Source organism: Aythya fuligula, chromosome 1 (assembly GCF_009819795.1).
Source record: "Aythya fuligula isolate bAytFul2 chromosome 1, bAytFul2.pri, whole genome shotgun sequence".
NCBI classification, from domain to species: domain Eukaryota; kingdom Metazoa; phylum Chordata; class Aves; order Anseriformes; family Anatidae; genus Aythya; species Aythya fuligula.
Genome location: NC_045559.1, coordinates 103,937,432 through 104,006,739, shown reverse-complemented (window position 1 = coordinate 104,006,739; position 69,308 = coordinate 103,937,432). Strand labels below are relative to the sequence as shown.

The following is a 69,308-nucleotide window of genomic DNA, read 5'->3' as shown; positions in this document are numbered from 1 at the left end:
TTGCTGCTGTGAATCTGCTGTGGAGCTGCGGCAGCCAGTTAGACAGTGAGGGCTTTACCACTTGAGGAAAGTGAAAATCAAAATGTTAAATAATTATAACCTCTTGCAGTCATACACTCTGTAGACAGAGTTCTGACAGCAACATATCGTCCTTTTCTTCCCTGATTTGCATCCTGAGCAGTCTAAGTTATTCCCTGCGATGCAGCAACGTGCTTTGCTTTGTTTTCTGCCTCGGTATACTGCAGCATTTCCTGCCTTGCCATCACCAGTGACAGGGTGCATGTTCTTCTGAGCTGCTTATCAAGCTGTAGAAGGCCAGAGATGGCGAGATAATGCTGCAGTCACGGGGGAGAAAGGAAGATTAAGAGGAACCACCTCTTCATAGTGATGATGCATGGTCCAGGTTCCCACAGGCTGCTTCTCCCTGAGTATTCAGTAGCTCGTCAGGCAGGAGGAAAGGGCAAATTATACTCTCCTTGTGAGTATCTGAAAGATATCTAGCCATTAAATTTATTCTCAAGACATACTGAGCTTGAACAGAGCCTTTTCAGACCTCTAACACATTCCACAATTGTGTGTGCAATGATTTTACCACCAGCTCCACGGCTGTTCCTCAATTCCATGCACACTCACTGCAGAGGATTGCAGATGGCAGTGGCGGAATATACTGACGAAAAATAGCTTTAAAAATGCAGGCCTTAGGCCCCCAAATTAAAGGGGAATATATGTTATCTCTCAGAAGGATGTTTGTTAGCTATAAAACAGAATTATGGCAAACAAGTGTAGGTCAGCCCCTGAATGCAACCTAGGATCATTCCCCCTCTCTACATTCTTGAATAGGTCTGACAGATCTTGATTATTTCTAGGAAAGAATAGTGGTGTGCACACACCAAGGCATTACCATATCATCTATAAATGCAATAATACAGAGAAGATATAGCATTGGAAGAGACGGTTAGGAATCCCAGGATGTTCAAATTCTTTTTCCTTGGGGAATGTGACTGAAGAGAAGGGAACTTCTGCATATTCAAGAGTTTCATCCAGCCGAGTTTCTGAATACCTTGGAAACCTCATGGGAATATGGCAACTTCCATTGTACTTGCGGGCTTTTTATTTGAAGTGCAAAAACCCCACCTGTACTGTATGAAAATCACTTTCATTTTGAGCAAATATAAAATTACTACTTTTCAGAATTATATTTCAGTTTTGGCTCAGATACTTAACTGTTTATTAAAACAATCTTACAATCTGCTTTTCTGCAAAGGTATGAAATCAGTACAGTGAGTGATGCCCCAGACATTCCCTTCCAATTATGTTCAACTATAAGAGTCAATTGCTATAAGACATTTCATTATTCAATGACTATTTTCATGGATGTGATTTAAATTATACCAAAGGTTTTTAATTAAAGTCACCCTTGTCATGCAAATATTTAATTTGCATTGATATATTTTTAGCTATAAACTACTGTCTTGAAGCTTGGAAAAGACTCTTTAAAATTCATAAGACTATTTTAATACAATACTGACACTATGTTATTTGTGACATGAGATATCTGTCAGTCATTCATTATCTGTCTGGCTGGTGAGATTGTAGAAGTGAAATTCTAGCTTAGAATGTTTCAGAACGGCACAGGTTTCTGTCAGGCTTGTATTAGCTTCAGTTAGGAATGAATAAAAATAACTGTTGATAACAGTGGGGTTGCAAAGTCTGGAAAATTTTCACAAGTCGTATGGTCTTATATGTGCTTCTCAGAGGCTTAGCTTTTGAAGTCACCTGTCTGCAGGAAAAGCTGAGTTGTTTTTTGTTGTTGTTGTTTGTTTGTCTGTTTGTTTTTGTTTGTTTTTTTTTTTTTAATTTTCTGAAGAAGAACTCTTGTTCTAGCCATCAGCATTACAAATAAATGCTTTAATATGAAATGTCTCAGGGATCAGAATAATAAATAATAAAAAAAAAAAAAAAGAGAGAGAGAGAGAGTCAAAATAACTTGATATTTGCATCTTTCTTTTAATTTTGTTATTTCTTTCCCTCCAGAAGTGGCACAGCGCTGAACTGGGTTATGAAGAGAAGCTGTAGAATATCCATCATATCCATCCTTCAAGACATGGTCAGAGAAAGTCCCCTGTCCTCATCTAGTCCTGTGTTGAGTGGGAAGCTGTACTAGCTGGCCTCTGGAGGTCCATTCCAGCCAACATTCCTAACATGTTATGATCCTTATGGGTCCCTTCCAATTCGGGATACTCTATGATTCTATGATTTGAAAGTCAACTTCACAATTGTTATAACCTTGAGGTTTCCCACATTCTATTTCTTTGTCTCTAGAAACTGAAGAATTAGGTGTCGAACTAATGTCACTGCAGATGAGAGACCTTTGTAAATTTCCAGGTATTTAGTTGGATTAGCTAGGGGATTGATCAGACAGGAAAAGACTACACTTAATTTCACACTCTTTCATGCAATTTACCATTCTTACATAGCTCTTATTTATATTCCTCCTCCTCTGACTGACTGAAACTGTGCTGTGCTTTGAAAGAAAGAAAGACAAAACATTGTACTTCAAAAGCCGTTGTGTTGGCGTCTAGTTCTTGGGACACCCAAGGATGCCCATTGCAACTTAGCATTATGGAAGTACATTTTGTAGCAATTTCCCTGGAGGTGCAAATGCTTGTATCATTAGTATCATGTTAACTACTAGCATCAGCAACCTTTGCCACCTGCCTCTTCATTTCTTTCCTGTCTCATTTAGGAAGGGCTTTATAAATTACTTTCTGCAAGAGTGAAACCAGCCATTCATTCCTACCTTTTGTTTCCTCTATTTTTCAGCTGATCTCCAGACATACAGTCTTCGCCTCCCATTCTGTAGCTGCTTGGCTTCTCGTAGAGCAGCTGGCAAGGCAACTTTTTCCCTTTGTAAATCTGTGCCAGCCTCATCAGCAGGCTGTTCTTGGTATATGTGCTCACCAGCTCTTTCTGAGGCCAAAAGATTTGTAAGGCCTGACTTCCCTTTGCCAAAGCTCTGCTGATTTTTACCAATACTCTGTGTTTATTTATTCACCCACTGTTTCATTCTAGTCTAGCATGACCTGGCTGCCCAGTGAAAGAGTCAGGCTTTTTGATCACAACTCTCTCTTACATGAGGTCTCGCTAGCCACCCTGCAGTTCTGTGATATGGAGACAGTCTAATGCAACCAGTTTCTCATCACAGTTTCATCATTAAGTTCCTTAGAAACTCCAGCTGGTCCAAGAGATTTGTGGCTCTTTATTTTATCAGTCTTATTTCTGGTTTTGTCCAACATTTTCATTTGAGGCAGAATATCTGGTGCATCCCCTGTAAAGAAGCCTTTCAGTATGGGAATAGCCTTGAGTTTCCTCATGATAAACGGATGCAGAAAGATCTCATACAATCATCATTTCATTGTTCTGATTGTTCTGCTTTTTCCTTATCTTCCTTAAGCTTTCATTCCTTTTGTGCCTTTGTTGTTTACCAGATCTTCATATTTTCTGGCAAATATCCTACACCTGCTGTATCTGGAAAAAAATAAATAAAAAATGCTGTTTTGCAATTCTTCTTTATGACATTTTTACAGTTGACCTGCCAAAGTTTAGGATCCTTTCTATTTCTCTGCTCAGGTCACAACTTCACAATTCACTGGCTGTCCTGTTCATGTTAATTTTGCAGAATGCCTAACACATCCAGGTTTGTGACTTTCCAGGGCTTTAGAGGTCATTCATTGCTGTTCCAGGGCACTTTGAAACCATAGCACTTCCTTATTTTATGAACACCAGAGGGTCAGTGAAGAAAATAAGTAGTTCTCTGAGCAGAAAACTTAATGAAGCCTGCTTCCAGGTGAACCGCTGTGAAGTGGTTGTATTTCCTGGGATTTAAAAGTACCGGCCCTCATCAAAATGCTTCCCACAGTTGGAGTATTCATAAGGCCACTTCTTTTAATATGGATTCTCTGTTGTGTAATAATTGAGTTTACGCTGCTACCTTTCTCATTAAAAAAAAAAAAAAAAAGAAAAGAAAAAAAAAAAACTTTTAACAAGACTTGACCTCTGCACCCAGCTTCTCAGGTTTACAAAACTCAAAAACCCTTTCTGTTAAATTTACTTTAAAATGGGAAATAGGGACAATATGTTTTATGTGAGACCAACAGATAGGTTTGTATGGATAGCACAACCACATAGTCCCAATTTCTACAAGAGTGGAAGCAGAAAACAGTCCATCAAATAAAAACAGTGAACTTAGGAAGAGCAAGTGATGAGGCCTGTGACTGATTTAGCAACTGGTTCCTTAGCATTCCCACACCAGATTTTACCAAGAAGAGATCTTCCCCATGTCATGTTTTCATTGTGCATTCATTGTGCATTTCATTGTGCATTTCATTGACACATCAAGTGTCTTGGTATCAGACAGTAGCCTATGCACAGAACTCAGCCCTTCATCCAGGCATCTCACCTCCAGCCTGCTGCAGAGCACTGCCCAGTTGTGTTCCTTAGCCACGCCTGCTCAAAAGGGTTTCAACATGAAAACTAGGTTTACTGGCCACCTAGTCTAGTACTTGCTGGTATTTGACCTCCCTTGCTATTCCTCTGCCCTTGCAGGCAAGTGTGTACTTCAGCTGGCCAAGGGCCCCAGAGCCATGTTCTCATGTTACAGCATTCTCAGGGGTAGAGGGAAAGTAAAACATTGTACCTTAGAGCCACTGGAGATAGGGTGCTGCCTCTGCTCCAACACAATCCCTCTTCCCCTTTCCTCTAATTAGGTTGTGCTACCAAACCAGTGAGTCTGAGCCTGCTTGCAGCTGCTGTGCCTTGCAAAGTGGCGATGGAGGACTACTTAGATAGAAAGCCTATGCAGATTAAATTACGCAAATTAAAACTAGCAGAAAGATAATTGCATCTCAACAGCCTTTCTTCCCTCATTCACCATCCTTTAACCTCTCCTTCAGGTCATAGGGTAGAGATGACGATTAGGCATCTGTTGTGCATTGGACCATAGTAGCCTTGCCTTTACTACTGTACGCAAGTGTCTCGCTTACCTCATGTGCTCCCTCTGTTACCTCATGTGCCCCCTTTCTGTTTTATCCAGTATCCCTCATCTGAAACCTCGACTGTAAATATTTGGGGCTGAAACTGTCTCTTTGTTACACTTTTAGAGAATGAGGAGAAATGGGTAGTGGCATTTAGACTGCTGCAAAATAAAAAATAAAAATAAAAAAAATATGATAATAAACCCAAAGGCTCATCGGTTGTTCTGCGGTGTTGGGAAAGTTCCTCCCTGAACCCTCTGTGACTCATTCCATTTAATGTTGGTTTTGTACATCGTGTTTGATAAGTTCTACATAAGTAAAAATGAAATCTGTGGCAAAAAGGGGGTATAAATCATTCATAAGACAGTTACAACTGTGTGTCATTTCAGTTTCTTCTTGCTGAGACTTAGTTTTTCTAACTATGTATGCAAAAGATACCTCCTGAAGTCCTTAATAGCACCACACTGATTTTTCTTATGGTGTAGCTGGTCTCACAGAGGCTGATTTTACATCAAATATACTACATCTGCACTAAAGACAATTATATAGCAAACCAATGGATGAAGTAGATTGAATTAAAAGCAAGCTGACAATCTGCACATAGCTTCCGTTAAAAGTTAAATGGAGCAACAAAGACAGTAAATGCCTAAGACAGAAACCTATGCTGCTTTTCATTTTCCTGCAAAGAATGCTGATAAGGGCTTTTCTGGAGTGTGGCTAGGCTTATAAGCAAAAACATTGTTACAGCTTTTGGCTCTGAAATAGCAGTTAGAGAAATCCAAGAGATTTCAGAACATGTTTCTGTTGAGTTCAGTGATTATTTTTTTCCATTCAACTTTAATATTATCTACCTGTTTCAAGTGCATGTCCAATTAAATACACAGAATATGCAAGATAAAGGCCCTGGTTGCAGACGTGCCTTCTAAAAATCGGTCCTTTTTCTCTGGTCAAAAAATAGTCTGCCTACAAAACTGAAGGTTTGTAGTAGAGAAGGAATGCTTATTCCAAGATCTGCTCCAGAAATTCTGCATTAGTGTAAGGAAACTGGTCCTTCTTTTTCTTTGTGATGTGATTCTGATTTTGCTGTCTTCCACTACTGCCTTTTTTAGCAGTTATGATGGTCTTTGAAACAAGTACATGTAATATAGTTGGGAGAAAGAAAAAAAAAAAAAAAAGTTGTTTCAAGTAGTACTTTAGGGTAAAACAGAAAGCCAGCAACAATGTTGTTTTTTGCCTTTTTTTTTTAATGTCTACTAGCAAGACATAGATTTCCAAGAGAAAAACAGTAGCACCCTTTGCTCTAATCAAGGTTTAATTGAGTCTGCACTGTCAGTCAGAAAAAGGGCTGAAGGAAAGAAAACAGGATTTGAGAGAGTAGCATTGGAGAACCACAATTTAGTAACTTCCAGAGGTTGCCAGCTGGGTGACAGAAGTGCTGCTGAGCTCTTTTTAAAACAAGCTTTTCTAATTACTAACGTTTCTGGTTTCCCTAATTATCTGCTCATTGTTCTATAAAGGACTAAGCACTTTTTTAGCATTCCAACTAAGAAATCATAATATGCTAGTAATACAGCAATATAACAACATATAATCTGGCTCCAGCAACAGCTGATGTCTCCCTCTGTGCCAGCCTGGACCCCTTCTGCCTCTCCAGATAGAGACCACGATCCTTCACTTTTTCTCTTTTTAATGCAGCTCACAGCATCTTCTGATGAACCAGTCAGCAGGTTTTGTTCCTCCTCTTCTTTCATACTTCTATTCTCCTAAATAACAGTGGAGGTAAAATGACATATATTTAAACAAATCAGTGCTTTTGTTTTTCTGCACATAGCAAGAGAAGCTTTTCTTTTCAGAAAAAGGCAACAGGAACATTTTGTTTACTTGTGACTTAATGTGCCTCTGGAACTTCATAGGAGTGCACTTTGGGAAAAATTAGGAGTTAGACATTTGTACTTGAAGACCATCTACGTTGGAACAGGACTTCTTCAACTCTTCCACCAGCCCTGCATACATATATCAGCCACCACTCCTTGGCTGGAATTAACAGTTTAGTAGATAACTCACATGACACTGCTTGCTATTTTGCTCAGCACTGAATCCCACATCTTACACAAGACTCCAAACCAGAGTTCCTACAGGGATCTGTGAAAATGTATTGATTTTGATGACCACTGGTACTCTTTGACTTGATTCTAGTATAAGGCCCTGCACTGTAGATCAATGTGACCTTTTGAAAATGAGTATCAAACATTTGTTTTTAGAAGTTACTGTGTTTGCGTTAGCATATATTCATCCACTTTGTACTGCTAAGGTATTGTGGTCACTGCACACTCAATGAAGTCAATAATTGCTTGCTATACATCCAAACCTTTCAAAAATGTTGCACTTTTCAGAGAGTATCTATAGTACGTCTGTTATTGCTTGCAAAACTGACTTCAATGAGCTCTCAATAACCATGTATGCCTTTGGAATAATAATTTGATTTTTTCTTCTCATGGAGATATGGCAATGAGTCAAAATCATTCTGAAATGTAAACCCATTGATTACTGGTTTTTCATTCTCAAAGCCTTGCTTTGTTTTTCTTTTATTTGAGAGTCTTGTAGCTTGTGGAAGATTTTTATCAAATGAACTTCATGTAAATTGAATATAAGTAGTGATTTGCTACTGACATTTTTTACATCTGGAGTTACAGCATTTCCTCCAACTTTTGTCCCCTTTGCCACCTAATACTGCTGTAATCCAGTATCTTCTATGTCAAATGAATGGTAGCAATGAAACTTGTCACAAATCCATGAGTCTGAGTTTCTAGTTCTTCTTACCTTTAGTGTAAAAGCTCACTTTGGGCTAACTTAAGGGACTTAATATTTCAGTTTTTCATTGTCATATTCACAAATAGATGACAGGTATTCTTCATTTCTCAAGAGCATTTGTTTTAAGTTGATGATAGTTTTCCTGGTGGAACAGAAGGATGCCAATACTTGGTTGTTTACCTACAGAAGAAAGACTTTTTGGAAAATGTGAACTGTACAGTGTTTCTTAGAGATAGTCAACCTCTATTCCATGGGAGCTTCCTCCAGGTGGAGTGAGGATATTCTTGTCTCATCTGCTATAATCTTTCTGCTGGTCTTCATGATCTGTATTTTCCCAGGTATCTGCAAATGACATTGTGACTCCTGCATCAAAAATAGGTTTGTTTGTTTGATGGACATCATGCTTTGTCTGTTAATCCACACTTAACATATTCAATAGGGAGTACTGGGCTCTGGTGAGGCTCTGTACTCAGTTCTGGTGAGGCCGCACCTCGAGTACTGTGTTCAGTTTTGGGCCCCTCACTACAAGAAGGACAACGAGGTGCTTGAGCGAGTTCAGAGGAAGGCAACAAAGTTGGTGAGGGGTCTGGAGAACAAGTCTTATGAGGAGCAGCTGAGGGAGCTGGGATTGTTCAGCCTGGAAAAGAGGAGGTTCAGGGCAACCTTATTGCTCTCTACAGGTACCTTAAAGGAGGCTGTAATGAGGTGAGGGTTGGTCTATTCTCCAACATGCCTGGCGACAGGATGAGGGGGAATGGGTTAAAGTTGTGCCAGGGGAGGTTTAGGTTGGATATTAGGAAGAACTTCTTTACCGAAAGGGTTGTTAGGCATTGGAATGGGCTGCTCAGGGAAGTGATTGAGTCACCATCCTTGGAGGTCTTTAAAAGACATTTAGATGTGGAGCTTAGTGATATGGTTTAGTGGAGGACTGGTTAGTGTTAGGTCAGAGGTTGGACTACGTGATCTTGGAGGTTTCTTCCAACCTAGATGATTCTGTGATTCTGTGATTCTGAGTAGATTCATTATTACTACTTTAAGAAACTACCACTGCCAGGGCAATTTTTTTGATGTTTTTACTGCCTTTATGAACTGTAAATGGGGGTAGATATTTCTTACAGAGTTGAGAAATCACCCCTGAGTGATGTCTTCCAGATGGACAGTACAGAGAATCCTGACTCTAGCTGTGACCAGGTCCCAGGGCAAGCTCTTTCTCCTCAGAGAGGCAAGGTCTTGCATTGGTATCAAGCATAGGGACAGTTCTGGCTGTTTCCTCTAGAGGCATATACTGGTGCTAATCATCTTCCTGCCAAGTCTACTTTGCTTTGAATTTCGATTGTTGGTACATATACAACAGCCATACTAGGAGATTAAGAGTTTAGACTAGCATCACAGCCCAAGCCACACAAGGGGCACAGCTGTGGGCCAATATACCTGCAGCAGCCCAAATCATGGAGGAAGGAGACAGCTGCCCTGTGGACCAACCCAAAGCATGTTCTTAATCTTCTCCTTCAGCCTTGAAGTACAGTGAATACCAGTCATCCCTCCCAGAGGTTGCAAACTACAGGATTATTAAGGTTTTCTACTCCTGGCAGAGGGAAGACATTTTTTTTCTTGCAAGCTACAAGTGAAAAAAAAAAAAAAAAAAGAGCCTTTTTTAGAGTTTTTGTGTTAAGTTGGTTGTCCATGTTTTCTTCTAATCCTAGAGAGAAACAGAAGTGGGCAAAACAGCATTAAGCAACATTTGATAAACACACATAAAGTTTTTTACAGACAGGGTATCTGTTGCAGATCCAAACAATATACCTTCACACCGTACAACATGTATATACAACTGGTGTGAATCAGTGTGGTCCCACTAATGCTCTGGGTCACTAGCAAAGAGTGACCTTACTAAGTGTCTTCCCTTAAGAAATATGCCTAAAACACCCATTCACTTAAAGGTATCACTGACCAGAGCACTGTACCACGGAGAAAAGCAAAAAGTGACAAGTGGGAAGGCAATATCCTTTAAGAACTTGGCTGATTTCTCTGAGTTTTGCACAGATTGTGCCCGCTCCAAATGGAATTATTTTCATCAGGGTGATTATAAAAAGAAAATAAAGCAGTTCTCCCATTGCACTTTTGTTTTCTCAAATTGAGGATTTATTTCTGGATCTTTTGCTAGAACTTTAATTTCAGTGTAATAGTGATCATAGATAATTAGCCTCATACTTCTGCATGGACAGGCTGGAGGTTTCTTCTTGGGCAGAAAAATGGAGGCTTGGTGGTGTGCTGATGGATCATCAGTGTATCAGACGGGTGATTTCTAAATTAGTATTGTGCGTTCATAACAAATATCTTCTAAATATGCTTTTTCCTGGTGTCTTGGCATGTCCAAATCTGAGTATGCCAAGAGTCATAAGCAACACTCTTTGGCTTCCTCTGTGGCAATAAGGGAAATGTAACTTACACAGTGGCCAGACATGGTAGAGTTATCACTGGAACATTGTCTGCAATAATTGTTAATTCTCAGAATTTAGAAGCTGGAATATTTTTAACAGTTGCTTTGTGGACCCAAGAATGGTGCAGGGTGATATGGTACAATCCATTATAAAATGTCATTATCAACTGGTTGCAAATAGATCTGTCTCTGCTTTGGCAGAGGTCTGTTGCATCTCCTGTAGTTATACATGCTTTCCAGGAATTTCCTGAGAATCAGACTATGCTTTTAACAGGCATGGCTTCCATATCTATTTCAAGTCTTCATCGGTCATTTTGGTCATAATATGGCTATAAATAAATCTGGGCTATGATAATTATATAAAAGGTATCAAAGCAATATTAAATAACTTCTTTACTTCTTTAACCCAGCCCTACTCCCCAGCTCCAAACAGCAGAAGTTATTAGCACATTTTGTATGATATTAACACTGTGCTTGATTTAAAGCTTTTGAAGTTGACAGAAAGATTACCAGGCTTTCATTCTGACCTTGACCAAGAAGGTAAACACTAGCAGTAGTGCATGGGTAGGGAAAGATGAATAGTATGTGGATTAGAATTTGGAGGCAGTACTTCTAGGAATCAGCACTTTACCTCCTCACTCAATCCCAGGAAGAAATGTTGACCCTGTTGAAATTAGTGGCAGTTCTGGTGCTGGTCTGAATGAGACCTGTTTTGCCACCCTTACCCGCACCTTGTGAAAACCATTCTTTGAGAGGTTCTAGGAGTTGTCTTGGATGGAAAGCTAGGGTTTTAAAGAGAAACAATGCAAATAAACATCATTACTGTGGCAGAAAGTTCCTTTTTGTAGAGGCTTTGAACAGTCTCTCCCCGTCACCCATACTGATCTAGGATACAGTGTCATAGGATACTAGGATAGTGGTCATAGGTGCTAGGATACACTGGTCAACCCCAAACATCAGGCTGAGTGTTGTTCGTATGGAGGGATTTTAGACAGATATTCATCCAACAAAAAATGCACAGAAAATATTTGGCTTCATTTGTAAAGCAGACTGTAATTCCAAGCCTTTTGTGCTTTCTTTCTTCCATAGCTGTCATACCCAATTCACTTGAATATATCACATGCAGATATATATATGCATATATGTTTTGTTCATGAGCCCTCCTCTAATCTTGCTTCATATTTTCTTTGTTTCTAAGAAGTTCCTGTTGCAAAGTTTTACAAAACGTACCATAAATACTTCTTGAGGTGATGATGAATTTGCTCTTGAAGATGACTCAGTATTCCATGGAGCTTCTTTTTATTTTGGCTAATTTTGAAAGTGCTGGAAAGAATGCTACAGTTAACCAATGGGATCATTTTGAAAAAGGCCACTTATATGTTTGGTACTTCTCTTAAGTGCTCATACTTGCACTTTAATGAGACAATAATTCAATTTCAAAGTAGCTAAACTCTGAAGCCAGAGGCTTATAGCATATCCCATGGTGGGAAATAGAGCCAGTTATCCTACCACTGAGAAGAGTTGTAATGCAGTGAGTATCAAAAATAAGAATAGAGAAACTGCACTTCACTGGGGTGTTTTAACTTCCTAGTGTTCTGAAATAAACAGCATTACAGTTACAGCACTGAGAAATGAGATGATGACTGCATTCCTCACCCTCTTGGAAGAGCAGTGCTGTAGAACCTTGATGAAGTTTTTTGCATCCCCCAGTCCAGAAGATGCATAGGATAAAAACACTGGAATTCACTGTTTTCCACAGCTCACCCAAAGGCAGGTATATTGTGAGAAGGAACATCCCCTTCTTGGGTGCCCAGAGGACACACAGAAGGAGCTGGCCTCCTGTAGGTGGCTGAGCCCCACAAGAGGGTGAGCTGCCACCAGACATGCATGTGTAGTATCTTGGGCCATGGATTTCCAGGAGCTATCACACGTGCCTGTCTGCCCACTTTCTGGGTTCATACAGCCTGAACTGTCACCATGTCAGGGATGTCTGGGGTGTCTGAAAGACATTTTCATGTCTGATGGATGATATGTGCACAGCTTAGTTAAACTAGCCTACAACTTCCAAAGAAGTAGAGTCTGGACTGAGACATCCTTAAAGCCAGTCCAACTGGCTTTCACCCACAGAAGATGCTAGCAAGGATGAATGCAGAGTCTTCTTAGAAGCATGGTCTGCTGAAGTTCAAGCTGCTCTACAGTGTGAGAAATGATGGAAAAGTAGGAAATGATCAATTTAGGCCTATCCACCTATCCACAAATGCCAATTACAAGAAAGGCATTTTCCCTGACAGGTAATGAGGGGTTGACATGTTGTCTCTCTCTCTCACTGTAAACGCATAACTTTAAGCCTCCCATCTGAGGGAAAACATTATTCCTCTGTACTTTCCCTGGAAATGGAAATTACTTGACAAAGGTAAATATATTCTACTAGAGGAAATATTTCACTGTGTTACAACTCTCCCTAATTATAGCTGTGTATCTGCTAGACAAGAAGCCATACAGGACAGCTGGTGTTGGTCCTGTCAGCATCAACTAATTTCCCATCTGGTATTGCTACATAAAGCACCTTCCAATGGCCCTGTTTCTTGTAAAAACACTGCTCCTATCCCTTAATATGGGGTTTTTAATATACTTTGCTTTAACTGAGATGTTCTGAAAGACATGTAAAACCAGGGATCCCGTCTACTTGGAATTTCCAAGGGCCCCTTTTTAGAATGCAGATTTTTCCATGCATCCTGTGGTTAAATAATTATTTCTGACTTTTCCCCATATTGTAGAGCTCTTTGTTAAGTGAATATTGCATTTCCTCTCAAGGTGGATTTATTTCATCGGTACTGCCTGTATATCACTTGCAAAGCACTTAGGTATCCTTCAGGGTGAAATGTACTGCATTCTGTTTTATTTCATATCATGTCCTTGCCTGGATCCTTGAAAGTTTTATATTACTTGGCATATGTTGGTTGTTTTTTTCTTTCTTTCTTTCTACTTTTTTCTACAATCAGTTTAAATGTAATGTGTCCCTTGTCCAAGTTAATTACTTGGTTGGGTTAATGACTCATTGCTTCAGGCACTTGAGTAGGGATCTTAGCCAGTCATTAACTCACTGGCTATTTTATTGCCTCTAAGCTGAAATTTTGCTCCAAAACCTAGACTCCAAAGTGGTTACCTTCATCAGAATCAGGTGAAGGTAGAAGATCTATTCAAAGATGGTTTCTTATGCAAAACTACCACTGAGTTCAGAAGCTATTGGATTAGGTGTTTAGCAAACTTGACAGATAAGAGTTAAGGGAATTGTATCAGATTAATATCAATGTGACAGAGGGCCAAATCCACCATAGACAATCAGATCAGCCTGTTTGGCATGGTATATGCTGGCTGGAGAGCAGAAAATGAGCCCCCTGAAACAATTATAGAATCTCTGAGGACACTTAAAATTACATCAGAATACATTTTTGCAGTGAAAAAACATAAAACTCAGAAATCATTAAAAGCCTAGTCAACCTGAACTGGAATACTGAGAAGAAATTGAGCAAGAGTTTTGAAATCTGTAGTCCTGTCTATCTGTGGGAAGCAGGCATTACATTTGTTTTGGGAGACAGATGCCCATCCATCACTGCAATTCTCTGTAGGAGTGAACAGAAAATCCCCTTCAGCACCTTTGAAAATCCCCATCTGTTTTAAAAAATAGATGTCACTGACCACTGGAGGCATTTCTTCCTTTGAGAACAAGAAGCAGAAGGAGAGAGGAAGTAGAAGGCTCATGGGCAGGTTTCATTATGATGCTAATTATAAACTCCTCTTCTGAGCTGGTTAGCACTTATTTCGATTAACTGATGATCAAGACCACTTTCTGTCAGAATTTTGGCAGTTCTGGTAAAAAGAAATACTTTTCTCATGCAGCTCTGCTCCCCTCCTTGGGTAAGCCAGTTCTTTGCAAGCCTGAATGCATCTCTGTTTGTATACAAGTCTCCCAAAGGCAATGTTTGTTTTCTTTGTTTCAGTAGACAGAGGAATTGGTTCTCTCATGTTTTATTCATGAAAGTATATCTTGTGAATGTGGCCTCCAATATGTATTAGAGGCAAAAAATATCACTAACAGTAACGCCTGAAAGAATCTTTACTTGTGTAACAAATGGACACACAAATTAAATTACCACTGGTAATGCATGCCCACTCCATAATTGTAGCCCGGGTTGGAATGCTGCTGAAGCAATTATCTGAGTTCAGAATTGCAAATCAGGAGTTCATTTTAATCAGGAAAGTAGGATATCTCATCTTAAACAAAGACAGTAGTACAGGTCTGTAACATGTCTGACAAATTACTGTCAGGTTGGCAGAATGTATCAAATTACCCTCTCCTGACACCCAGCCTTAAAATGAACCTCTAGCTAAGCACTCCTTTTCTTTGTTCATTCCCAGCAGCTGTATTTGGTTGCAGAAGTGCTAATTAACACAAATATTTTGCTTTATTTTCTCATTTATGACTTTGTCATTCCACCTAGATACAGCCCTTATATTTACCCGCAAAAATGATTAAAGACAATAGGAAGTGATTATTCAGCTGGTGATATCCTATTTGTTATAATTTAATCATATCAACACTGACATATTTAGATGCCAGTGCAGGGTGGTAGCTGAACTGATCTAAGCAGGTGCACTGAAGCACCATATCTGTTCCTCTTCCCCAAAGTAAATAGATGTTGAGCCTCACAGTGCCACTGTCTGGGTCTGGAAATCAGTCTTAGGCTTGGATGAACATCAACAGTGCAAGCCACCACTTCTTCAGCAGATGCGTGGCTCAGTCTGACTTCACCACTGTACTGAGAGAAACAAGCCAGGGATCAAAGATGGTTTCAAATTCTTGGACTCTCAGCTAGGAGAAATTCTCATCCAATGACTTCTGGTGAGAGGTTGGCTCTGACCCCCGTTGTTGCCTCAGCAGGCTCTGGGGCAGTGTGTGATGTTATCCCCTCACACCTGGTTGCTTCTCTCCTGCAGATTACCGCTTGGTAGCACAACAGATTGTGTTCCAGAGCCCCAGTCACTCCAGTTCTACTGGTTTCAGCTCAGGTGCCAAGTTAGTTAAGGTGGCCCAGACATGCACATGCTCTCCCACCTGTGGACTCAGTCCTAAAGGCAGTGACCTGCATCAGAAGATCTGGGCAGATTGGTGGAAGCTCATCTGTCTGAGACCTAGCTCCCAAGTGTCATTTGTACCACTGAAAATCTCTCCTAAATCACTTTTGTTAATGAGTTCAGCTCTCCATATTGCTTTGACATGACTGAAAGCTTGACTCAAGATCTTATATTGACAAATTACTATTTCATAACAAATAAGACATATTTTTATGTCAACACACTGAAAAGAAATCCAGTTTTTAATAAAATAAGCTTGGTGTCAAACTGTAAATGACATTCTACTTTCCAACTAAGCTTAAATAATCTGATCTGACTGAAGATTTATTTATTTCTTACCACTATCTACATTTTTTATGAATATGAAATAGCTTGCATAGAAAACAGAGCCTTCTATTTTTGCAGGAACCCAAGTGGTTTTTGGAGGTCACTAAGGAAGGCAAAACTGGTTTTTATTTTCATTGTGTTGTTAACATATCCCTAGCCACAAGTTTCAGCCAAGAGTTTCATGGAAAATTAAATCCTGCTAGAAACTAGGAACTGTCTACTCTGTGTCATGCACACGCAGAATTCAGGAAAATACTTATGAGCTGAGGAAATGTGAGAAGTTCAGAACAGGGATGTCTTCTCAGCTGTAAAAATAGTGTTATTAACAAGCACTATCATAAGAGAAAGAATAAAGTGCTGCTATCATTTCTCCTGAGGCTTGGTATATGTCTTTCTAACTTCTCAGTGCTTTCCAAATATGTCACCTTTTGAGATATCAGAACTTAAAAATTTTAAATTCCCAGTAGAAGTAAGTTTTTAATAGGTCTTTGACTAAGATTTTCCATTCCCCAAACTCAGCAAGGACTGAGTTAGTTGCACAGTGCACAGGCAATAGATATCTATTTCTTACCTGTTCTCCTGACATGGTTTAATACTAATGATACATCATTTCATCAGATTTACCAACCAAAAAAAAAAAAAAAAAATCCTGACAGGCCCAAGCAGGTCCAAGAAGCAACCAGCAACCACTCGAGAAATAACTTTTCCTACCTTTGTCTCCCCAGGCAACGGAGCAGCTGTAGATCTACTCTTCCATGAAGTTTTGTTCAGCTCCAGAGTCACAACAGAATTAAATAATATTAAAGTTCTTCTTTTCTTTGTTAGACAGGAGTAATGTTGGACAAAACAACAGAAAAAAAAAATAAATCAAGAACTAATCAAAGGACATAGTTTCAAATATTCTTGGTCTACTTATGCTGGAGATTACACACGTGGCCTCCAGGAATAAAAACCTGTAAGAGCTGTAAATTCCTTTAAGGAAGGGAATAGTTCTTTTCATTATAGTTATGTGCCTATATGCAAATGCATATGCATACATACCAATATGAATTTAGTATGGCAATTATTAAGAATTAGTTAAAAGTCTAGTTTATTTTGATCTTAAAATCCCTTGAGTCAGCAGATTATGGAAAAATCTCAAATTCTTCCTAACTTAAAACACTATTTCAGATTTTATGATATCAGTGCAAAGTTCATGAACAAAAACCTAAGGACCATGAGATGCAGAAGGGATAAATAGTACTAAGGCAGTCATTTTCTTTTAGAATATGATTTTAAGCCAATTTGATTAATTCTGTGGCAGTGAAAAATAATTCTGCAAGTTCTGGTGCAGGCAAGTTTGTGTCAAGTCCCAGGCTTTGATCCACACACTTCAAAACCCACCATATTTAACACTACCAGCAATGTCTGTTTCTTTAATTCAATTTAATGTCAAAACTTTCAAAGTGAGACACTCAAATACCATGATGTTATTCATCTCTCTGATAATAAATGCCCAAAAGAAAGAAGTTGAGGTTCAGTCACCTGAGAAATACAGGCAACACAGAGTAAATGACTTCTGCATCCTCTCCAGGTGAAAAGCTAGTGATGAGCTACAACTCCTTTACTCCATGTTGATGTTTATTTAGCCACATTACCTGTACAAACTTGTATAAATGAGGGATAAGTTTTGCAGTGACATGAGCACATGCAGGTGTAGTTCTCAGCGGATTAACATGACGACAGCTGGGCTGTTCAGTCTCTCCCAACCCTCCAGCCTTCCCTTGTGCCAGCACTCATGTCAACGTAACCACACGGTGAGCCATTTCAAGACAGCTGATCTGGCCAAAAGCTGATACTTCTTTTTTGCTGGATTAACTTCAGCGTTAGCTATCAGCTCAGTGACCTTCCTGAACTGGCTCAGCATGGGGCCATGAAAAACCTTTTGACAGCATCTTGCCATGTTATCAATTTATCTGTATTATAACACACCTTGATCATGTTTTCTTATTTTGTTGATCTTCATAATTCCTTGCAACTGCTTTCTACTATATGTCATAAATAAATGCATTTGTTTGCATTTTCTCTACCCTATTTGAGTTAAGATTCTTTTTCAGGCAACTGGGTTAAAAAAAAAAAAAAAAGTGTTTTTCATTCCATGAAAGAAGGCAAAAGGACACTTTATGAATTTCTATAGTTTCCCAAAGCATCCAAAGCATAGCAGACTATATCCTATTGCAGCTGCAGGGCAAGCTAGTATCACAGAGGCCAGGAAAGTCAGAATCATTTTTCAGTGACCAGTGGTAACTGCCTGGCATGCAATACAGCCATAGGACGCATGCTTAAGTGCTGGGGCTCTGGGGACTATGCCACATAAAACAGATATTTTAGGAATCCGCATTTGTCAGAAAGAAAGCAAGTGCTCTCCAGGGGACAAGGGGACACATCATCTCTGATCACAGGAAAAGGAAATTTTGAGGAAGAGCTGAAAGGCAAAGATATTCTGGAAGGGCAATCAGATAGCAAGAGAGAAATAAAAGCAAAGATGTCTAGGTGAAATGCCAGCAGCACGACTCCAGTACTTTAAATGTACAGAATACCACAGGTTTTCTGAATCTTTAGATGAGAACCAACCAGCACAGGACTTGTGCAATCTAGAGCTGCTTAGTGTAGAGCCACAGGGCATAGGTATTGCTCTAAAACTTCCTTCATCATTCTGGCATGTATTCATTCTACTTAGGTTATGCAATACTTGTTGTAGCAGGGGATGCTTTGGGTCATGACACAACCTGCTAGTCCGAGCTCTCAAGTGAAAGAAAAGGAATAATAGGACCTGCTGAGTGCAAGCCTTGTTGGTAGACCGCACACTAGAACCCGATCTCCTGCTGTTTGTGTGGGAAAGATGTGGTGTTTGATTTTATTTCCCCAGCAGTGTTGCTGCCAGGCCTTCTTTAACATGCTGGGACAGAGAAGACTCAGAAACATAGTTAACTCCCAACCATGTCAGTGGGGCTTCTAGCACAGACGGAGCAAAATACCTGTTTAAAGATTATAAAAATGTATTTTAAGGAAGAAAATAGCCTAAGAAAAAGGTTGTCCTGCACACATTTCTTTCTGAAATGTGCAAAACAGACAGAAGTGTATTTAATCATACAGACCTACTCAACAATCATTTATTAATCCATGATTAAAATATGTCTCTTCACTTGAAAGTCCTTGTAATAACTGCAGTATTTATGTTATCTTGTTGCAATCACCTTCCTAGCTGAATGATGAAGACAGAACAAAGCTGAATATGTCTGTGGCCTAGATTATGCTTACTAAATTATAACTTTCCTAGTGGGCCAAATTCTTCTTTCTTGACAAGATCTCAAAGTCATGGAGATGAGTTTGAGATTTTAAAACATGGGAAAATAATTTTAAGAACCATTTTACATACCCTTTGGGTTTCCTAGAACACACTTAGCAAAGTTACCTAGATAGGTACATGTCAAATTCAGATATAAAATGTGTATTGTATAAACATAATCACATTTACTGATTTTTCCTTAACAGAAATTTCTCTCAGTCTTTGATCTTCTGTGCCAGGCAGGTGATTACAGAGCTAGCAAGCAATTTCTCTCTCTTACAGCCTCCCCATTTGTAATTGCTGGTGGTAGTCTTTGGACATCCGTGCAGTGGGGTCAAATGTATCCTTTTAAAAATCATAAAGCTTTCCAGGAAATAGATTTCTAGGCTAAGCAATACCATCTGATTGAATTTTCCACATTTTATTACATAATAAGCCTGAAAGTTTCCATCATATAGAAAGCAGACAAAGGAAAGCACCTCTTTATCCATGAAGTATCCTTTCACAGCTCATGAATTTTTTTCCTCCAAGAGACAGACATTTGGCAAGTGTGCCAACTCCACTGACTTCCATAAAGCTATGTTGACTTATGCTCCTGGACACCCTCTGGGTGTCTAATGTGGATGGAGCCTGTTTTTACCTGCGTGACTGTGAGAGTCATACACCCACTGCCAGCAATTTGGGGTTTGGGGTAAGAAATCCACTATAGATACAACTGCACATGTAAAGCCAACTTTGAAATCACCCTTTGGTACATCATATAGGAAAGGCTGTTGACTCTTTCTTTCTGGATGCATCTGACTTCTCCTTAAGACACACATCCCTCTTTTTTTTTTACAGGTTTTGTCATTTAGCTCCCTAAATTCATTCATTTCCAACACCTCTATACCTGCCTCTGATGATTACTCTCCACAGCCAATGTCAGAGGCTGTCCAGTATTAATCTTCCCTGCTGTAACTAGACCTGATTTTTACTTTGGCATTCTGTAGTGAAATATAAGCAAAACTTACATTTTTTGAAGCACAGAAAGGGAACCCTATTGTGAACTTATCATTAAAATGTTAAAAAGTTCTTCTGCTCCAAGAAAACTAAAAACTGCTGATTTACATATTAATGGACCTTTTATGCTCAGGAAAATAACAAATGCAATCTTTGGCCAGATGCAGAGCATTAATTACAGCAATAGAAAGGATCCTGTGAAATATACAGAGCAAGCTCTGAATATTCTGAAAGAATATTTTTACTTGGAGTTTCATTATATGTTATAATACTACAGGAAGAGTGATTTTTTTTTCTGTTTGATGCAGGGTTTTAGGGTAACAGAGACTAGGTACATATTAGTATGTGCTATCCACTCAAGACACTGTACCAAAGCAGATACAAAACAGATTAAATAGATACAAAGTAGGCTACTAAGCCTGAAAAGCTGAGCTCTATATTCATCTGAAAAGTTGGAAATCTGTACAAGAGTTCACTACTGGCAAATAAACAGCCCAGTTCAAGGAGAATCAACATACTCCAGAAGGTAAATAACTTATTGAATCTGTTGTGGCTGCAGAACAAATAGGGGAGATACCTGCCTTCGAGCTACTGCTTGCTGGGAGCGTAGATAAAGCAATGTCAGAGACAGAGAGCTGCTGCTGGAAAGACATGAAGCAGAAGTGATCATTTAAACTGCATCAAGTTACCAGGACCAGAGATTTCATCTAAGTACTCTGCAGCAAATCGAGAGTCCTGAAAACTGGGGATTAGTCAGTGTTCCTTCATCCAGAATATTACAAACCAGGTGGCATTTCCGCATGTTCAGTTAGATTTGATGAATAGGTAATTAAAGTGAGAGACATGAAACATCTATTTATCTCTTCATCTATATTCTTAAACTGTTGCTTCATCACTGTATTATTTAACAAGAACATCCTCTGCTAGACAAACCTGTGCGACTCTGTGAATGTATACCCACACTTCCCGGATTATTAGAATTCTTTGAGCTAATAGAGAAACAAAGGCAGGACAATCTTTTATGATTTATTTGTGCTTTTCAGAAGCACTTAATAAAACCACTGACAGGACGCTACTGGTGAGCATAGGTAGTTATACTGTACACTCACACATACTCACGTGTAGCTCCATCAGCAGCTGGCAGCTGGTCAAGATGCACAATGCAAAATGTTGATGAAGACTTTTCAACATTGTCTGGACCTATACAGTCCAATGAGAAATATCAATTTCCTGTGCAGCACCCATAAATACTATTGCAGTGTATTGGCTTTACTGAGTTTTGAAAAAGGCCCTACATCACTGATTTATATATATATTTAAGTCCCAGGCATACACATGCAGAGTGTGAATCATCTCTTCTTCAGTGAGCCACTTTGCTGCTGCACATCATCCTCTGGACCATCGGATTCCCAGCCACCTACAGAACCTTTGTTAGATCCTATTAACTATTTCCTCGTTGAAAATAGCTTGTATCTACCAACACTTTAATTTTTGATACTGTTTAAATAATTTGTCGCTATCCGTTTTGAGCATAGCTGAGCTCAAAATGTTCTCAGCCATAAGATCATAAGCTGATCTTATGGCTGAGAACAAAGTATTTCTTAGCCTCATCCCCTGTATGGTACAAACCATTCAGGCTTCACTGGGCTGATGAAGCTGACAGTGTGCATATAAGGAATCTGCCCCTGGAAGTGCTAGCACCGTTTTGCTTCCTGGGTCTTGAAACATAGGAAATCACTGCGGCATCAATTTAGTCAGGCATGCAAGAAATTAGCAAAGGCAAGCATGTGCTTGCATGCATTGCATAACTAGGGCCTTAAAATTTCTTCTGTCTATAAAACCAGAATCATATACCTTCCCAGTTGCACAGAAAATGCAGATAACCCTTTACGTAATATGTGGACAATGATTTAAATGCACAAAAAAAATGTGGAAGTGCTAATTTCTAGTAGCCTTACCCTCTCCTTCCCATATGGTCTAGACAGCCATGTTTCCCAGCACAGACTCCTCTCATTTGGGTGCTTGTAGCGTTTCTGAAGTCTGGCTGTTATTTGGTAGAAAACACTATGTATGTGTTGACATTTCAAGTGCAAGTACTGTAATTCTTATTACAGTGTTCCAAATGCCACTAGCGCTGTTTTTCTGCACTCTCTAAACCTTCCAGCCTCCCTCTGCTCAGTCATTATCCTTTTTTTTTTGCCTTTCTCTGTCCTTGCCCACTCATAATTATTCCTTCTATCTATATCATATATCCTACCCTTCACACCCGGCTTTTATTTTTATGTATGGATTTCAGTAAAGTCTAAGGCATCCTCTAATAGTTCTGTTAGAAGATACTTTGCAGAAATAAATTGTTCTGTGCAACTAATCTGGTCACCCGATTTGTCACAAAAGAAAAGTGCAGAGTAATCTAAGAATACTTGGTTTTCCTGAATAAATGGCTGCACTGGGAATTTGGGGAACCTAAGATTCATGACTTAACAACAGAGAGACAATATATATTTTAAATCTTAATAATTACAGTAGATATGAAAATAAATATTCAAATGCATAAATAAACTCTGGGGGGCGAAAGGGGGAGGATGTTAACTAAAAAGGGACAGGGAATTCATCTTTTATTCAACAAAAACTCCACTATATTGAATGTTGAATTCTGTTTTCAGTTGTTATTAAGATTGATTGATTTATGCTTCATTATATTTCTTGTGGCTAGCAATTGCAATATTGCCACTGCTATACATGCTCTGGAAAAAATAAATTCTGAAGGGAGGGTGTCAAGAGGAGTCAGTCTCTTTTCAGTTATGCCCAGCAACAGGACGAGAGGCAATGGGCACGAACTGAAGCACAGAAGGTTCCACCTCAATATGAGGGGACACTTCTTTACTCTGAGGGTGACTCACTGACACAGGTTGCCCAGAGGGGTCGTAGAGTCTCCTTCTCTGGAAATTTTCACAACCTGTCTGAATGCCATCCTGCACAACATGCTCTAGGTAATCCTGCTCGGCAGGGGGGATGGACCAGATCATCTTCAGAGGTCCCTTCCAACTTTGGCCATTCTGTGATTCTGTGAAATAGCAATTTGACTTCCTTCATCGATTTGCATATTTCCTGTTTTTGCAATTAGCTTGAAAAATAAAACAACTCTGTACTTGTAAAATTTAATTATTACCCATTATAAAAGGTAAGAGCTTTTCATACTTTGAATATTACATGGAATGATATGAATATTTGAAAGAGATTGTTTTTTCTATCCTTCCCTCAGGTCATCTCACCTTTCCTCACTTAATTAAAGATCAATTAATAATTTTGTACAGAATTGAAAGAGAAAAAGAAAATTAAACATTCTAGAGTAGCACAAAAATAGCATTTTTGCTGTTCTGGAATCACATTCTTGAATAATTTTTATTCCAACTGAAGTTTTCATTATTAATCCTGCTACTAATTTGATCTTTCTATTTTAATAAAGTGGTGTGATATTTCTTATGCAGTTTTTAAAAAAGCTTTATTTGTCATCATTTCTTCTTTAATGGTAGTATTAGGTTAATTAAATAAATTTAAAAAAATAAAATTAATTAAATTAATAAAAATTAATAAAATTTTAAAAATAAATTAAAGCATTGCATTGTTTCAACATGTAGATACCACTATTTTATTCTGCTGATGCCAACTGATAATTTTTTACATAACCAACTGCATACAGTCACAGGAAAACAATGTAAAATGAAAGCTGAATAATAAATACAGGGAAATATTATTTAAAATATGATGCAAAGATTAAAAAGCCTAGATGTGAGAGTTTTATGTTACAATGTTGGAAAGATTTCTACAGCACTGACATTAAAGAAGAATCAATTCTTATTAACTCAATTAGAAAAGGAAAAGACCACACCAATAACCATTACTAATCTAGCTACTGTGCAAAAGATTATTTTTTGTTGTCTGCTGCTTTGGAAGTTGAAGTTAAATAACTAGGCAATTCCCACAGCAGTACTAGAAACCACATATCATATAAATAACGTAGGAAAATATGTTAGCATCAAACCTCATTAAAAACACATTTTCAACTCTTCTCATGAACATGAGTTTTCTGCAGTTATTCTTTCTGTCTGTCCAGCTCCCACAGTAGCTCAAGTGAGTAACACTGGCCTGGGCAGCAGATGGCTGGTGGGGTGCTGGCTGTGCCCAGCTCTGCATCCATGGTCTCCTACCAACTGGAGGATGTCTGGCAGCTTGCACTGCCTGTGGTAGCCCTTAACATAAGCTACTGTAAGGGAAATAGTACAGTAACCTGGATGAAACCTGGATTCATAAACTTCCCTACTGACAGGAAAACATACTTTAAAAAATCCCAAAATGTATTTTATAGGGAGGGGTGGATTTGCAGCCATTAATTAGGGAAATAAATACACTGTGAGTAAAGTGTATTTGAGTATGTTCTCATCTTTGTTAAATCTTGATGTTTAGCAACATTCATTCTACCAATGACATAACAGATTGTGTAATCTGGAAACACTTTTTAAATAATGGAAAATAATTTCAGCGTACATAGCCATCATGTCTCTATTATGTGAGTGTATGTGCAAATGTGCATGCATGAGGAGTTGGTGGACTGTTCCAGAAATGCCAAGGAGAAAGAATGCCGAAACCCAGATTTTGACAGGCAGTTTGCAGGGTGTTATTCATCTCTATATGAAACTCTGAGCAACTGAGCAAACATCTCCAGGAACACTGACAGCTGATTCCAGATAAACATAACTGATATTGACATGTCTGATACTTAAAAGATCTATCGAACATAACATGAACCTTTCCATTGACTTCAACAAATTTTGAATTTTACCCTCACTCCTAACTCATGAGTGTAATAAAACAACTTGAACATCTATCTCCAAAGTCTTGTATCCCTACGCTATTTGGTTTAATAAGAAATACTACCTCTAACTTCAAACCTTTACTTCACTTCAAAAGCTTTTAAGAGTGTTTTGTCTCTCCATGTGAAATGGTATTGGTCTGAAATGATGTGCTGGTACTGTAAGGCCAGCTGAGTCATGGGTTTACAAACAGAGCACCACAAAGGAATGCTCAGTTTCTCTGGAAGGATAATTTGTTACTGGCAGCGCTCAAAGAAAGATTAGCAGGTAAGTAGCTCTTGACAGTGGAGTGTTTCCAAACTGTGGGATGTCAAACACATTTTTGGGTGGCACACAAACCAGGTAATGGGTGCGGTGAGCCCAAACACCAGGGAGAGGAAGTGGCTGCTGCTCTGCCCAGAGACAGATCAGTGTTTTTTGTTGCCTATGTTAACCAACACTTCATCACCCTGTACACATCCCTCGGCAATTTGAGTCTCTTAATCCACAAACTTCATTTCCTGATAATTACTTTGATAATCACTGTATTTTCCTGCTTGAAGAGACATGCACAAAAATAGATTCGGGAAATGGAGGCAAACACTGGTAGAGAGAAGGCACGTACTAACACAGCACCATGGACATGTGAAAACCTGGGCTCCAGGAGATCTTCAAGCCCCGACACAGAGACATTGCATTACACTATTATGGACAGGGTATGTAAGCCCCTGCATGCACCAACAGGCTCCATAACATCTTCCACTCCACCCAGTGTCAGGCTGATGGTGCGCAAGGCCGGCTGCAGTATGGTGCTGCCACACGATCTACCTGCACCCTTGCCCACCTCCAATGCCACCCTTGCCCTCGGGGCTGCTGTCCCATCTGGGCTTGGTGGTGGCTGAGCAGTGTCCAGCCACAGAAGCATCCCTGTCCCAGGCCAGCTCACCTCTCTGGGCTGAGGGCTGGTGTGCAGGAAGGGCATCACACCACCTTGGCAGCCCCATAGCCATCCTTCACCACTGCACTCAGCAGGAAATTTTCTGTGGGGTTACACATAGGTGCAAGTGCCCAGGTTCTGGCAGTGGAGTGCTGCAGAGCTACTGTATAAGGGGAGGCCAGGGCTGCACCATGTTCTCACTGGCTCTAAGGCCCTCTCTGCATGGCACTAAGATGGTGGTGCCTCAGGGACAGCCTGGGGAAGGGAGGACAAACACCACACAGCAAGGAACACTGAGGGAAATCGTGAGAAATGGCCCTGCAGACACCCAGGGCAGAGGAGGAGGGGGGCAGGCAGTGCCCCAGGCACCCAAGCAGAGATGTCCCTGCAGCCTGTGGAGAGCTGATGCTCGAGTATATAACCATCAGACAGGCTGTGGAGAACTCATTCCATAGGGGGTGAACATGCCATGAAGGAAGCTGTGGCCTGTGAAGAACCCATATTGAAGCAGGAAATGAGTGTAAGGAGGCAGGGTGAGTCTTGCAGCCAGACAATATCAGCCTGGCACACAATCGCCTTCATGCAAGGGAATGAGAGTGTTGTTCCTTTATAGCCCTGCAAAGCCCTGCTGTCGTGTGTCCTCTATCCTGGGGCTGCAGGCAGGAGCTTAACACCAGCATTGGCCTTCCTCACATCTCCACTTGCATGGCTGCAGCAGCCACCAGGGTTGGTGCAGTAAGAACTTGTGGCTGGCATGTTGGATGTGTCAATGGGCAACATGCTGGGCCTTGAGAGACCAGGACTCAGGCTAACCTGTGAAACTTGGCCTCACAAAAAGTACTTAGTTAACAACATACTTTTCTTCAACACGTGGAGTTTACATTGCCAATTTTTACTAAATTCAGGATGAATGTGACAGTATGCGAGGAAATGTTTGTTGGGGTCTAGAGATTATTTTCTATCTCCCAGCACCATCTGGCATTACAGTGGAAACTCTGAATGAATAAACATTGCTTATCATTCTGTCAGTCACTCATCCATCGGATAGAAGCTGAAACACTAATGTACTAGCATCATCATCTTTGTCATTTGGCAATCAGGGACTACTTCACGGTAATGAGACAAAGACCACAGATTAAGGTCCATAGCAGAAATGGGCAACAGAGATTTAGCAAGTTTAATGCATTATTCAGTTTGACAGAACAGAACTTGATGGGTTTGTGGTTTCTATTTTTTAAGTGTCTTTTTTTTTTTTTTTTTTTTTTTTTTTTCCACACAGGTGCTGGATTTGTCATTTAAATTGTGAGCTCTTCTTGCTGTTATTAGAAGAAGTGAGGTGTCAACAAAAAAGGGAATGCTGGAGAGAACTGCATGTTAAATTCATTGCTAGTAATGGACATACAGGTAGTGTTTGTTTATTATTGAGGCAACAGAAGTAGGATGATCAGTTCAAACATCTTGAGGCAATTCTGTCAGTTCCCTCCTCAGAGCACAGAGCTGCCTCCAGATTCTCCAGCTCTGCTTCCCTTGTCACAGCAGCAATCACTACAACTCAAGCGGTGAGCACTCCTGGATAACAGGCAGATCCAGAATTCTTGATTAAAATGACACTTCTTCTTAAAACTCATCTTACCAGCAAGATTTCTTCTGGTTTGTAGGACCTACATGAAGGAGGCATTTTGAAGAAAAATGTCACTTTGATACAAAATCTCTGCAGGAGTACACACGTGCCACTGTGCTTCCTATTTGAATTGGCTGGTAACAGCAAGTAAAAGCACAGTAAAGTTTACTTTTCTATAATGCCTCAAAACTTCACACTGTTCAGGTGATGATATATTCAAGTGAGGAGACTTTTAGAAGGGACAGGTAAATGACAGGATAAAAGAATAAAAAGCCTAATGGTAAAAGTAGTTCACTCTTTCATTTTTAAAGGACTGCAAGTGTAGCGATAAGATTCTCTAGCAGCCTTTTGTATTCTGCTTTTCTTTTGGTACAGACAGAAGAGTTCAATATAGTATTTTCCCTTTTCCCTTTAATTGTTTTTAAAATGATGTTGTTGTTTATATTATCCATGAGGACACACCAGTGTCCTTCCATTCTGATACCTGGAACTGAACAGACCCTCTGGTGCTGACTCTGTGGGTGCACGTGGCTTGTTAGCACTGATATCACAACCCTTTCCTTAGCCAGTTCTGTTCCTTGATGTTGCAAAAAAAAAAAAAAAATCTTTGTGCTTTTGAATATTTTTGGTTTGTCCTCATTGACAGCTGGAACATTTTCTGCAAGGGGCAACTGAACACAATAAGCACTGTCACAGATCTTTTCTGCTGTAAATGTCCTACATATCAGGGTATTTTTTGTTTTCTTTTTCTTTTTGTTACTTAACGTAGTCATAAAATGTCATATTAGTCTTACTTGGACTCTGAAACTCAAATTAGGTTACCAAAGCATTCAAGTCAGAGAACATTTCTGTACCAGAGAGAAAGTAAAGGAAGTGTTTGTTTGGTGGGTCAGCTCTGTCCCAGTTTTCAAAGATGATGTAGGACTCCCCTGGAAAGACTTCTTGTGCCTTTTTCAAAAGGACAGTTATAGTCAATCAGAAGGACACAATCAAGATCCCATTTCTGACTTTCTGAGTCTTGTTGATTTTCAGGGCAGTTGCAACATTTTTTAACATAAACTTGTTTAGTGATAATGTTTTGCCCACAGAGGTTTGTCTCTGCATATCAGGACTGATGACTGCATGCATTCATTTGTCTCAAAACCCATCCGATTCATCTTTCTGTTATAATGAAATGTTTTGCTAAGCCATCACTTTTTGTCATAAATATGTTCCCTTGGCTGCATCTTAGTGGGGGATTATTTGCTCCACAATCTTTTCATCGCAGAGATGAATATACATTTTGGGACCAGCTTTTGAAATATTGACTTGCTTCAGGAAACTTCTTATAGGCAAGTCTTGGAAGTCGGCACTAAATCAGTTTTGTGTATTTTATTTCCCAAGGAATCAGACCCACTTTGTTTATTATCTACTAAAACCTAACACATAATGTAAAAACAAGACTGAATCAGAAAAGGACATTGTAAAAATACTGAAGCTGTCTTTTCCTGCAATAGGGAAATACATTCATCCCCTTTAATAAAAAAATAAATAAAAAATAAAGAAGAGAAGAGAAGAGAAGAGAAGAGAAGAGAAGAGAAGAGAAGAGAAGAGAAGAGAAGAGAAGAGAAGAGAAGAGAAGAGAAGAGAAGAGAAGAGAAGAGAAGAGAAGAGAAAAAGAGAAAAGAAAAGAAAAGAAAAGAAAAGAAAAGAAAAGAAAAGAAAAGAAAAGAAAAGAAAAGAAAAGAAAAGAAAAGAAAAGGAAAGAAAAGAAAAGGAAAGAAAAGAAACAATGATACAATATTTAAAAAAAAAAAAACAACCTGAAGGCTTCAGATATTTTTCAAATACATAGCCAAATATCAGCTATTCAGTTCTATCCTGCAGTTACAAAATATTAAAGTATATGATAACATCAGGATATTAAACTAAATATTTAACCACAATATTTAATCAACTGTTATTAACAAATATGGCAGGCCTGAAGTTTCTTACAGTTGTGCCTAGAGAAATGTGAACATCATAACACCAAAGCGAAGTTTACCACCTCCACTCCTCAATAGAAGCAGAGCACATGAAAACCTGACAGAATGTTTTACTAATCACTAGCCCATCCACATCAAATGACACCCACATGTTAGTCCTTTTCTTCTGAGATAAAAGTCCTGTTAATAGCCCTGCCCTCATGCCCTGCTTCCTCTTGGTCCTCCAGCATGTAGCGTGTAACCACTGCTCTGTTTCCACAGCCCTAGTGCACTAAGCAGTGTGAAGAAGTGGCTGTTTCCCTAAATGTCTTCACTGCAGTACACGTGTTTCTGAGAATCTTGTCTCTCATCCGTATCACACAGGAAGGAGGCATTCAGACATTTAAATAAGCACCAACAGTTGTCATAGACACATGGGGGTACCTGAGATCAGGTCTGTCTGGGTATAATCCAGAAGGGGCAGAAGCTTTTCTGGAGTGGCAGCCAGAGGCTAGAAAGCGCCACATTGGACCACAGAGACCTGTGCAAGATCCTCCATCACTCCTGTCAAGCCCAGCTCTTGCCAAGCGATACCTTCAGATAACTCATGAAGAGCAGAAGTTTATTTCTGATGCTCACCCACAGTTTCCTTTGTTTGTTTTGTTTTGTTTTGTTAAAGAACTTAGAACTTCCTTTTCATTCTGACACCTCCAAACTGCAGCTTCCAGCTAGCCAGTTCTGCGCATCACAAGCTTTGAATAGGGGAAAAGGAAGAAGAAAAAAACTCTGCCTCCTTTAACAGATGCAAATGCACCCATACAGTTTATTTAAACAAATACATTCCTCACATACAGAGGTAAAATATTTTGTAATCATTTTATGGGTTTCTCCCACACTGGCATCCCCTACAAAGGAGTTTCTGTTCTGTTCAAAGGCAGAAAGTTAACCACTGTGTTACATCTCTTGCAAATTAGCTTCTCATGAGAAATTTGTTCCTTTATCGAATTCAGAGATTTTAGTGCCACAGGCTCTTAAACATATGTGGGTGAGTGTAAAGCGCTAAATCACATCACTGGAAATTGCCATTTGTGTCAATAAAATCCCACACATCCAAACAGCAGTCCAGCCTAGCTGTACAGTTGGAATCAAGGTCAGATTCCAAACATACGCAAGTATATTATTGTCTGAGATCAGAGATTTTGTCTGAGCTCATCTTTAGGTTAACTGGCAACAGAAAAAGATGGAGTAATTTGCAGACATCAGGTGTTAATATTAGACATAAAAAGCTCAGGTTTTCTTTGAAATGAATGCCAAATGCTCAAATAGAGCAGTTTCATCTTTAAATTCTTTGAAAATAATGCTACTACTGTAAATGGCACACCCAGTTCAAAATTGATTTCTAGATCATCCCACTGATAGTGGAAGCATTCAGGATCCTTTAATTAATGTTGTAGAAAACTGCACTTTATTACATCTTAAGCACTTGTATCTACATAAAGTGGCATTATATTGCATACATCGTAATTTAAATCCATTGCCTACATATAAGTGTGTATCAAATTTGCATTACAAATGTCTTCATCCTCTGCTGGGTTAATCACAAATGTCAGATCTAAATCAATCCAAAATCCAAAATTCTGGCTCACAAACCAAACATTTATTAAACAAAATATGTATTATAGGACAAAAATACAATAAAATAACAGGTGAAATTCTTCAGAGTAGTATAAACTGTAACCAAACTCAGAAGCACAATTCCATTGAAATGAGCAGTCTGGCCCAAAGAGAGCTGCTATGACACATCTGTGGCACTGTGTGTACCACAAATATGGTAGCATCAGCAGCTATAAGGCAACATCAAAATATATACTTTAGTACCAGAAAATCTATTTACAAATGTTCTCTTACAGGCTTATTTGGAATTAATAAGTGATGATTTGACAGTTCAAGTGATGAGCAGGATACTTTAAGCCTGTTTCTGGTGGAAAATTCTCACTAAAAGATGGTTTGCCCTAAGTGTAATGAACATTAGCTAATATATATCATGAATATCCCTGTTTGATGGCACTGTTTCATTTAGGTTCATCTGAAGTCAAGTTAACAAAAGGCTTATTTAATTAAATGAAGCTTTCTATGTTCTTCAAATTGAACAGTCGAATGAACATATAGAGGCATTGCTCTGCATAACTTGAAAAGTCATTAAACCTGGTTTTCAGATTACCAGTCAAAGACATAGAAAAGGATCAAGCTGTCTACCTGTGTCATTAAATTATCAATGAAATGGTACCATCTATAACTACTGTGTGAAGAACAAGAAAAATTGTTTTTAAATGGAACTTCTTTGGTCACTTATCAATATTGTGATACACATGCATTCAAAAGCAGGTCCCAAGTTTTCAGCTGTGAAAAAAAAAAATAATAATAATAGCTGCAAATACTGTTGGATTCTGCACATTGGACGGACAAGCATCAGACTGCTTGGCTCATGCTTTAAAGTGAGTCTTGCAAACACAAAGCAGTCAGAACAACATTGGGGCTTAGCTTTTGTGAGGATAATGGAAGATGAAGACAGGAACTCTTGATCCCCCAATGGGCAAGTGGGGATTGCACATTTACATTTGCCTGGCTTGTTTAATTATACTTGACATTACCACAGTGCTTTAAAGTGCATAAAGACAGGTAGTCTGTCCTGAATTTTATAGAAGAGGAGATGCTATCTATAGAACAGGAGAAACCATTAAAGATGGAAGGTACTAGGCAACGGGAAGCTAATACATTCATGACAAAGGCTGGTGAAGTGAATAAAAAATTTATTATTCCACGAGATGGATTCTGTGCCCTGCAGAAGAGGTACGAAGTATACATCAACTCTGCAAGCATCTGTGAAGCACATAGTCAATCACAAAGATCTCTAACAGGGGAGCATGAACATTTGTGTGCTGATATTGAAAATAAGATCACTGGGGGCTTCTCCAGTCATTCAGCAACTGCTTCCACCATGCTGCCAATCCATGCTTCTCATCACTGTCCTGGGACAGTCCTGACAAAAACTTTACCTTAGAATAAATGCACTGCTCCCTTTGCATGTCACAGGCTTAGGGGAGGGCAAAGGTACTATTGCACAATAGATGCCCGCCTTCCAGCCCAGCCATACTCTCTTAGTCTTCTGTGAGAGGCTCCTAGCTGCTGCTGTTCCCATGCCAGTTTTCATTCCTATAAAATAGTGAGATTTTTCTTCAGGCTGAGGTCTAACATAATGCCCGTGTAATAACATTTCCTGTAGTCATGTTAGAGATCAGATATGTATGTTAATAGTAAATAGCAAACAAAAAATTTGTTCCTCCATTACAGACTCACAGTTTAGTTAGGTACTGATTCAATCAGTACATATCAATGTGCTAAGCAGAAAGGTCACAGGTAGCAGCTACACATACGCCTGCATGCTTACGGATGGCCCTCCTGCAGAGCCAGGTTTGTGCAATCTGTTGGGAGAAAGTGATGGATACCTGGATTTTGGGGATTTACCAGCCCAGCACCAGAAGCTACAGTACATTGCTCCTGCAGCAACGAGGAGTGCAGCACTCGCCCAGCCCACATAGAGAGCAGCTCCCAGTTCTCGTTTCAGTGGTGTAGGGACTTTTGGATTATAGAAGTCACGAATGATACTGCCACCAGTCCAGGACACAGGGATCAGAACGAGGATGCCCGTCAGGAGAAAGGCAATTCCAGCTACCAGGATGAAGATACTGATGCTCTGGGGATTCTCCTTGGTCCTGCGAGTGTACTTCACACCGACAATGGCCAACAAAAAGGCAATGATTGACAGGAGCACCGCAATGCACATGAGGGCTCTGAATGCCTCTAAGGATGGGGGCAGAGCTAGGATAGATTTGTAGAATTTGCACTGCAGCCTGATGCCCATCTGGCTGACGCAGTTCATCCACAGTCCTTCCCAGATAGTCTCAAACACCACGATGTTACTCTCAATGTGGGCAGAAACTCTCCATTGTGGCATAATTGTAGCTGCCAAAGTCCCGACCATGCCCACACCTCCGAATATTAGCCCGGTGATTTGTAATGCACAGCAAGCCATGCTCCTTCTGAAAAAAAAAAAAGGTACCTCAAGCAAAGTGGCCTAGCAAGTCTTCCAAAATCACTCTTTCGTAGAATTATGAAGCCTGAGAGACAATACTTTCTCTGGTAGTTTCCTCATACAGCAAGTTAAGTTTTTTTAAGAGCAGCTCTCCCCAGTCGGAGGTTCACACAGGTGGAAATCCATTTCTGACTAGCTAGAGGGAGCTGCTATTTATTTGCTTTGAAATCCCCTCCAACTACTGCACCTACCCATCAAGCTTAACAAGTTTCCAGCCAATGGGGAACTAGGGAGGGGTTGATTTTACTGCTTTTCATATTGTGTCAGTAGTGATGTTATAATTAAGCAAGTGCCAGGGATTCAATTAAAGGCACCTAATTGCAGGGCTAATCATTTCCTAACTGCAAGATTGCAGCTATGTTGAAATTCAGTGCAGAAAGTCTGAACTTCCATCTGCTAAAATATTATATAAAATAGGTCATTATGGTTGTTCTTATGACAAAAGCTAATCTTAGACTTGGTGTGGGGCTTACTTTTTAAGTACTATAACCCTGGGAAAACATCTGATTTTTTTCTATTATTATTTTTTTATTTTAAATCAAGCTGGAAAGTAGTTGGTGTAGGTCTTCAATGTAGATTCCTCGTTTTGATCAAACACAAAAGTATAATCATGATATTAGACAGGTACAGGAAAGTCAAGTATTCCAATCAACATCAAAGCTTTACTCTACCAGCTGCATAATTCACAAGGATGACAAAATAGCTGGCAGGGTTTCACAGCTTCTCCTTCTGAATCCAGGAGTAAGATCACTGTTAGGAAATAATCCTCTATGAGAATCTCTCCCTGTTAGGACAGTATTAGGATAGTGTTGTTACTGTGTTCTGTGCTAATAATCTCCAAGTAACAGTTGTACAATTTGAAAAGGGTGAGCTTTTCTTTCAGTATATAATGCACATTGAAAGAAGTCAGAGATCCCTCCCATAAGCATTTATCTTGGCCTACACAGAGCTACAAGTCTGAACAAAAATGCACACCAAAGATTGATTTGCCTTGGGCAAGTTAGGAATAACTGCTTCATTATGATTTTTTTTTTTTTTTTGCTTTCTTCTCCCTACCTGGAGATAATAGTATATGATGACACCTCATAGGTGTTATTAAAATAGAAGTGTTTCTGGTTACCCCAGCTCTTTGAACCAATATGGCTTGTTAAAAAACTTGTTGGCTAAAGACAATGAAGGCCCCTAGAAGTGCTATCCAAGAAAGACATACTCTTAGATTGTTGGTTGTTGTGCTGTGGGCTGTGTGTGTTTAGAAATATCAGACTTTGACTTTGATGGAATTCATTCAGTTACAGCCTTAGGTGTAACGTATTCAAAGCAAACGCTAAAACCCAGGGAAAAGTGAATTGCCCATCTAAAGCATTCACAGCCTTCAAAATCCCCTTCTTCCTATAATCACTAGCTGAAAGGAAAGAGTGCCAGGTAGTGTGAGTTATATAGTGTAACGTTACACGTCCATGTGGAAAATACTCCCAAGGGCTCTGGGTAATTCTTTTTTTGTCTTCAAGTCTGACAGCATGAATCTGGGCAGGAAAAAAAAAATGTCCTCAGCTAAGATGTCAAATTTAACCTTTAAAAATCAAATATGTTCTTGGACTTGTTCTTATAGAGATGAATATTGCATCATTCTTCTGCTTATGCAAAAAAAAAAAAAAAAAAAAAAAAAAAAAGATTCTTATGTTGAAGAAAAGATAAGGCATTTTGCTTGACGCCATAAAGATAAAATAGCAGAGATGAAATCCAAAGTCATAGATGGCTACCTGTCCAAAAGAAACTGCTTCATTTGGCAGGAGACTGCTCTCTTAAAAGCAGACTGCCTGCAAGCTAGACCTGTGGTACTTAATTTGAGTCCCATCTCCATTCAGCTTGTAGAACATTTTCACCTCTAAATTATCAAAACTTAATTTTGATTTCTTATTTTAATGTCAAAAAGTAAAAACTTTTTTTTTTTTTTTTTTATAGAAAAGCCTTTTCAAAGCTAGCATTTAAATGTGGTTTGTGGTTTTTTTTTTTTCAACAGAATAACCCTTCATGTAACATTTTCAGGCAGCCAACTCTTGAAGGTATACGCAGCTGGATAGCTGGCCATGCCTAATGCCCTGAATCTGTTTATCTGACTGCCTTATCTAGTAGGATTGCTCTGAAATCATTTTTCCTTACATGACTCTGGGAGGGTCAGCTGTTGAGGTCATGCATAAAATTACACTCTGAGGCAGTCAGGGCACGGTTTGTATAGAAAATAAACTGCTCCCAAAAATACTATAAAAATGCATCATATGCTAGTTGTGTAAGAATACATCCAGAGAGTGCTAAGCAGTTGAGTGCTTTTTGATCTCTAATTGGCAGTAGTACCTATGGTGAGTGACATCCGGATGTAGGTGTCAGGCAGGAACACCCAGGCTATGATGCTCCCTGTACTGTCCAGTGGCAGAATGGTTCTTGTTATTGAAACCTGAGGGGAAGAAAGCAGGAAAAGATGAATAAATGACAGTTTTGAAACCTGAAGATAAATTTCAGAAATGAAAATGAGCCACAAGAGACAGGCTGGAAAATAAAATCAAAAAACAATACCAGTATCTTGGAAACTCATGAGAACTGGAAAAACTTACCAACCTTTTAAATGCCAAGGAGTCCCTGGACTTGCTGATCACCAGAAGATTTATATTTTGTGAAAAAGCCCTCTGTTTGATTGGCCTGTAGGGAGCTCTTACTAGTGTACCCTAGAGAGCTGTACCTCCATTTAAAGGTTCACCCTATCTCTGAGAAAGAAATTCACTCACAAAACCACTCTGAAAAGCAGACATCTCTCAAAGTAGAATTTAAATACATGTTTACATGGTGGGTATGACAGACACAATGGTGTGACAGACACAGAAATAAAAGGAAAACCCCTTTTCTGCCTGTCTAGACCTCAGAAGTCTCACCATGCTCTGTGTATCATCCGTGAATCTCTTCTGGGTATCATCCTGTCATGCTGTTGGCATGCTTACCTGCCTCAAGATGAGAGCATCAGTTCTTATGCAAACATGTCCACCCCAAGATTTGCCTTCAAAGAAGAAAACAGACAATGGAGGAAGCATGTAGGCTTTACATTTAATCTTCCTCTGGGTCTCTGTTTGGATTTACATCTTCTCTTACCCTCAAATCAGGAAGTTAATTTGAATCTTTTCCTGAGGGAGTACCTTACATTCCCTCCCTAGCTTTTAAAATGATGATGCCACTTGAAAAATAGGAAGCAGAGCATCTCCAGTCCAGAAGATTAACAGAACCTGTCAATGATCCCCAGTGCTTAATTAATTATAAGCATCAATAATGTAAACATCATTGCCTCCTAGAAACCAAGTTTCATTCCTCTTTGTATATCTTCTCTGTACATTGAATTTTACAGTCCTTATTCATACACGAACACCTACACATAGTCTGTATGTGTATATATATCATCACGAATTCATGTCAAGAATAGGTTGGTTATTCGACAAGATAAAGAACTAAATTTAAGGTTCAACAACTTTTTTTTTTGAACAGGCAAATATATAGATTTATCAAAAGCACACTTTAATAATTATTAAGAGTTACAGCTAAGTCTCTTAACATCCTGGAGGCTTTAACTATCCAGTAAGGCTGCAACGCTGCCTAACCTCAGCTGCAGAGCCTGGCAATGGGGAGTCCACCAAGCAGTGGCTCTATGGTCCTTCTGCATCCTGTCACCTTGTCCAGAGGTGCTGTGTGAAGCCATGCAGACTTCAATCATCCTTTACATGCAAAATCTGCATCAAATGTACAACAGATAAGGTTAGGATCATCTGCAAGTCATTTGGTTTGGAAACACATGTGAATGGCATCAGTTTTACGCAGCCTGTTTGTGGCTGCCACTGGGCAATTCACTACATGCTGGGGTGACCTCTTGGTTTTCAATTCCTTACAAAAGCTAACCACACGTTTTAGGTAGTGGTTCCATTGATTTCTATGGTATTTCGATTCACTACTCTATTTCCAACCTACTAGTGAAGCAAAAATTAATTTAATTCTGTTTTAATTTAATGGAGTGAAGCCAACAGAGGACTTTTATAAGTGCTTGCTTTAATAATGCTGCCTGCACGTATGTTAAAAGATGAAGCCACATCTCCTTCCCCCTCTCATCAAGACTGACACGTTTTGGAGTGAGATGAACATCTGCTCAGTGTAGCCTGGAGAAGGATTTCCTCCAGACACATAGTAGGCACTGTACTTGGGGTATCGACCTCTAACTCTAGCTTTGAGGCAACCCATGTCTGACAGCTGAATCAAAAAGAACGACTTTGGTTTTAGTCATCTTCCTCAGCATGCCTGAAATCCACAGCCTGACAGAACTGCCAAAGGCTTAATGATATTCCATGTCTGAGGAAGCCTGACTCCTGGACACTGTGAATGAACTTGAGTTCTGTATAATAAAACCTCTCAGTAATAAAATATTAAATACTCCTCTGAGTATTTAATCCATCTAAACTGCTTCAGGCTTTACAAGGTATTTGTCACCTCAGTAGTTATGTACAGGGAGCAGCCACCATGATGGAAATAGAACATGCCAGAAAATATGCAATCTTACTCGGCTGCTTAATGACAGGACCTCAAAGCACTCCCCTAGAAAATATTTGGGGAGCATTTGATTGCTTGATTCACATTAGGCTGTTGGAAATATAACAGTGGCAAATTCCCAAGACGGTATTGATTGTTTTCATAAGGGGTAGCAGCAGGGTATACAGTTAGGCTATTACTGGATGAAGCACAGGAGAACTCTTTTATTTAAATGATTGACTGTGATGGAATAGAAGAGGAGGATAAGTTATATTGTGGCAGCGATGGCTTAAAGATAGATGAGAGGCAAAGTTGGTACAAAGAAGTTGTAGCTTTTATTAGGCTACCTGATACAGTTAGAAACAACCTCTCAGGCTCAGGATCCCAAGAAAGCTTGATTTTGGAGCACAGCATAACAATACATCCTTGAACTAGCTTTCCAGTAGCCAGGTGGTGCAGCAAACTAAACAAGTCACATATTTCTTAAAACAGGGCTTTTTATTCCATCTTTCTCCATCATAATTTGGGCTCCTGCCTGTCCAGTGTATATAATAGAGTCATCCCATGTATATATAGACCTCTCATTTTGCCCTCTCAAAAACCCTACCTCCTGAATGTTAATAACCACATTGTTAAAAATAAAAAATAAATAAAATAAATAAATAAAAAATAAAATAAAATAAATAAATAAATAAATAAATAAATAAATAAATAAATAAATAAAAAACAAGCACCACCCCTAGCCCCAGCCTCATGTACCCAGTGACATCCCCAAACCTGGCATCTCAACCCACAGCACTGTCACCCTCTACCCCCAACCCATCTCCTTTTTCTCTCAACCCAAATCCAGAGCCCTTTATCAAACATCTATGCTTCTGGCACGGATGTTCCTAAGGCTCCAGCCTCCTTAGGATTCCCAGAGGAGTCATCTCTTCTCTGGGATATCCTGGCTTGTTTTCCCCAGCTGACAAGCTGGGTGTCCACTAGGAAGGAGCAGCACAGACCCGTACCATCAGGTCTGCATAGCTGGCACTGTTCATCTCCTGATTTAGCTCAGTCCCCTTCCAACAGAGGGAGAGGAGGGAATGCAGTGAAGTGAAGCTCTGCCCAGCCAACCAGCTGTTCCTGCGCTCACCCTTCCTGGAAGTCATTAATCACTTTGGATTTGTGCTGGCACAGAGGCCAAAGCAGGAGTATTTTGCAGGAAGCAATTAATTTTTGTCACATGCTCTCAGAACACCCTCTCGAGCACTGTGAATCGTGGCAGCTCCAAAGATGCGCCGCAGTCACTGCATTTTTGTACACTGATGCATCTTCCAGGGGCTGGTGTGTCCCTGCCCAGTGACAGCCCACTGCCCGCAAGGGGCACACGCTGCTCCCCCGTGGGGGCAATACAGCACTGCTCCTAATCACAGAGTACAATGTAGTCAGTCAAAACATGAATGTCTTTTTCCATGATCAAGTAGTAGCTGCTTCCATTCCAGGTCTGAAATGCGTACTTATCTCTGCTGTCAAAACATGGAGTAATTCATGTAGTATTACTGCACACAGTGCAATGCTTCAGAAGCAGAAGAAATGTCTAATAACTATTTCTACCAGCCATGTGTTGGGAGTTAAGAGCCTGGAAGTTAGGGAATGGAAAGGAAAAGAGACAGAAAATAGTCTGGTGCAGTCTGACTTAGAAACAGCTATAAAATGGAGGGAAGGGAAAGGCCTTATCAAACAAGACGCTTTTAGGTTAGAATGGAGCTCACATTGTGAGGCACGAGACGGTATGTGAAGGATCTGGGTCTGCGAAAGGGTCTGTATCCCTGCAGAAGACCGTTGTCAATGAAGTGAAAATGCATGGAGCACTGGAGGAGAACTACTCCCCTAATCCTGATCATATTCTTCTTTACTAATTAGGCTGAACAGCCTGGGGACATGAATGTGGATGAGGTTTCAAAATTCCTTAGGAAGTGTCTGGAATGTGAATCCCATGGGAAAGAAAGAGAGACTTGTAGAAGTCCACACTCAACTAGATTAATAACTCCACAGAGAAGCTATTTGGTAGAACAGAACAGAAAAAGTAACTGACCAGCAAAGAAAATGAATCTAAGAGGTCAGAAAATGTAAGGAGAAAATGAGAGTCAATAAAAGTCAATCCAGGTTAGGCTTTACAAAAGTAAAATAGGAATAGGTGCTACAGGCATACGAATAATGCAGAACAGCAAGGGAAGAGGCATGCTAGGCTGTATGAGTCTAAGAAAAGTCATTAGTCCCTCTTCTTTGAATTTAAGTTGCAACAAGGATATAGAAGAAGGAGAGCATAATGGAATTGCTATTCACGGTAGGCAACAAATTTCAAATCTTTATGAGCATAAACTGAAAAGAGAGCAATTTCCACTGAAGGAAATTCAAGGCATACAATTCCAAATCTTGTAGCCAGGGCTGTTAGTGTATGTTTCAAATCAGGAGTGATATTGTGTGTCTGGAGAACAGTGAAACTAAGGGAATGAGCGGGGAGGTGAAAAACAGTGCACAACTAGACATCCATTAGTCAGAATCTAATAGTATAATATGATTTAAAATCCATTATGAAGAAAAGAATAAATACCTGGAAGTAAATGGGAAATTAAATAAAATGCAACACAGACTTAGCAAAAACAGATTCATTTTTGTTTGATAACATTTTCTAGAAAATAGAAGTTGAGAAAATCTAATCCATTTGGACCTTGTCAAAGCACCTGAAACAGTGGTGGGAAATTAACAGAGACGCTGAAGGGATGGAGTAGAGTAAAAATAATGTAATGTGGATACAGAAAACATGAGTGAGTAAAACAACAAAAGGATATGTAGGAAGGAAAGCAGGATGTTGCTTTCTGCTACTGGTGGAGCCAGGGATTTCTCCGGGGCGTCATCTTATCCTCAGGTATCCAGTGGTAAAGGAGGAACTGCAGCAAGGAAATTTGCATTAGACTCTCAGTTGGTCAAGGCACTGTCAATAATTATGTCCCACCACGCAGGAAAGCTGGAGACCTTGAAGCCTGGAATAACAGAAATGAAATTCACTTAATGTATTCAAGAAAAATATTTGCTTGTTTTTGTGAATAATATACCCTAGATTATGACAACCTGCAATAACTGTATTCACTGTGCTCAGCAGTGGCAAGGCATCCCCTGGATACTTTGTCCAGTTTGGGCCATTAAAGAAAGAGGGGGGACAGCCAAAAACAACCAGGGGAGATAAACAAGAATAAGGAGAGGTTTAACAAACATGCCAGTGAGGAAAGAATTAGAGATGATAAAATTAAGCAAGAGGTGTTCAAGAGGCCAGATGGTAACGGTCCTGAAACACAGGAGAGACTGCCTTCTTTAGAGGAAAGCAGAAGTCTGTTTTCTATGCCTGCTGCTGGTGAGACAGAAAATCATGGAGCAGCTTTAGCTGGTCCATCACTGGGGAGATTTAGCTTAAGCATCATGAAAAACTTTTTAAATGAAAATGATAGTTAAGCACTGGGATAGATTGCTAAGGACTTTGCAGTGCAGCCATCTCAAGAAGTTTTTGTTGTATAAAGATCACTCAGGAACAATTTTGGCAGATCTATTCCAGGAGAAGAGCACTGGACTGTTTCATGGCTCTCACCTGTTTTGGAGGGAGCTTCATTCACACTGTCTTTTCCTCCTATTTGTCCTTTTTGGCCACCCTATATAGACCACCTCCCACTAATGAAGGGAACTAATGTTGGGACTCCAAGCTGTACATGGGTAAACTAGCTGTTTAGTCAGCCTTCTCCTAATTCCTCAAGCAACACATATTTAGGACTGCTGTGGCCTACATCCCTTAGGTGTCAGTTCCTTGATAAGGCTTAAAAGGGAAATGTTGTGGCCACCAGCTCCATGGGGCAGTGTAATGAGTGGGGAGGCAGCATGGTGAGCAATAGGGTCAGCTTGCTTTGCTGCCTGGGGACTGCCTCATGGTGGAGAAGCAGGAAGAGCCCAAGGGCTATAAGCATCCAGACTGCAAAAGATAGGGGGAACTGGCTGAGGGGCTCAGTTCAGGTTCTCAACTCTGCTCTGCAATGCAAGATTGTGGCAGTGGGGAACATGCCACTGTCAGGACTGTAGGAACTGGCTGGTACCTTCACAGGGCTGGAGTTACCTACATTGCCCTTTCTACAGGTCAGCAGGAAGGGGAAGCTGTGCATCATGCCTCATGCTCAGAAAGCCCACTGTACCTGCTGTGTGGGGTCCAACTATGATCCTTGGTGAAGGTCTCAAATCCCAGACAAAGATACCGTGAGTACTGGAGGCTGGAAGTGGGGACAGTAACCCTGAAGCTGTTGGCTTTGTTGGCATCATTGTCTTCTGCTGCTGTGTAGGCACCTGTCTCTGATGGTGCCAGTAGCAGATGTCTGTATATTTCTAGGCTAGAACAGTAAGGCCATTCCTGTATTTCACTATTTCACAGGCCATTCAAGACAAGAGCTCAGCCACGCTCAGGCTGTGTTATGGCACTGCTACTTTGCCTGCACAAACAGCTCCTGAAAGGACAGCTCTGCTGCCACCTGTGTGTTCACCACCTCACTGCCTAGGTCCAATGAAAGTAGTGCCTAGAAATGCAGGTAGCAGCTCTATCTTCTAGACCTCCACAACAGCATCAGCAGCAGCTGGAGGAGAATTTCAGAAGAGGCTCATTATAAATGAAAGCCTAGCTGCTGAATCACTGAGCAGTGATTGAAATCTTGAACCTTCACTCACCTGAGTTAAATGGAGCATTACTCTCCTCTGACCTGCAAGTTGTGCAGTCATTTACAAAGTGCCTAGTGAACCTGGCAAGGCTCCACATCCCTTTCATATTGCAGGAATGCATACAAGTACCTTACGTGCAGGACAAAGGTGAACAGGCAAGAGACCCTTGCTTTCACTTACAGAGGAAAAGCTCCTTATTTCCCCCCAAATTTTTGTTTGTTTGTAAGCAAGAAAATTAATTCCAAGTTACAGGATTCAATATTTGGAAGTTTATTGTTGAAGACAGCTGATTTGAACTTGGATATACTGCCTTGTATGGCACCCTCTGCTCAGACCACTAAAGGTTCATTTAACACACAAATCTGTAGGCCAGCTCCATTTAGAAGCAAAGCTTAGTTTCAGTGCACTTGAAGATATAGTATGCAGGTAAGATACAGTTTAAAGAAAATGGCTGGATATGCACAGGAGGTGCTTCCAGGGGATACATGTTTATTGTAATAAGGTGAATTGTTTGTAGCATATATAGGATCTCTAGGTGAGATTTGTGAAATCTTTTAGAGTCCTACTCACAGTCCATGATACCTGTGCTCCTCTTTGTTCCAGGGATACTTTTGGAAGTCTTCTTACAGTCTTCGTGCATCTTCTTTTGCATTTGTACAACTACCTCATTGTGTGCTTTACCAGGAACAGATACCGCTATCTGATGTAGGAGCAGAGTTCAATATGCACAGGGCTTTTACGGAGTTGTCGTCTTTATCTCACTCTCCACTGAAGCTTTCCTCAAACACATAGATTAATACTATATGAATCACTCCGTGTTTTAACAGCAGAGATAACTACAGTGCTCCAGTACATGCATGTAGTAGTCTGAGTAAGATTTTTCATCTACCCTTTAGAGGGCTGATTTTAGCAGGTGACTATTACAGACATTGCTGTGGACCCTGGTGTTCAAGATGCGGGTCCCATGTAGGATATTCACAACATGCTGCTAACAACGGGATTGCTCCTCCACTCTTGTCTCAAAAGAAAAAAAAAGGGGGAGGGGGGAGGGAGGGGACTGGACTTGGGTATAAACATTAATGACAGCATACAAACAAAGTATGTGTAAAGGAAATATGTGAAAAGAAAACACACTGCTATATTACAGAAAGGTCACACTCATTATACATATACATATGTAGAAATAATTTGATTAAAAATAAGGAAGAAAAATAAAGTCACATACAGAGGTGCATCTTAATATGCATCTTATAAACACTACGAAAAGACAGTTTCAGATTTAGCACACATTTTTTTCTAGCTTGTTCAGAATTGCATTTTATGAAGTTATTTTAAGAATTCGATTCCAAATTTTCAAGTAGTAATAGCTTAAAGAATTTACTAGGGAAATACAGATCACATCATAAACTTTGTATAAAATAATTTCAATCATCAATCAAACTCTAGAGCAAAAATGTTGATCTCCATTAAACACCACAAATTGAATCATGTAATCAGTTAAGTCAAAGGCAAAATTCCATTGATTTCCACAGGTTTGGGGTTACAAAATTCTATTAAAAATATTACCACTATTGATTAATTTTGGTCATCTATTAAATTAGTTTGTGTGGAACTATGTTTATTTTTCAGTAGACTTAGTTTCATTACATTGTTCTCTATCACGGCTGCGTGATCTTATTAAAAATATTGTTGACCTTGTTCTAATGTGAACTGAGAAAATGCTGTTCTTTATGCCTATAAACCATGCTGGTACAAGTGGGTCTTAGTAAAAATATGGGCCTGACTGACCCAAATATGTTTTTTTAAAAATATATACATCACCGTATCCTGTGGCAGGCAGCCAAAACAGTGTTTGTGATCTATGCAATATTGCAAAATGTGGTGACCCACAAGGAGTTTGCAAGGGAATACTGCTGCTTCTAAAAAGAAGGATGTGAATGAGTTTGGCCTATATGGATTACAAAAGAAATTGTCACTTTCACCAAAAAAGATTATATTTTGGATGAATATAGAGCTATGTTTATTCTCTGAAATAAGGGATATTTTTCATGTATTTCAGCTTACCTTCCTCTGATGAATAAATTCTTCATGCAACACTCCATTAAACCTACAGTAAATCAATCTGCTTGTGAATGCTTTCCTTTTAAACCATTGTTATCTTGTCTTTATTCACTGATATCCCCTCTTTCCCAGGAAAGAAAAAAAAGAAAAAAAAAAAAACAAACCCTGAACCAGCTCTTTAACTCTCCTCTTATTTTCAGTAGGCCAGTACTTCATATCACAGTGGAACTGTAAACCCCTTAATTCTGGTTTCTGCATAAAATGCAAACAACAGCAAAGCCACACAACCCCAAAGCTATTCCAAGTTACTATTAAAACAGCATTCAACAGTCACCTTGCTGTCATTACAGCTGTACGTGCTGCAGCACTAGCCCCAGCAAAGCCCAATTGGGGTAACAGCAGCTTCAAAATGCAGCAGCAGTCACGGGACAGGAGGCAACACCAGCTTTCTAGCTGTCCTTTCCTGTGAACGCTGAAGTACATCCAGGCAGATTGAATGCTTAAAAAATAAAAATCAAAAGGAAAAGGCAGGAGGCATCTAGACATACTGACTCCTGGAGTATGAGCTTTCGGTGGTCCTGTGCAGATGCTGGCTGTGCAGCGGGTAGTGGGGTGGTGCAGAGTAGCCGTAGCTCCTGGTTTTCTCACAGCAGTGGCAGAAGCAACAGAATATGGCTCCGGCTGCCAAGAGGCAGAAGGCAGCCACCCAGCCCAGGTAGAGAGCCTCACCGAGCTCCCTTTTCTGTGCTACGTTGACTGCAGGATTGTAGAAGTCCTTGATGATGGTGTTGGCAACCCAGCAGACTGGAATGAGCGTGATGGCACCCGAGAGGATGAAGAGGAGCCCAGCCGTCAAGAGAATATAGCCCTTGGCCGGCCAGCTGCTCTGCCTGCACCGCGTGCACTTCATCCCAACAGCAGCAACCAGGAACGCCAGGGAGGAGAGCGCTGACCCAGCACACATCAGCCCCCTGGATGCCTGCAGGTCCGCAGAGAGGGCCAGCACGGAGTCGTAGACCTTGCACTGCATCCTGATGTTGGCTTGCCTGATGCAGTGCATCCACAGGCCTTCCCAGATGGTCTCAAACACGATGATGTTGTGCTCAATGAAGGCAGACACCCTCCACTGGGGCATACCCGTGACTGCGAATGTCCCGATCATGCCAATGCCTCCGATGAGCAGCCCCGCGACCTGCAAAGCCCCACTAACCATGCTGCCTTTGAGAGGTGTGCAACACCCAACAGGTTCACCCTGCCAGGTGCACACTGATGACAAAAAAAAAATAAAAAAAATCAATTTTGTCCAAAAGTAGCTGTCCCTTGTGCGAAGAAAGTTTCAGAGTCAGGCTGCACAACCTTAAATCAGCTTAAATCTGGCACGCGCTACCTGGGACTTGGCTGCGCCTTCGTCGCCTTTATAATTCCCCTGCCACCACTGACTCAAAGAGGCAGACCGAACGATCAAGTGGAACAGCTTCCCAAAGCAAGAGACAGGACAGGGTGTGAGTAAACCAGCAAGAGCCATTTAGAATAAATGCACCATCTGAGGAAGGTACATTTGCATTGAAGTTGCTTATTAAAAAAAAAAACTGGTCTGCACAGGGAGACCGTGTGTGCACCGGTGCAGTCAGTGAGGCTGTTACGCTGCATGCACAGGAAATTTCTGCCTCTGAGCCCTGCTCAGCTCAGGTTCCTGCAGGAGTGGTGGCAGCAGGCCAGGAGGAAAGCAGAGCCACCCACCCTGCCACAGGGCCTCTGCTTGCAAAAGTGCTCTTGTGCTGGAGCCTGGAGGGGAGTGCTGCTGTGAGAAGATCACGGAACAAAGTAAATCAAAGGGATAAAGTGGCTCTGAACCTGAAACGGATGGCTCCATGGAGAATAGTCAGAGCTGCAAAGAACCATTTAAGAGTTAGAAAGGAACAATGAGAGACCTCAGCCCTGCTAATACTTGTCTACATATACAGTTTCATACATATCTATTGCTCTACAGAGTGTGTGCGGATAGTTTCTGGAGATATCCACATGCAGCCTGTTACAGCTATCCATGTACAAACACTTTAGAAAAATATCATTAAAAATAAAAGTATAAGTTAATCATAATAATTATGGAGATAATAGCAGGTAAACAGTTTGTTCAAGAATTCTTGAGTGAACCGTAGACAATCTTGGAAAACGACAGGTGTGGAAATTTGTGAAAGTCAAAGCAGTAGAAACTACAGTCAAAAATCTAGAAAAAAAAATCAAACGTAATAGCAGTTTCTTTTTACAAATTCATATAGCTAGGAATATATGCATGAAATATTCAGCTTGATCTCTAGATGTGTCCTAACATGAAAAAAAATAAAAAAATTAGGCATAAACTAAGATATTTTGTTATAAAATAGTATACTCCATATGTTGACAAGGACTAATTAGTTTATACTGTAATAGATCAATTTAGGATATAATTAGATAGACACTAAAATACTACTCGGCTGCTATTCATCTGAACTTTCTTCCCTCTATTTCTTTCATTGCCATTTTATATCTTCAAAAGCTGAAATTAAAAAAAAAAAAAAAAAAAAAAAAAAAAGAGCAGTGCAGTGCTAAATATGCCAGCTTGTTGGCATATCAAAGATAGGGAAAAGATAAAAGTCCCGCTTACATATAATATTTTATACTCCCTAAGCGTGTTTCTGTGTTAGTGTGTAGAAGTATGGTTAGGAGGCAGGCAAAAGTAAGAAGCACTCTACAAATCTTTCCATATTCAGTTTGGATCTCATAACCTCCTGCTTTTCCAACCTCTGCAGCAGTCTGCTGCTTATAAAGCCATACTGGAAGGGTGAAGGCAGGCATCCTCTCCTTTCCTTTCTGGTCCCCTGAGCCCTGATTTGCAGTCAGGCAACTTTTCATTATGCCCTTTTGGTTTCGTTCCTATCTCTGAAATCAAGCCTGCTTTTTCTGTGCCTCTCCTATTGCAAAGGCACCGAATGTCTTGCTCTGAACAGTGCAGTTCGTCTGATGGCAGCACCAAAAGCATTTTCCTGGATGAGAAGCCAAAGAGAAATTTGCTTTTGGGGTTTGCTCCTGCAGCATGAGAGGCTCTGGATTTGTGTAACTGGAACCACAACGATGCTTCGCATGCTGCCAACTAGTCCTGTCATACTGACCCATAAGCAATGGGCGTCTGGGTACAGGACTTCAGGAAAAGTGAGCAGGGAGAGACTCTTGAATAGTCTGAGCCATAGAAACAGGTAATAATAGTTATCTGGATGCCATCAAATCACATCCACGCCTGAAGCTGTGCCCTTCAACCCATGAGGCTAAGGTCCCTTTCAGTCATCAGAAAAGTCCCACTGTTTTCCTGGGGGAAGAAGGTGGTTAAATCCAGTTCCCCCAAGGGTGATACAAGATGGATTTTGAGGAGGTTATAAATGCACAATATTTTGACACTGCAAAAATGAATTTGGTATATTAAATATATAACTATGTAAATACCATCACATGGCTTTGCAGCCCTGTGGCTGCCACCCAGACAGCAAAGAAAAAGCTACGAGTCTGTATCAGAACAAATAAACAAGCACTTTAATAACATACCAGTACAGAAACACAAATATGAGACAAGCAGCAGGACTGATACTGCTTAAAGACTACTGAAGTTCTAATTTACAGGACATGGAAAATAATTAGCTGAGCAAATATAATTTAACCACGTTATTGATTAATTTACAAAACCATTAAAGCTCCTATATAAATTCATGGCAAGATTGTGTCTGTGCCAAGGATTCAGTATTTGCACATTGTTAGGAGGATTAAATTTTAGTGCCTTATCTTAGTTAAAACCATTTCCAAAAGGAAATGTGGGGAAATCTTATTGAGCATTATGGATTGCATCTGCTTGTCTACAATAAAAACACAGGAAGGGGAGCAAGTCAAGAATCTCACTTTGTTCTTGTCTGTATTCAAACATGCCATTTTAATACAGGGAAGTATCAGAAATATCTGTGATTTTACCATGGGCCAAAGGATCTGATCCATTTTGTTATAAAATAAATACACACACCTATCATTTTACCATTTTCCTTTCTCCTCTCCTCTCCTCTCCTCTCCTCTCCTCTCCTCTCCTCTCCTCTCCTCTCCTCTCCTCTCCTCTCCTCTCCTCTCCTCTCCTTTTTCACAACTTAAGGTATTAGTATCCACACACTCAGTACCAAGCTTTTCTATGTGACCTGTGTAGTTCCCAGCTCTGTATTCCCAGATCTGCCTTCTTCCCCTTTCTCCTCTCCAGAGTGGGTGAGTAAGCCAGCTGCAGGCACTCCTCATTCTGTGTTTTGGTGAGTAAGAGAGACCTAAAGCAATGACAGCATTCCATGAGCAGAAAATGGGTAACGTTTCAGCACTGGGCTTGGTTTGTCTGTTAGCTTCAAACAAATAGGACCTCAGAACGATTTGCTTCTCTGTCCCTTCTTCACTCTAATAGCACCTTTCTCCAGTAAATCCCCTTGTGTGGGAGCAAGAAGGGATTTCTCACCCTTCTTGCATGGCTTTTCTTCTGAAAAAGAAGAAAACTTACACTTTGGGAAGGAGATGAAGTGAGGAGATAACCCTGTGATTAGCTCAGCTGCCACTTAACACCATTTCTCACAGTTTCTCTGGGAACCCACTACTCCCTACAGGGGCAACACAGCCCCCAAGTCCCTGTCACGACCCATTTTCAACCACTAAAGGTGTTATGGAATAAAACACACCAAAAAAATATGTTTTGAGCATAATGTCCTTCCTCTTCCTGAGAAAATAGCAAGTGTTTTAATTCCAGAATTGTGAAGTGCTAAGAGCAATTGCTGATGCTGAGGGGGAGGTGGGAAGAGGGGGAAGAATTGGTTGCTCAGCACCTCAGAAAATCTCACCCTGCATCAGTAACACATTGCAAAGAATCCTCATTATTGATACTCTTATGGAAAACAGAGAAGTGTTGATGTCGGACAAGTTGTTCAGCATTTTCTTTGTTGGAAGGCTATTATTACTGTGTCAGTGGATATGCACTACTCTATGGCTCACCCCAGGTACACCTGACATTTATTTTGCTCCAAGATCTTTTACCTAATGCAGCAGAACATGAAAAGCCAGTTCAGCATATCTATTCCAAACAGAAACAATCACATACATTCATAATCAGCTTCAATGAAGAGCCACTTCTTTTCAATTGAGGTAGCTTTTACTTCTGTATCATCCTTCTCCCCATCACTTGCTGCTAACAAGAGACCATTGTCTAGATAGCAAATGGCATAATCACAGAAATGCAAAAAGTAATAAGCCTTGGCTGGTAATGTAACAGCATTGCAGATAGTTGTTCTGTGAAATATTTTTGCCTAATATCCCAAATAACTTTACACATTTGGTTCTCTTGCTCCCCACGCTTTAAATCCCATATATAAAATCCATGACAATGTGATGATGTTCCCCTCGGATTAACATGCGGTGCAGAAATTTCAATTTCCCTGCTTTTAACTTCTGTTTGTTTTGTGAAGTGTTAATGCAGAAAATTTGCCTAACTTGGAACTGGGGCATATGGGATTTGGACATGCAGAATCCTGAAAAAATAGTATTTCTGAAGATACTCAATGCCAAGAGAGCATCAGAGGCAACAACTTCTTATGTTACCTGCCTCGGTACGCCTTTAGAAATAGCTGAAACCTCATAGAGAGCTGGGTACCTGAACAAAGAACTGACCTACTCATGTTGATGAATCTTCATAAGAACAAACAGCAGAGAATGCTAAACTAAAGAAGGGGAGGGAAAACTAACCACTTGGTGCCATGAAAAAATGGACCAGGTAAAGTTCACGGGTAGATGTCAGAGAATCATTCTGCACCAGGAGAGATTGGCCCTGAGGAGGTTGTAGGGCATTTCTGGCCCCAGATTCTTGCACTTGGTACTGAGATCTTCCATCCTCAGGAAGGGATCACATCAGGAAGGTGACTTCTGCCTTGAGATATGTAGCTTACGCTCACTGACACCCATCAGTCTTCTGCTGTGAAATGAGTAGGAACTTGAAGTATTTTGCATGAAGTCAATTTTTTCTTCCATGCATAAAGAGATCATGTATATGAAGGCCTGGGATTAATATAACTTCAATGTTTTGAGAAAAAGTTATGTGATTGATGTGTTTGAAATAAAATTTAAATCCCAGTTTATTCTATTCAGGTGGTGGCCTTAGCCACATTCTCTAGCATCTCCTGCAATCAGACTACAATTTACAGGTGCCAGACCTTCTCTGAAAGGAAATGTAACATAAGTTGACTTGATTAAAAGTTTCATGTCTCCAGTCAAAACCTATCATTTGTGGCATTTCTGCTCCAGCCCAGTTGAAGCATCACCATATTACATTTAACTTTCTATTCTAAAAGCTCCCCAGGCTTCTATTTTTAGCATTCCTGACATTCTTGCTGTGAAGGGCTGCCCATCCTGAATCATAAGACTTTCACAAGTGTGACATGATAGTTCATTAAAGATAAAAACTATTGTCCAACGCTTGTCTTCTGTTATATCCCACATGCCTCAGCAACTGTGGCAGGATTTCACAGGTGGAACTAAGACTAAAACTTTAGTTTTACCTGCTCACATAGAATCAATGTTGAGAGTCACACAGTGGAAATGTTCACAGAACATAAGGATTGTTTTCAACCTAATTAATAATGTTTTGGTGTAGTAAGATCATTGTAATGATAACATACATGTATATATTGTAGACACAGTTTCGCATTTTTGAGACAACAGTAAAGTTGCAGTTATTTGTAGTAACCTAAGGGGAGAGAAGGAAGAGGGGACTCAGGCAAGCAAAATCACGAATTTAAAACATGCGGTGTGTGAAGTCAGAAGAATGATGAAGGGGGAGTGTTGTTTCTTTGGTGTAGCAGTTGAGCTACAGCCCATGAAATCTGCACATCCTTGCTTGAGGTAAGGATGCTGTGTCAAGACCTAGCAGAAAAATAAACAGCATATGCTACCTGATTCTAGTTTTCTGTTTTCTTGAAAGGTGTCCTTGCTCTTTTTCTTGATTTTCCATTTTTTGTTCTTGCTAAAGAAATCTGGGCTCAGAAATCTCAGAAAATTTTTAACATGTTTTTGCCTCTGCAATAGCTTACCTGGCTTTAGCACTGATGGATTATTGTGGATGAGCTAAATAACATCTTCAAAAACAGATCATAGCAGTCTGGCATGATTTCTGGAAAAAGAACAGACAAAATAGTAACACAATAAATATCCTCAAGCAGGCCAAACGAAGCACTATAGTTTTAGCCTTTGTATGGCAGTCCCAGTAATGTGACACACGCGTCGTGCCAGAAGCCAGCAGCTGGCAGGTTTTTGGAGTGCTCCCACAAATCTTTCGAGGCACAGCCTGGTGCTGCTGGCGTTGCCGCTCCCTTCAGCAGCTGTGCCTGCGCTCTCTTCGGCCTCAGATGCCGCTGCATTGACTCACATCCAGACCTTACCCCTTCTTCCATGCTAAGCCCACTCAGATGTCCAGCTGTGCTCTGGTGTTAATAAGCCCTTCCGCTTCCTGTACAGCCTCCACGTTGTGTTTCTGATGGTAGGAGAGACAGCATAAATATGCAAGCTGCTTTACAAACAAAGCCCCCTGAGCCTGCAATAGCATTGCAGATCACGGAGCCCACTGCTACACAGCGTATGCCTGCTGCAAGCTCCCACCCGCCACGATTCATAAATCGCCATGAACCCTGGGATGAGTGAGATGATGGAGGCACCTGCTACTGGCAAACTATTTCCACTCACTCCCTGCCCTGGCCAAGGTCCCGCCTTGCTGGGGCAGGAAGGATGGAGCTGCTGCTTCCATGCATGAGAACCCATCACCTGTGAAAATGGAAGGCAGCAAACATTTGCTGTCTTTTACGTGAATGCAGCAAGATCAGGAATTAGTACAGCTCAGGAATCCAGTCTTGGAACATTTATTTGAGCACAGTGATGGTTGTTTTGAGTGCTGGCCCAGGGGAACAAACTTAGATTCATATTCTAAATACCCTTCATGTGTGGGTGCAAGCCACCTGGAGGCACTTTCTAAAGTTCAAAGGGGATAAAGCTTTCTCTTTGTAAACATCATAACTGTCAGCAGAGAGCTAGAAAAAGGCATCTAAAGCAGGTATATATAACTAAAAAGCCTTTAAAATCTGAAAGAAGGATCAAAACACCATATAAAGGGTGATTTCAAAGTTTTCTCCCTTATCCACTTCTTCCTCAATTTGATTGTGCAGCCACACTTCACAGTTTATTTCTGGGTTAAAACTTTCTCCTTTATTGCCAGTTCTCCTCGTTCATCAACTTTCTGCTGCTGCATCTGTAAGTAACTTGGCCAGGGGTAGGCAATATTTGTGCAGACCAGGCTCTCCCATGTAGGACCCCATCTGAAGCCTGCAAGAGATCTGCTCATGGAGGAACATCAACACCAACACGCTTAATGATGCCAAAACACTTCAAGATCAAGATAACGTGTACCAGCTGCAATGTTATTCACAGATCAATATACTATTAAATTAGTTGGGGTGCTGCACAATAAATCTTCACAAATTCACCATGAAATACCTAAATGGAACAACCTCTTGATGAAACAGGTGAGTGGAGGCAAGAAAAAGGAAGAACTTTCTTGACTGTTAAGTATTATTCACAGTATTTAAGCAAACGTGCAAGAAGTTATTTAAAGGACATCTTAGCCAGACAGTGCTCATCTTATTCAACACAAAGTTGTTTGCTCAATGAAAGGCATAAAGGTAAAAAGAAAAGGTAAGATGCGATTTGGGGCTAGCAGAACAACTGAAAACAAGGACAAGGAAGAGAAGGGAAAGAAGGCAAACTGGGGAGGCTGATGTGTGCTAGGCTGTTAGTTTTTTCACTTGACCCAAAGAGGGAAATTGTGGCTACTTACAAACCCCTGGGGGGTGCAGCTCTTCAGCTTCCCATCCCCTTACCTGTCCATACCCTTTTCTCTTTCTGACAAAGCTGCAGGTACATACCCAAACTGTCATTTATCTCATTCATACTTATACATCTTTGGCCCCTGTATCCCATGTACGCATGCTGACTGCTCAATTCTGAGGGCTTCTCATCTCCCCCATTCCCTGGTCTGGCTGCTCCCTACATACCAAGGTGGAAAGGACACTGCCGAGGTGAGGGTCTGTGCCCAAATCTGTCTTTGTTTCCTTTTAGTGCAAGTCGGACTGATGATGTTACAGAACATCCACTAACAGGACTTTAGCAAAGCAAAATGCATCTGTACATTTGGTGATGGCTTTTGTATTTGTTTGCAGCCTTCCCGACTGTGCCTGTTAGATCATCACCTTCTCCCAGATTTGTGCTAAAAGCTTATGCCAGCGAGCTCACATTTGAATTTGGTCTATTAAAATGTAAGCCATCAGATGGCACATGTTCAGCTGGCACTCTGCACTTATAGTTTCATGAAAGTACTGAACAAAAATACTTTTCAGAGATACAGCAATCATCCTGAAACATTATTAGTACCATGACACTGCATCTCCTCAGATAAGTTAAATTTATCCTCATTGGGAAAATGTTCAATTTTCCCCTGCATTTCTTTGTTTGGCTCTATGACCTGTTCTTCTGGAGCGTGAGATTGGGATGCACACATGGAATGCAAGAAGAGCTGGGTGCAATTCTTTCAAGGACAATATTTTTCAGTCCAAGCAGAGTTTGGCTTTTAACAACAACATATGCTGTAGCAAATGTTCTTTTCCGTCGATGTTATCCATTATCAGATGAAATTTCCAAATGAAATATTTAAACAATGACAGAAATTCTAAATATTTAATTTAGAACTCTAACCAATGAAAGTATGTTAAAAAAAAAAAGTTGTTAAATAAAAACCCAGCGTTTTTCTCCATGTCATCTATTTAGAAAGCCAAAAACTTTTTCTCTGCCTACCAAGAAGCATTACTGAATTGAATTTTATTTGAAAATTCCTATGGAAAACAACAACAAATTCAAAAGGAAACTATTTAAAATATATATTTCTCTCTATTTCCTAAAGTCCTTTTTTTCAAATAGGTAAGAAATTTCCATAGACTGTGTTCCCCCACTTCGCATATGCACATACACTTTTTTTCCCTGCTTTAGAAAGGCAGACTGTACAAGCTGCTGTTCCTTGGTTATGTCTACTAAAGGAAAAGAAAAGCTAGTAACACAGTGCCACAGCCATGTCCCTGCCTCGGGCAGCAGACCTGACAGAGAAAGCAACAGACTTGTGCCTGAAACTATGGAACATTTACAGAATTCTGGGCCCCGACTAGGCATATGCATCTCCTGGACTATAAGAAGAAGAAAAAAGCAGTACTGATCAAAGCTCTGGCCCTGGCACAGGACTGTGGAGAATTCACAAACCAAGCCTTGAATTGGTTTCAGCCACCCTGAGCCACCTGAAGCCCCAGAGCTTTGCAGGTGCCCACGGGAGCTGCTTCAGCCCCAGAGCAGTGACATTCAGGTGCTTGCACAGGCTTAGAGAGAAAAGGGATGAATGCACCCAGACCAGTATAACTTTGGTAGAGCGAACATATCAACCAGAGTCCTGGGAGATGAAGGTGAAGGATTTCTCAATACATCCATTACCATCCCAGGGGCGAGTTTCTGTCCTGTCTAGATTCACTGTCAGCTGCTGTTTCTCACCCCATCCGGCCAGGGATACAAGAATGAGTCCCAGGGTCTAGATTAGAGTTTATCTGCCCTATACACTATACCACAGCACAGAGACACAGGAGCTCCAAACCAGGTTGGGTGTCCCAGCAGCTCCAGGTGAGATGATGGCTGCCTTGGCTAGGCTGCTTCTTCTGCTGAGCACACAAAATTATCTCCCCACAGCCTGCCAATCTGCAGGCTACGTGCACACTTCAGGGCATGCACCCTTTTATATATATTGACAGATGAAGAGCCTGTTCAGTATTGCAGCATTTAATAATACAATATTTCTCATACACAGAGTCCATCCTTGGAAACATGTAGAGTAAGGGGGCTGTGTAAGACCACAGTCAGTAACTGCTCACCCCTTCTAATCAATATGAAACAAGAAAAATACAGCTTATTACAGACATAAACAATCCCTTAAATGTGCATTTCAGAAACATTTAAGCGATAGCAGTCTGTCTAGCTGCTTCACACAGTTCTCACCTCAGTAGTATCTGAGCATCTCCCAGTTTATGGCTATAATGTTGGGTACCCCTCAATTAAGCGTGACAATACCTAGCACTTGTCAACAGCCCTTGCCAGCTGGTAAGCACATTACACTTATTAGTTAAGCTTCATGATATTCATCAGATGTAGGTTGCTAAATACAGTATGGTTACCTCTGTTCAGTGACAAAAAGCCACTAAAGTGGTTATAGCTGTCCAGTGATCAGAAAATGTATGTGGTTCATGCCTCAAAATTTCAATATTCTGTTATATCATGGTTATCATCCCTTTCAAGGACTGAAAAGGCTCTTTTCTTCTGTGCTTTCCTGAAATACATACCTGCATTGTCAGCATTTCCAGCTCATTCTCCCTTCCCGTTAAATCATCAGCAGTTTAGAAGCCATTAGGATATAAAACTTGCTTACTGGCTGCCTGGTCTCTGAACACGTTGGTGAAACAGACTCTCAAGCATGCACATGAGGGTAGGGAGCAGGGCCCTGCCACTCTTAAAAAATTCTGCTAATCCAGCTTCAAAATGCCATGTATTGCCTGTAAATCAGTCAGTGGGCACAAGTTGCATGTGAAGAGCAGGAGTGCACGTGTCTGTAAGCAACAGCAGACATCTCCTAAGAACATTAGTGGGCCAAAAGGTCTACACACAAGCCAGCCAGCAAACGTGTGGTGCAGTCTGCTGGGACACGCACCTGGTAACAGCCCAGTTCTTCCTGAACAAGGTGCAAGCACTGATAACCTGAACCAGTCAGGGCAAGCTCAGAGGCACGACTTGATTCCTGCCTCTCTGCACAAAAGCATTGGTGGAATGTGACGTCTTTTGTTCACAATGCTTTGGTTTTGGTGGAAAGGGGGAAAAAAAATCATAGAAATCGTGATTTGGAATACTTCTCCTGACTGCTGCAAGGCACCCAGAAGCTTCAGGACAATTCAAGGTTACATGTTGGCCCATTTGGAGAAGTCAACCTTGAAAAGAGATAAGTCTTTGCTTTTATCTAAAACAGAATAACATTCCCTTCTAATCCCAAAGATAGGAGGCTCAGGAGCACGTCTGCAACAGTGATTTAAAGCAACCTTTTGACTTTGTTCTGAAAGAGCCTGGAAGGCCTCATGCAGTCACTTACAGCTGTTCCTGGCGTCCTGCTGTGGCCCGAGCTTCCTGTACCGTAGCTAGGAGGCTAGATGGAGCATGGAAGGACAGAGCCGAGCCACTTCTGCCAAGGAAGGGACAGGGAGAGATGAAGGGCAGAGCTGAGAGAAAAGCCCCAGAGAGTGAGCCTGCCTGCTCCTGCTGCCTGGGAAAGGAGCCCAGCAGCTCCCTCCAGCTCTGGGACCTGGCTCCACTGGAGTCATCACAGGGGGGAACTGACCATTCCCACCACCACCAGCTCTGCCAACACCTGTCCTCCAGACAAAATCTCCAGTGCTTTTTTCTGCTTGGCCAGGCAGCAGAAAGGTTTTCCCCTGTGTTTTTTCACCACTGCTGTCCTTAACCCACAGCCAAGAGCTGCCCTGTGCCAGGCTGTTTGGCGGGCAGGTGTCCTGGAGGTCCATCAGCTCAAGGACATGCTAGCTCGGATAAGCTGGTGGGCCTTGGGGTATCACAGGGCCTTTGCCAGCTCAAGGCCACACAATTGCTGGTTTCTGTGCCTTTGGGAAAGACTGGCATAAAACATCAGTAAATACTTCCAGGGTCTGTTCTATGCCCATCAAACTACGTTGTGTACTTATGCCTGTTAGGTTAACCAAGGCTTTTAAGTTAAGTTCTTTGAATCTGTTTTGGTTGATTGGCTCTAAAATCTCTAGTAACTGCACTCATTTGTAATATAAAATATATGTCTGTGTATATATATATACATGTGTATATATACACAACCATTTAATGCAAAATAAAATTAGTATCAGGGTTCCTGAAAGGTATTTTACTGCAGTTGTAAAAATTACTGTTAGCTTTTAAATTGGACCATCAGATTAGTGTATTACAAATAACAGCTCCTATGCCTTGAAATGTTACATCCCAAATATTACAGCAATTTACTATCAAATAAAAATGATAAGGTCACTTCTTCTGGCAACATTGACCAACAAATTCTGTTCAAATTATTTCAAAAGTGCTATCCAAACATCACTTTCTTAAACAATTAAAAGAAGAATTATTTGTCTTTTGACCATAAAACCTTACACAGAACTACTAGTCTTGGTTTCTATCCAAAAAATTAAAGATGTGATAGTTAATGACTGAAAAAGTAGCAAAAACCTGCCTGTTCCCAGTGACACTGATGATAAATTCTCATTTTTTCAGTTGATACCAAAGAAGGAAGAGATCCCATTCAAAGGGACCTGGACAGGAACCACGTTAGGTTCAACAAGTCCAAGTGCAAGGTGTTGCACCTGGGCCAGAGCAATCCCAGACATGAGCACAAACTGGAAGAACTCATTGAGAGCAGCCCTGTGGAGGACTTGGGAGCTCTGGTAGACAAAAAGCTCGACATGAGCCAGCAGTGCGCACTTGCAGCCCAGAAGGCCAACTGCATCCTGTGCTGCATCAGCAGAGAAGTGACCAGCAGGTCCAGGGAGGTGATCGTCCCCCTCTGCTCTGCCTTTGTGAGGCCCCACTTGCACTGCTGTGTCCAGGTCTGGGGCCCCCAGACCAATAAAGATGTTGATCTGCTATAATGGGTCCAGAGGAGGGCCACAAAGATGATCAGAGGGCTGGAGCACCTCTTCTATGAAGAAAGACTGAGCGAGCTGGGGCTGTTCAGCCTGGAGAAGAGAAGGCTCCGGAGTGACCTTATTATGGTTTTTCAGTACTTAAAGAGGGCTTATAAAAAGGTGGAGAAGGACTTTTTTTCTCAGTTGGATAATGACAGGACAAGGGTAATAGTTTTAAACTCAAAGAAAGTATGTTTAGATTAGATAAAAGGAAGAAATTCTTTTTTTGTTTGAGAGTGGTGAAGCATTGCAACAGGTTGCCCAAAGAAGCTGTGGATGTCTCAGCCCTGGAGGTATTCAAGACCACGTTAGATGAGGCCCTGGGCAACCTGATCTCAGGAGTGGCATCCCTGCCTATGGCAGGGGGGTTGGAGTTAGATGATCTTTCAGGTCCTTTCCAACACGAGGCATTCTATGATTCTATGATTTTCTTGTTTTGGGATTTCTGCAATAAATGTATGATAAACAAGATGTTAATCCAAAATTTGCCCACTATAAGAAAAGGCTATACAGTTATGAATCTTTTTTGTTAAAAACCAAGGCAGGTCAGAATTCTTTGTAATGGTACTTTCTTCAGTGCAGTCCTCACTAAGGGATAGGCACCACATGTAGGAAACTGAAGGAGACTGAAAACTCAAATGTGATATAGATAAATGAATGAGAAATATGTGGAAGAACTCAGTGTGAAGACAAACATACTTTTTTTAGTTAATCCCTTCCCTTCCCTCCTCTGCAGCATCCCAAATAATCCTTATCTAAATATTTTATTCTGGAACTATGTTGTCTCTTATCTTTTTACACCATGCTTTTGTATTTGATCTTAATCTTTTTCTGTTTAGCTTGTACCAGCCTCTGGCCCTTTCACATTCAAGAATTTTCTTTCTACAGAAATTTCCCATTAGGAGTAGAAAAAATATAAGTGTTTCTGTGGGTAAATAACATAAGATCTAATGTTATATGTGGAAAAAAGATATGGCTATCTTAGCATGAATTCATTTTCCTAAAACTTAAAGACAAGTCACATCATTTCTTTCTTGTAATGATATCTTCCATAGGGTGGAGGCATGCTGAAGGCAGTGCAATGAAATTACAACAATTTACAATATTGCAACACATCAGAACTCCAACCTCATGTCTCAGGAGTGTGCCTCCAGCTCCCATAAACAGCTCTGGAGTTCTTTGGAGGAAACATTTACTTTATAATTTCACCACAAACTAGAAAGTCAACATCAGCTATAGTGTTGTGAAATTATTCCCCACTCACAAAAGCAGCTGTGAAAAAACATTATCATTACAGACCTCAAACATACACTTTTTTTTTTTTTGTTACAAATTCTCATTTAAGATTGTCACTGAATATTAATTCTCATTAACTCAAAACACCACTGAATGTTCATTCAATCATAAATTCCTTGTCAGATAATCGAGATGTCATATTTTCTATGGCCACTTGAGTTTCTTCTGGTAGACAAGGAACACCTTTTCATAACTAGAGTCTGAATTTTGATAGTAATTCAACCCTGCACCTTTCAGAGCAAAATCAGAAACTTTGTTCTTGTGGTTTCTCCTCTCTGCTCTAAGACTATTGCCAAGACAGACTGTATACAGAATCAGCATTCCTCTTCCTCACCGATTTCAGAGCAGGGGTTGAGACAAATAAATCTAAGCATAAAAAGAAAAAGCTTTTCTTTACCAAATATGTGTTTACTCTGACCTTATCATGTACACAAAAGCTGGACCTGTAATATATCTTTACTGCCACAAAGTTGTAACTGCAGAGCACGTAGGGAAGCCAGCAGTACATTGACCCCTGTCTGCCACAGGTAAGAAACGAAATGCAAGGATGGACTTTAGAGGAACCTTGAGTTCAGTCTTCAAACTTATCCTGAAGTCTGAGCCACTGACAAGCCATTACTACTGTTGCTTTTAGTAACTAAGTAGAAATTGGGACATGTCCTAATGCTGTAATCACATTTCTATTTAAGTAGATATGGCAATTATTGTACAGAGTTATCAGCAAAAGCTGTGCAAAATATTTACAGTGAGTGATGAATCCTCAAGCTTATGTTTCCAAGAACTTGGACCCCAGTTTACTGGCTTCATAATTATAACAGAAACCTCCTCCCACTTAGCCACCCTCACACCATGCTGCCTGAAGTTTTCTAAACTCATATAACAAATGAAGACACTGAGGTCAAGCATAACTGAGAGAGGGGGTGAAAAATCTGCTGTAATGAATTCAGCCTGGATATTTATTAATTTTCCTCTTGCTAAACACCCAAACAAACCCACACAGGATGTTTGCTTCCAACCAATGCAGACTGCAGGGTTTAATTAGCTGAAAGCTCCACAAATTGAGCCCTGCTGAGTTTGCTGCTGTGGTTATAATCCAAGTTTTAAAGGATACAGAAACAGCCATAGGACATCTCATTATGTCCTGCGTCAAAGTGAAATGGTGAACACCTGAGTTCAGGTGATAATATAATCTTTTTTTTTATTATTATTATTATTTTTTAAGTGCAATGAAGATTGTCATATTTGTTCCAGGGTCTTTTTGAACTGTTGAAGTACTGTGCTGTCTGGAGAGAGGCACAAACAAGCAGCTAATGTAGAAGTATCAAGCACAGTCAAGGTGAGATAGTGTGCTGCATTCTTAATACTTTTGTGGTTGTTCGTAAAAGATAAATAAATAAAATAGAAGTAATATCTTGGCAAACTTGGGAAACATTTAACCTTTATTTTTCTTTCTTGTATTTTAAATGAATATAAAAGTATCAAAAATAGTGAAGCTGCAGGAATAGCCTGCTTTAATAAGTTGATTATCATCTTGTCAAATATGGCTTGTAGGGCTTAACATCTCTTCTTTAGATTTAATAACACAGTTACTTTTACCATTCTATACTTAAAATATATGGTTGCTTACTGGTTTAGGGCAGGAGTGCAATACTGAATTCTCATAAATATGATGAAATCTTGCACCATTGTCTAGCAGAGAAAAGAAAAAAAGAGTCAACCACACAGCAGCATTCTTCCTGAAGTCAGCCCTTGTTGGAAAACTCACCTTCAGGAATTGTTCCCTTTGCTCACCAATGAACTTCCTCTCTCTTCTCTCTAAAATGGCCTGGAGCTTTTCTGCATCACTCTCTGCAGTCCTGGCTGCTAACCCTTGAATGAAAGGGATGTTGCTTTTGAAAAGTTTTCAGGAAGCTGTCCTCTCCCAGGAAGAAAGAAGACTCTAGAAGTCTGCCTCAAAAGAGGCATGCTGTTTTGCTTGTTTTCTTTGGCTTCTCCTGGTTTGGTTCCTTGGGGAACTGGCTTACAAGCTCTCATCCCCTGGGAGTCCAGTTGTCTCCTGACTGTAGCACTGGCAGTCCTCCTAGCTCCCCAGTGCACTGCTTATCCTCCCTCTGCTGCTCTGGACAGCATCACCCACACTAGTTTGTTCTGCATAGAGGTTCAGTAAATGAAGGAGAAATTTTCACCTGGGCACCAAAAGGGCTGCACTGGGAACTCCCACCCCCAGAGTCCACAAGGTTGAGGGCTTTGACAGAACACAGTACTGTGACCACCTCTTATTGCCATTGTCACCGTATTATTTGTGTGCTTACTGTACATATACATACACACACAAAAATAGTGATCATTTGCTATGCTATGCCTTCTAAATAGCCTTGGCTAGAGAACTTTCAGCTCACCCAAAGGTCAGGAAGGATCACTTATAAAGCTAAGGTAAGAACTGGGGAGTCCCTGGCCTTCATCCCAAGGGTATAAGCTCATTAAATGAACTCACTAAGTGAAAGAATTTGAGGCTAGTCTTCATCTATGTATATACCAAATTTTATCAAAGACTCTCAGGAAAAGTAACCACATGACTGTGGCACTGCATCATGCCAGCTCACGCTACTAGGTTTGCTTCCTTGAAATCACTGAATTTGTATCAATGTTGTGTTAGTGTAAAATAATAGAAAAATAGGTACATGCTTACTGATATTCTGGTCAGTGCTGTGATTGTTTTAATGAAGCCTGTTTCTATGAGCTGGTGCCAGCAACAAACTGTCCGCTATTTCCAAACTTGTCTTTCCGTGCTTTGCATTTTGAGCACTCGTAGATATTTGTGCCAACTACATGTCATCTCTGTTCTGCCGTCATTTCACACCCACTTTACATAAAAGTCAGCAGCCAGACAAGGGGATGGCAAGGAAGAACATCTCCTTTGAAAGCAGCCTCCCTGTCTCTTGCCCTGACACCACCTGACTGCAGGTCCTGGGGGACAATCCTTGGTGACTGAAGCTTATGCAGGGCCTGGGGACAGGGTGGTTGGTCCCTTCTCCAGCTTCATCCTCCCTGTACGTGTGAGACCAGCAGCAATGGAGATAGCAGAGGGGTTTCCACCCCATCTCCCTGGAGAGATTTCACTCTCCACACGAATCTTCACCAAAGCCCAACAGAAAATGTCAACCTGTGTCTACCCCGAGAGCATCCAGCAAAGGATTTATTTACCTCCAGGGAATGAGAGAACACCAGCACTCCACATAGCAGCAGATCTTCTTCTAGGCTATGAATGCTGAAGCCGTGACCAGGAAAATGCCTCCCCCCAGAGCAGCACAGGGCCGGGCACAGTCCCATGCTATGTGGACCACTGTGCATGAAGCGCTGCTTAAAAGAAGGCTGCCAGGAGAGGCTGTCTTGCTAGGAGCAGTTGCAGGGGTGGAATAAAGGTGTGTACACTAGGAAGTTAAAAACAGCTCTGAGCCTAATGACTGTTTTAGTGGTGACCTGGAGACAACACAAACGCAGGAAAAGCATGCTGTATGTGCTCTCTGGTTTATTACCACCTATTGTCTAAAATAAAGCAAGTCAAAAAGATTGTTAAGCCCTGCTGTGGTCTCAGGTACTAAATCTGCCAAATAAATAATTCCGTTGCTTGTTGTTAACACGTCCCAGAAATGTGAAACAAAAGGTACAAGCCATATGTTGCTCCCCTCTCTAATTCTAAATGCACTCTTTCAGACAAGATGTTTCTTAGCACAAATTCATTACAAAGCAGCAACAATAGAGAGGCAAAGTGAAATAAAAACTCCACATCTCTCTGGGGAAGTACAATCCATTTCTGCTTTTGTGTAGACAACCGGCATTAGAAGGTAAGCAGACATAACAGAACGGCATGCTATTGCCAAGCTGTGGTTAAAAGAAGGCTAATGTGAGATTGCACTGTTCTTCAGCTACAGTGCAAGAGAAGAAAGGAATGACATCAGTCTGAGGCACAGAGGTGGAAAGAATTGCCCTCGGTTTTATAAAAGATGGACAATTGTTTCTCTGTGTTATGGAAAGATCCAGATTAAATATTATAATTAGCACAGAATGGAAATGGATGTTGCTTTCATACCAAATAGCAATTACCAAGGAGGCCTGGCTTTAGAAGCTAATTTGAGTTTGTAATGAATAGGGACCTATGGAGCGGATATACAGGGAGCAATTTAATCATCCTGGGGATATACGGGGCCATGGTCAGCTCCAGTGGGCATGGAGGAAAGAAAAACACACGTATTAAAATATCAATAAAGGGAACAATGCAGCCATTCAAAATGTAGGCTGAGTTAGTCACTGTGTGTTTCTCCAGACTGCGTGGTGCTACCAAATCAAAAGCTATTCATTCCACTCACCCAGGATGTAAAAAAAATAAAAATAAAAGAAATGCATTGTCCCTGCACTGGAAACACAGAGAGGCCTGAAGGTCCTCTGTGAGGGTGATGGTCACCCAAAACTGCCCTCCAGGGACATGGTGGGGAGGGGGCCTACCTCCTGCACTGCTGCTCTACATGACACAGAAAAGAACAATAATGTTTGCCAGGTGAGAAAAAAAAAGGAGTGTAGAAGTTTCTAAGGCAAGCAGAGGAAGGTGGCAATGAGGGGAGGCAAGGGCAAGGCAGGAAGGGAGCAGTGCTTTGGAGAAAGGGAGGAGAGGGTTAAATCTTCAGGGGAAGAGCAAAATAACAAAGAAAGTAGCAAAAAGGAGAGTCCCACAGAGCAGGTGGAGGAGGGTGGCACACTCAAATGTTCCAAAATCCCAACAGCGTGAGCCTCGCTCAAAGATTTTGGACTCTGTCCATCTGTCTCTTAATACTTATCATCTTCAAGCACCTGCAGGAACATTAATCCTAATACCAGTCTTATGAGGTAGATTTGCAATGTTATTGTCCTCACCTACAAATAGGGCAGCAGCATGATGAGAAATGAGACCAGACAGAAGGTCTTTAAACTGCATCTTAAAGAAGGCATTAGGTGGTGTTTTAATTCACTTTAGCCAACACCAGTGGGGTTTGTGCACCTTTTCTTCCAGTATGAACATGCCATACTTCCTCCTCTGTCATACCAGCACTGACTGATGTATAGGCTGAAACTGCATTTAATCACTGAGGAGGAGAGACCAGCCTTTTTAATATAAGGGTAAAAAGAGGACTTAATGATGGAACATCAGTCTGGCTGAGGGAAAGTACCAAAGAGGAGAGGGGAACAGAGCTGAGGAGCACCCTCACCATCAGCCAAGGGTGTGCAACACCAAGCTATTGCAAGCCAGATGACATGCATGGAAAGGGGGAACTGGGAGCCATTCCTCAGCCACAAAGGAGCCTGCAATTTGGTGCCCACTGAAATATCATTGCTGTGAGGGCTGCCGATGCTGATTGAATTCCCCGCTCGCAGCTGACACGTGGGCAGCAGCGGAACCCGCACATTCATCCAAATATTTCACTGAATTCCTCCCCAAGTGCTTTTAATATCTAATCGCTTTCATTGTGAGCTGATTTGATTTCCTTTTAGTACCACCAGCTGCTCTGCAAACAAAAACAGTTGGCTGTGAACTTTAAAGTTTAGTGCTGATTTTTGCTGTGGTTTCATACCAGGGTTCCTGTAGGAGAAGATGGAGAAAGGAAAGCAGCATGTTGGGATGCATTTCACTTGTCTTTGTCCTGGAAAGGTGCTCCTCAGGTACAATACGTTCTTCTGCATACATAAATACAGGAACAATCCAGCAGACCACAGGCCCATCTAGTCAACTCCCTTTTCCAAAGTAGCCATTGGTAGAGCACAGCTGTGTAGTGGTGTGCCAAGTGATACTCTTACCTAGAAAATCCCTGCAAGACCCCCTCGAGCAATTTTCAGCTTAGAGTCTTTCCAGTGTTTTTGTATTTAATAGCCTTTTTTTTTCTTTGTTCTCCCAACAATTTGTTCAATAACAATTTGAGCCAGCATAACCAGCTATAACACTATGCAGCTCAAGATCCCACATCTGAACTGCTCCCCATGTAAGGGATTATCTCCTGCAGCAAGACCCATGGATGGCTGTGGCTATCTCATTTGACCCATCCTAGCTCTCTTATTGGAAGAGTCAGTAAACAACCATTCCCTGTGCACTCTCTCCTTGTCACTATTGATTTAATACATCTCTCTCATATCCCTTTGGTGTCATTTCCTTCTCAACCTGGAGAATCATTGCTTGTACAGAAGCCACTCCATACATTTGATTACCCTTGTTGTCCTCCTTGGTATTTTTTCTTTGTCAGCTGCATGCTCTCTGAACTGAGAGGACCAGATGCAAATACACATTTAGGATGCAGGCATGGCATGCTGCTTGCATGCTGCTTTCTGTTTTGATCTTTACGCTTTTCCTAACAATTCCTAATCTTCAATGTGCTGGTATAATCAATAGCAAGCACTGTGATGGTGTTTTAATGCAACAATCTATTAGAAACCTAAGAAATCCTTCCTGAAAGGCAGCAATCATCTTAGAGGCCATTTTATATGTGAAATTAGTATTGTTTTTTCTATGCGTGCGATTTCACGTTTCCTGGCAATTAATTTCACTGACCACTTCATCATCCCATCATTCCCTCTTATAATGTCCTTCTGTAGTTCGCACAGCCCTGAATCACTTAGTATGATCTGTGACTGCTGTCACCTCATTTTCTCCATTTCAGATCACTGTGAATATGTAGAAAAGCATGAGTACCACACACAAATCCCTGCAGGACTCCGGTCATGACCTTCTTCCACCATGAAAGCTAACCATTAAGTTTTGCCTCATGTTTCCTTTTAACTACCCATGCAAAGACCTTCCTCTTTACCCATGGCTGTTTGCTGCTATGACAGCTGATGGCAAGGGACCTTTTTAAAGGGGACCTTAGAGAGTAGTCAATTAAATGAATCACCCTTACCTACATGCTTGTGGAATCTCTCAGCATGTAAAAAAAATAAAATAAAAAATTGTGTAAGTAGATGTGATTTTTTCTTCTCCTGGATGTGAAGCCACATCCCAAGGCAGTGAAATTTCTAGCAGTGATTCACAAATATCAACAGCAAAGTTCTCCCCATCCTCACATGTACAGCTTCACAGCTGCATAATTCAGCAATTACAGAACGACTCCCCCATCTTCTGCACAGTTTATTCTGGCCTGGGCACTTCCACAGAGCTGCTTTCATCAGAAGCAGAAGAATAGACTGTAAAATAACTGGGAACAGGAGTTGTAGCCTGCAAGTAATACCAAATTTTACATCAATGTCAATATTTGCTATTTCTATTTGAATTTGACATTCCTATTTGACAAAGTGTTACATCTTTCCAGTTATGTATACATCTATATGTCACAACCTTCTTACTGCACTGAGAGTGGTTCAATCTTTTTTCTTTTAATTAACTGATTTCTATCAGCTACAGAAAGTTCTCATAAAGGCTGGGTTCATGTATGTTAATCAGCTGCCTTCCTTTATCTGACTTTGGGCAAATCACAAGGAAAAGTAGTGCATCAATTCTCCTAAGTACATAAGAGAGGATCTGAGCCGATGATTCCCAAATACCAGCATTTTGAGGATTTTCAGGCCAGTAGCTCTCAAACTCTAGGGCCAAGCTTCTCCCCGTTACTTAAAGAGAAGAAAACAAGCTTTTCTGCTTTTTACAATACCAATTGGCTGCCACATTGTGAGTGAACCAGGCATTGACCTGAAGTAGCTGAATAAACTAAAATGGAAAAATAATCCCTCTACTGTCAGAAAAGACTACTCTTGTCAGTATTCATTTGGAACCTCGCTGAGTGCTGCTTGGTCAGCGAGCATTCACCAGCTCAGCAGCCTGCCTTTTGTTTAAAACTTGGGCACCAAAAATATGCTGCTTTGTGTTATCTGATAATCTATTTGAACATTCTGAAATAAATTTAATTATATTCCTTAAACTTTACCTTGTCTTGATTTGAGATTGTTTCTCAAAGAAAAAATAATAATTAAATTTAAGGAATCAATCCTTGCAGCAGACATCAAATTATATCTACTGTGAAGTCTCTCGTGTCACATGCTCGGTGGATAAATCTTGCAATTGTGTGAGGAATATTTCAGGGGTAAGAAAAAATTTGCAAAGCGGGGGAGTGCAAAAAGCTTAATGAATTCATCCACAGAAAAATAGCCACTTCTGCTGCCATGACAGCTCCCTGTCCCCAGGACTGCCATCCTGGATTGTGCAGTGCAAGGGCTTCTATGGGGCTGGAAATATTGCAGATAATATGATTTAGTTAAACAAAGCACCTCCTTCCCCCCCCACCAGAAATGGCTTGGCAGCAGCTCCAGCCAGATGGCTGCCAGCACGGCACACGTGGCTGAGGAGCAGGGCTGTGCCTCGGCAGGAGCTGTCGGACACAACTGGGGTGGGCTCGCATGCATCAAAGGGATGTCTGCCTGCACCGCTGCTGCTAAAGCTCTTTTTATGTCTGGTGAAACTGGAATAAAGCTGTTGCAGTAAGTGGTAGCAGACAAGTGTAGGAGCTTTACGGGAGGGAAAAAAAAAAAAAAAAAAAAAAAAAAAGATATGCTTCTTCTTTCTGCTTGTTTCAGGTTAGAAAACATTTTTAAATACTCTTGCTTCAAAGGGTGCTGGGAAAGGCACTGGCCAGCCAGCAGAGGTGATGATTGTACACAGGGCTCTCCCAAAGAAGTTTAACAATGCATTGTCCCTTACGGTCCTCTGCCACTGTATTCAAATATTTTATCTCTTTCCAGCACTCAGGATTATGTATTAGGGAAAGGAAGGAAGGATCTGGAAGATTGTTTTCCTGTGTTCTGGTTAAGCTTCTCTCTCTCAAGCCTGATGCCCATATGGCCTGTTAATAATGCAACACCGTAATTTAACACAGTTTGCCTTCAAATAAATCCCAAAGTAAGCATGGTCCAGGATAATGCTCACTTAATATGAAGTGCATGTCCCAAAGGGAACCAAAAAGCAAGCCAAAATATAAATGTGAAAAGGAGAAGGAAAAATACAAGCTGTCCCAAGCACTTCAAAAGTTCCTCTTATTATTGTGTTGAGGTTTCATCCTGCCAGCTTAAGTGAAAAAAATATTGAATCTTAACAGCCTTCTGCAGTTCTGGTGACTTCCAGTAAAGTGCAAAGGTTTAACCAGAACATTAAAAGTTTTGTGCGTGTGGTGGTGTTTTTTTTTCAAACATACAA

The 69,308-nt window shown here is 40.6% G+C and overlaps 2 protein-coding genes across 2 annotated transcripts; both read right to left on the bottom strand.

Annotated features, from left to right (window-relative positions):
* Positions 1-32,849: 32,849 nt before the first annotated feature.
* On the bottom strand, positions 32,850-33,518 carry LOC116501963 (claudin-17-like). Its single transcript, XM_032207626.1, has one exon. It carries the CDS (start codon positions 33,516-33,518, stop codon positions 32,850-32,852), a length of 669 nt encoding a protein of 222 aa, XP_032063517.1.
* An 11,944-nt stretch (positions 33,519-45,462) lies between these two features.
* On the bottom strand, positions 45,463-46,137 carry LOC116501909 (claudin-8-like). Its single transcript, XM_032207550.1, has one exon. It carries the CDS (start codon positions 46,135-46,137, stop codon positions 45,463-45,465), a length of 675 nt encoding a protein of 224 aa, XP_032063441.1.
* Between the last annotated feature and the right edge of the window lie 23,171 nt (positions 46,138-69,308).

Excerpts from the sequence above, each read along its gene's own strand:
- LOC116501963 (XM_032207626.1), bottom strand. The coding sequence starts at position 33,518 with ATGGCTTGCTGTGCATTACAAATCACCGGGCTAATATTCGGAGGTGTG.
- LOC116501909 (XM_032207550.1), bottom strand. The coding sequence starts at position 46,137 with ATGGTTAGTGGGGCTTTGCAGGTCGCGGGGCTGCTCATCGGAGGCATT.